The sequence below is a fragment of the Lupinus angustifolius genome, chromosome LG16 (genome assembly GCF_001865875.1).
Source record: "Lupinus angustifolius cultivar Tanjil chromosome LG16, LupAngTanjil_v1.0, whole genome shotgun sequence".
Classification (NCBI taxonomy): Eukaryota; Viridiplantae; Streptophyta; class Magnoliopsida; order Fabales; family Fabaceae; genus Lupinus; species Lupinus angustifolius.
Window position 1 is genome coordinate 16,647,738 of NC_032024.1, and position 51,818 is coordinate 16,699,555.

General features: G+C 33.9%; 5 protein-coding genes across 8 annotated transcripts; 1 reads left to right on the forward strand and 4 right to left on the reverse strand.

Moving 5' to 3' along the window:
- Positions 644 to 6,288, reverse strand: LOC109329717 (pectin acetylesterase 3). 2 transcript variants are annotated; one of them, XM_019563472.1, is made up of 14 exons: positions 5,997 to 6,288; positions 5,388 to 5,470; positions 4,901 to 5,030; positions 4,704 to 4,777; positions 4,205 to 4,291; positions 4,006 to 4,130; positions 3,856 to 3,916; positions 3,614 to 3,667; positions 3,450 to 3,527; positions 2,876 to 2,981; positions 2,639 to 2,784; positions 1,958 to 2,061; positions 896 to 940; positions 644 to 804 (listed from the first exon to the last, which is right to left on the reverse strand). In XM_019563472.1, exons 1-14 carry the CDS (start codon positions 6,166 to 6,168, stop codon positions 705 to 707), a joined length of 1,365 nt encoding a protein of 454 aa, XP_019419017.1. In that variant the 5' UTR covers positions 6,169 to 6,288; the 3' UTR covers positions 644 to 704. The 2 variants fall into 2 exon arrangements, with proteins under 2 accessions (XP_019419017.1, XP_019419018.1); XM_019563473.1 differs by lacking the exons at positions 644 to 804; positions 896 to 940 and having other exon boundaries at positions 1,785 to 2,061; positions 5,997 to 6,286.
- LOC109329716 (paladin-like) lies at positions 10,830 to 20,205 on the reverse strand. Its single transcript, XM_019563471.1, has 19 exons — positions 19,985 to 20,205; positions 19,771 to 19,893; positions 19,159 to 19,230; positions 18,976 to 19,046; positions 18,805 to 18,904; positions 18,617 to 18,715; positions 18,158 to 18,284; positions 17,085 to 17,218; positions 16,939 to 16,998; positions 16,514 to 16,749; positions 15,351 to 15,780; positions 14,305 to 14,628; positions 13,591 to 14,199; positions 13,327 to 13,500; positions 12,482 to 12,709; positions 12,113 to 12,396; positions 11,483 to 11,767; positions 11,276 to 11,398; positions 10,830 to 11,187 (listed from the first exon to the last, which is right to left on the reverse strand). Exons 1-19 carry the CDS (start codon positions 20,126 to 20,128, stop codon positions 11,055 to 11,057), a joined length of 3,756 nt encoding a protein of 1,251 aa, XP_019419016.1. The 5' UTR covers positions 20,129 to 20,205; the 3' UTR covers positions 10,830 to 11,054.
- Positions 23,182 to 27,851, reverse strand: LOC109329719 (cathepsin B-like). Its single transcript, XM_019563474.1, has 11 exons — positions 27,783 to 27,851; positions 27,652 to 27,711; positions 26,940 to 27,020; positions 25,947 to 26,103; positions 25,817 to 25,821; positions 25,656 to 25,730; positions 25,410 to 25,535; positions 24,980 to 25,198; positions 23,892 to 24,005; positions 23,565 to 23,600; positions 23,182 to 23,485 (listed from the first exon to the last, which is right to left on the reverse strand). The coding sequence occupies exons 1-11, from the start codon at positions 27,834 to 27,836 to the stop codon at positions 23,351 to 23,353; spliced, it is 1,062 nt and encodes a 353-aa protein (XP_019419019.1). The 5' UTR covers positions 27,837 to 27,851; the 3' UTR covers positions 23,182 to 23,350.
- On the forward strand, positions 31,215 to 46,861 carry LOC109330065. 3 transcript variants are annotated; one of them, XM_019564054.1, is made up of 21 exons: positions 31,215 to 31,410; positions 31,480 to 31,564; positions 32,773 to 32,812; positions 32,898 to 33,140; positions 33,848 to 33,947; positions 34,016 to 34,090; positions 35,376 to 35,474; positions 35,899 to 36,015; positions 36,123 to 36,238; positions 36,330 to 36,429; positions 36,734 to 37,092; positions 37,422 to 37,752; positions 40,034 to 40,245; positions 42,672 to 42,890; positions 43,280 to 43,469; positions 44,082 to 44,332; positions 45,014 to 45,106; positions 45,188 to 45,289; positions 45,385 to 45,754; positions 45,910 to 46,047; positions 46,119 to 46,861. In XM_019564054.1, exons 1-21 carry the CDS (start codon positions 31,279 to 31,281, stop codon positions 46,821 to 46,823), a joined length of 4,077 nt encoding a protein of 1,358 aa, XP_019419599.1. In that variant the 5' UTR covers positions 31,215 to 31,278; the 3' UTR covers positions 46,824 to 46,861. The 3 variants fall into 3 exon arrangements, with proteins under 3 accessions (XP_019419599.1, XP_019419600.1, XP_019419601.1); XM_019564055.1 differs by lacking the exon at positions 31,215 to 31,410 and having other exon boundaries at positions 31,518 to 31,564; positions 32,908 to 33,140; XM_019564056.1 differs by lacking the exons at positions 31,215 to 31,410; positions 31,480 to 31,564; positions 32,773 to 32,812; positions 32,898 to 33,140; positions 33,848 to 33,947 and adding an exon at positions 34,233 to 34,315.
- On the reverse strand, positions 49,061 to 50,699 carry LOC109329090 (pentatricopeptide repeat-containing protein At1g33350-like). The gene has a single exon (XM_019562759.1). It carries the CDS (start codon positions 50,642 to 50,644, stop codon positions 49,370 to 49,372), a length of 1,275 nt encoding a protein of 424 aa, XP_019418304.1. The 5' UTR covers positions 50,645 to 50,699; the 3' UTR covers positions 49,061 to 49,369.

Consider the following 51,818-nt stretch of genomic DNA (forward strand, 5'->3'; position numbering starts at 1 on the left):
TATATATATTTTAAATCTTGTATTTTTATCATTTTTTTTTTGGGTAGTGCCAAAAACAGAATAGTGTTGAAGCTATGATTTAGTTGGGTGGTTGTTGATGAAATACAAGAAAAGGTAAAATCATAAATGAATATATATCATAAAGAAAATAGGGATAACACATTGAGAAAAGATGATTGTAGCTTACTGAAGATGGAAGTTAATTGATCAACAAGGAAAAGAACTCAGATAGATGAAAACCACAAAGAAGAAGAGAAAACAATTAACAATAACCAAGTTTTTCACATAGAAGCTAGCACTATAGGGTCCTTTGATTTATATAACTGGTCCTACCTTAAGGACAAGTATAGCCATTATCGCCTCAAAATAAAAACAGCATGGCCATTATCTCCCTTGGTTGGTTTAAATACATTAATGACAACCATTTTGCAACAAACTCGAGATTACAATATGATTCGCGCCCTTCGGCGATAGATTGAAGTTACAATATGATTTGTGCCCTTCAGCGATAGATTGAAGTTACAATATGATTTGCGCCCTTCGGCGATAGATTGAAGTTACAATATGATTCGCGCCATTTGGCGATAGATTGAAAGGCGAAAGTACCTACATAGTTACAGGCTATTTTTTACATGGAAGAGTGAATAAATACAAACAAAGCTCCCATAGTGAATGTGCTTTTTAGGCCTAAAATTCTCCAAAGTTCACAAGGAACATGTAATTGACAACAAAGCACTTAGCATATATAGGCTTGTATAAGTCAACTTTGTGGAGTGGGAATATATCATGCTAAATGATTCATCACTGCAAAGGAGGAATATGAGAATTTCAGTGCCATTGAGGAATTGAAAAGATTAGAATTCAGAAGGGAAGGAAGTGTAAAATATAAGCCAACCTTGAAGGCTGAGAGTTGGAGTCTACTATTACAGATCTACCAACACTGCAAAGCAAGGAAAATGTGACTCAGTTTCACACAATTGAAAAAGAGACAACGGTCGAAAATTTTGGTATACTTATAGGACGACAATCATATCAGAAGGCTGCTCTTGCTCTTTGTAGGAAATTTTCGGTGAAATTTCATGCCATCGACATCTTAATAACTCTAACTATCCGGTGTTTTCCGAGTTCTGTCCAAATCACCAATGTGGTGCTGGAAATGACTTAACCAACCATGAGCTACTCGGTCAGAATATTGGACTACTCATGATGTTTAAGGGATTAAGGGCCTAAAGGGTAAATTTACAACACAGGGTCACACTAGTCATGGGAATTTACCTTTGAATTACCATGATTCTTCAGTAAACACTACACAGTACTTCATATGCAAATCGAGCCCCAAAAAAGCTTAGGCACTTGGGTATAACTTCTATAGGGAAAACTGAGACCGAAAATAGCGATAGAAACCTATCCCATGCCATCGAAGTTCTACCAATGAGTTGTAATAACTCAGATAATCATTATAAGGCCTATCATTGAAGTGCTAAAAATATTGGTAAGGAGCAAGTATTTTTAGAACAAAAGTCCGAACCCCCTTTAGGTGGTGCATTTTCATGTTTAAGTTCTATTAAAGTATGATCCTTTAAGAAATCTTACTTTAATTTTTGTCATTGTTTAGAAGATTTGTGATGGATTAGTAATTCAAAACTAGAAGCGACCTTAATGGCTTAACACATAGATTTGGTGTCCTTCAAATATGATATATATTAGAAGATTGAAAGGTAGCGGCAGAAGCACCATTGAGCTCATTTGTCATTTTTGAATTTTCATGCCAAATATTTTTTTTGTTGAACTTATACATTGGTGATTCTTGAAAATGATATATTTAATGAATTTCATCATCACCAATAAATTGTACTTTCACAACAATTAATGAATGTGAAATGCACAATTGGAAATCACTTCGATGAAATTGTAAATAACAAATTACCATATGATGAGACAATAAACTTTCACTCACTTGAAGACCAAATTATGACAGGTGGTGTCACAGGGGTAAGCACAGTCAATAGCTTTGACAGCTTGTCGATCAAAATACCAGTCTCCAACAGCAATTGCTACCGGCTGCATGATAAACACGTTTTAGCGTATCAGATTACTATTTTCTGAGAACAATAAATAGAAAAGGGGGAGGAGTGAAGCTCGAATAGTGAATATATCACAAGGCATTACATATTTTTTCCTTTAATGAAATCAGTTATGGTAGTTACAAGGTTTTCACTCTAAATGAATTAGTGATCGATAGAAAGATGGTATTGAAGAGTAGTCATGCTCTCATGTCATTCTTCTTACTAAGAACTTTGATCATAACAAAGGTTTTTAAGAATCTTTTGGATTCTCGGTAAAAACCGAACTACAGATCGAATGAGCGGGAGATCTAATTCATGGTTCAGATGGTTTCATCAGTTATATTGATTATTCAACCAAGGGAAAACAGGAATACAATAAGTAGTGACCGGACCAGAAACATGGTCTAACCAGTTGAACTCACTGGCCCGGTCCAATTTTTAAAACATCATTGTATCTCTTTCATAGTATATCCAGCACCCCCAATAGAAGAAAGAGTTAAGATTCAAAACAAACCTAATGTGACACTCCACCCACACTGTTTTAGAAGCACGGAAATCTAAATCAGACATACCTTATTGTTGATAAGCGGAGAGTCATCAGCAAACCACGTATCTTGTCTCTCAGACTGGCAATGAGCAAAACAAGAATTTATGAACAATCCAGTTTGAGATGACGATGAGAAGCCTTTCACGTCATTTAGCATTTGATTTCTGAAATCTGATTCAAAGAAGAGATGTAACACGTAAATCAGATAAACGCAGATATGCAATAATTACTATGCATAATCGACATTTAGTAGAGATCTCACCTTGGAGGAACTGAATTTGAGATGAGTTACATTTTGCGTGATTCGATTTACATTCATTCCAAGAGCCATGGGGATCAGCTGAAGGTGGGGCTAAACTTTCTTGAACCTGATGTAAACAATTACAAGAGATATTTAGTCCATATAATAATGAATTCAGTGGTAAATGATAATCAGGTAGCAGCAGCAAGAAAAGGACCAACATCAATAACCACGGTAAGATTCCTAGCTTGCTTACGTTGGGGACTTTTTCTTAGACGTAAAATACAAAATCGCCAGAGCATTTGAAGCAATTTTCTCAATGATAGTTGTATTAAATTTGACTGCTGGGCCCGGGCTTTTATTACGGACTGAGTGTTGGTAGAAGTCCAGGTTATATTTATTTTCTTATTGTATAAAATAGAGAGGAAAAAAGTTGAAAAAATTGCTTCAAGGACCATTTGAAGGGAAAATCCTATTGTACAAATTAGTGAAACTAGAAAACACAGCAAGGAAAACACTGTATATTAACTACTATGTAAGCATATAATTAGGCACATCATCAACATAAAACTATGGGAGAAACATTGTATATTACCTGCCATGCATCATACGCTGCATTGAGTAGAAACAACGGAGTCTGAACATGATTGATCAAATTTTGAGGAAAGAAGCACTGAAGAAAGAGAGTTCAGAAGTTTAAAATTTGCAAGTGTAGCAATTTCAAGTTATGAATTGAATGCCATCCAGAATAATAATTACCGAAGTTGGGTCAAGTTTGCTAAGACAGCTTTGTGGTAGATTTTTTTGCACTCCCTACAATTTTAAAAAACATAAATGAGATGACATATTTATACAGGTTTTACAAACCATATATCAGAAAGTAAAACCACTAAGAAAAAAGTTTATTGCAATGTTGAATCAAATGACTCATCAAAATTGAGCTCAGAACACCATATACCACTAATTTTATAGACGTTTTTAATTACTACATTAAATACTACCTGCAAGTTAACTACACCTCCGAACAGATTCCTCAGTGGGCGCCCCCCAGATACATCAACTCTACATGATTGAACAGATAATCATATCTAAGTTTCTAGGAAAGGGTACTGGCTAGGAAAAAGTTCTAAAAAACAAAATATATCACTTACGCATCAAGGAAAAATCCTGCATCACTCAAACATTTCACTTTGGTAGATTGTGGAAACAAGTTCCGGAACTCGTCACAATGTATTATAGATGCTACACCGCCTGCAGAGCATCCAGAGAGAAGGGCCTGGTATACAATTTTGTTTATGAGCATCCATGCAGAATGGAGATTGAATAACAATATAAGGAGACAAGGGAAACCTGGTTGGCTTTGTTCATTCCCTTGGACATTAATTCGTCCATTGCAGCTAGCCATATTTTTTGTCCTCGAAATTGAAGCTGTGCAGACTGAAAGAAGAACAAGTTCACATGATAAAATCGTAAACCCCAAAAATAAAGCTTTCCATATCCACAACAACCAACAAACCAGCACCATAGGATATATAAGAACCAGTTCATCCGAAAATAGTTATCCCCCTCACCGGCAAAGACTCCTAAAAACAAATAGATTTTGTGACTTTATGTTGAAATTTGAAATTTTTAAATGTCTCCGTTAGGCCATAAGAAAAATGTATATTTCTGTATATAGGTGTATGTGTTTGTGTGTGAAAGAGACAGAGATATGAGTTTCCATACTTTAGCAATAAAAATTTGAAACTGTGAACCACACTGTGTTGCAAAAATTGTATATATGACAACAAGAATGGAATACTGCTATATATATAACGAAAAAGATACATTCTGTCTTACTCTTACTGACCTCATTTTCACTATCTCCGCTGAAAGATGCTCCATCACAGTATCGTACTTTGATTCTATTCCAGTTAAAGAAATCTGTTCACAAAAAATAATGTCAATACAAAAAAGACAACACATAGCTTGTGTAAACAAATCTTGGAAATAGTTTAATTTCACTAAGCAACTAATGTTATGCATGTGAAGGGTAAAGATAAAAACCGGGGTTTTCTTCAGCTTTGTTGCTCAATATCCCTGTGAATGGTAGTTGTTTTTCCATGAACTTTGAGGAACCGCGACGAGTAGTTTTCCTAAATACACAACTTCGTATGGTATTACACCACCCTCCTCCCTGCAGCAAAGTATAAATAAGCAAGCCCGGTACGAAGGTATTTAAAAAGGTACACATTGCAACAAAACAAAAAAGGTGGCCCAATGCACAAGACTTCCTGGAGGATTGATGTAAGCAATCTTATCCTCGCAACCCAATAGGCTGTTTCCAGGATTTGAATTCATGACATTCAAGTCACAAGGCAACCAACCTTCCCGTTGCGCAAATGAACTAAACATATCGGCATAACTAAAAATCTAAAATTAGCATTGTGGTGATAAAAGGCTTCAAATTTTAAGAAATTTGTTAAACCTTGAAAGTAAAAACTATTGATTATTGAGACTCGTGATAAAAATTGTAGGAAATTCTTCTACATACCTCCAATTGAATGAGCCAACTATTTGCACCAGATGCAGATCCAGGATGAAAGTGGTAACCAGGCAATGTTCCATCTAAACAAACTGTCATCAACAGACAAAAATTATAAACTTCATAAATCCTTATCCAAGTAGTGAGAGTAGTAATAAGAAAGTGGCTTATGGGTGAAGCCAACTTTCAAATAATTATAATAGCAGCCTAATGCACGAGACTCCCGACAAAGTGTGCAGCCTAGTGAAGAGACTGTTTCCAATATTTGAAGGTCATCAGACAGACAACTTGTATTAAAATAATTAATTACAATGGCAGCCTAATGTACGAGACTTCTGACACCGAGCAGCTCAGTGAAAAGACTGTTCTCGGTACTTAAACAGATGACCTCCAGGTCATCGGACAGACATCTTGCATTAAAATAATTATAATGACAGCTCAATGTACGAGACTTCTGTCAGCGGGCAGCTTAGTAAAAAGACTGTTTCCGATATTTGAACGGAGGATTTCCAGGTCACAAGACAAACAACTTAAGTTGCGCCGAGGCTCATCCTCACAAAATTAAAATAATTATTTTCAAAAAAAGTTAAAAATTGAAAATGAAAATGAGAGAGAGACCAGCTCCTTTGGAAGCAGCAGATTGAATAAGAGTGAGAGGAATGGTGAGTGGCTGAGGTTGAACGGCGTCGTTTTGAAAGAAAGAGAAGAGAGAGTGTGTTGTGTTTATAGTCTCAGATCTAGCAGAGATAACAAAGGGTAAGATGAGTATCACAAGAATCAGCTTTTCCATTCTTCTCTTTCTTTCTTTCTGAATCAAAAATGCTTAGAACAATAAGAAAAAGCTAAAAGCTGAAAGCTGAATCTCACTCACTCAATCTAGAGAGAATCTTGTTTTCACCATCTTTTTTCTATTTTCTTCAACTTTTAAGTGTTATAACTAAATTAGGAAAAAATGTACACATCCAAAAAGAAATTTTATAGTATTATTGTATGAGAATAAAATATATGTGTACTAGAAGATAATTTATTTTTTTCCATCGTTAATAGCATATATACTATTTTACTTAATTTTAAAAATATTTTTTTATAGAAAATGATTAAATAAGATACATATCATCATAGTAGTTATAAGAGATAATTTATTTCCTTATATCAATAAATATTTTATTCTCTTATTATATATATATATGTGTTCATTGTGACTCTAGATAAAATATAAATAAATTATGAAGGTAATTTATATGAATGAATAATGAGAATAAAGTATTTATGTGTATTATGTGATAATTTATTTCCTTCAATCAGTAAAAATATAATATATATTTTATTTTATTTAATTTTAAAAATATTTTTATAAAAAATAATTAAATAAAAAATATATCAGATTTTTTGTAAGAGAAGAATATAATTGATATCCTTACATTATGTATTAGGTACTTTATTCTGATGAATAATTTATGATAGAGTAGCTTATATTACATTCATTTATGAATAGTTGATAAAAGAGAATCCGACAAGAAATGGTGTGTCGTATCTAGTTTCCTCGAAAGTCACTCAAAAGTCAATAATCACACACTTGTTCCTTCTTTCATAATAATTATAAATTAATACTAATAAATTAAAGACACATAATAATGGTTTCTTGTTAGAAAGGAATATGGAATGTAAGAAAATTCAAGTAAAGAAAATAACTGACTTGGAAAATTAATTGTTAGGTTTAAAAGTACAAGAGATGAAAGAAATTTATAATTTTTTCCAGTGTTGTTAGAACCGGATCAGACCGGACGGTCCGACCGGTCTGACCGCTGAACGGACTTGAAAACGGTTCTGGTTTACCGTCTTAACCGAATGAGAGTTAGACCACTTTGAACCAGAAAAAATTCGGTCCGTTAAACCTGATTAAACCGGATTAACCCGGGAATTAAACCGGACGGCTCACTTAAAAATAATAAAAAATGGGACAATGTTCTAATATTTTGTTTTACTATGGTCCAAAAAAGATAAAGAGATATTATTTCAATATAATTATACATAATTATTAATTATATAAAATTTTACATTTATATATAACTATATATTTATAAATAAAAATTATTAATTTTATGTACGAAATCACCCGGTCAGACCAGACGGTTTAACCGTTTAAACCGGTTAAACCTAATACGGGACCTCTACCGGTTTTACGTCTGGCTCACAACATTGATTTTTTCTTCTCTTGATTGGTTCTCCAAAAAATAAAAGGAAAAAATATATATTTGTGAAATTACATAAATACTCCAAATAAGAAATAACATGTTTACAACATTGTTATTATTACTACTTTATTTTTAGCATGTATAAAACATGGGAGACTCTATATTCTTTGACCAAACTATCTCTAAGAATATAAATATCAAACAAACAATTTTATAGAAAAAACATTATGTAGAAAAAATTCTAAATACATTGATTTGCGAATCATGTGAATAATAAAAATAACAATTAAAGAAATACACTTCTAAAAAAAGAGCAATACAAGCATAATACCCAACATATCATAAGTTCTTCAAAAAATTAGTTTAAACTGGAAATTAAATAAAAAACAAATACATTTTGTTATTTTGCAAAAACATTCACACTCTACATAAAAAATGATCGTTACATGGAATGAATCAAAAATAATAAAAAATAGTAAAAAACATTAAATAGGGTTGCATGAGTTAAAACAAATACGAAAATAAGTATACTCCTTGATTGTAATTAGAAAGGGAAAAAATTGGAGTAAAATGTTAAAGTTTTATTTGTTTTTGTTGTTGTAGCAATAAACCCATTTGAGGAGTTAGTGAACATGAGGAGAAAGTGGATTTGATGAGAGAATATGAGAAAAATGATGGTTTATAAATAAAATAAGGGTGTCATGATAAAAATGATTATTTTCTATGTGTTTTCCCTCCTATTTGAGGAGAAAATATTTTAGCATGAACCACACAATATTTCTCTTCTCAACTAAATAAAGAAAATTTATTTTACTTCCTTTTTTCTTCTATACCTTTTCATTCCTTCCATTTTTAGTAGAACTAAACATAGAGTTTTTCCCTCTTAAGTCAAGTAGTATTTATTGTTTTTCTTATTTATTAAAAGTTATTTCCTATCTTCATATTTTGTTGTCATGAGGTCAAACAATATCTCAGACCAATAATAGATCTAGATTTAAGATCCGATAAACATAAGTTGCATTAAATATTTCCAAATATATGAAATTAAGACAAATGAAATGACATCAGTGCAATTTTATATAACTGAGAGTGCAAAAAGATATTAATTATAGGGGTAACTCATGAAAGTACATTTCAACACCTTTTGAGATGAGTGTACAAACTAGTGTTGTGAAAATTGAACCGGACTAGATAATCTGACTGATCTAACTGCTGACTGAACTTGAAAACGGTTCTAGTTTATAGTCTTAATTGAATGAGAGTTGGATCGCTTTGAACTGAAGAAGTTTCAGTCCAACTGTGCTAAACTTGATTAAACCAGATTAATCCGGTAAGTAAACCTGACGGTTCACTTAAAAATAAAAAAATGGAACACTCTAATATTTTATTTTACTACGATCCGAAAAGGATGAAGATGTTATTACTTCAATATAATTATACATAATTATTAATTATATAAAGTTTTACATTTATAGATAAAAAATATTAATTATGTATAAAATCACTCAGTCAAACCAGACGATTTTAACCATTTAAACCAGTTGAATCTAATACAGGATCTCTCCCGGTTTGACATCTAGCTCAGATTTCACATCATTGGTACAAACTATAAGGAATTAAGCTCATGAGCTATATTATGAAGTTAAAGGAGAGGATAATTAAGCAGAAGATGAGACAAAATATGTGTATAATTGAAAACCTAATTAATTTTATTCTAGAAAGGTCGGAAATGAAGATTACTTATTTGCTAGACGAGTGATGAAGAGATGTCAAAGAAATCAAAAGTTAATGATACAATTAAGATATGTGGAGAACATCAAGTAAGATCTCAAAATATTTTTCTATTGTCATTAGACACACCAAGGATCAACATTCAACATCCACTTATTTGTATTGTTCTGAGATGTGATATTAATACCATAGGATTGAGTAATGGTATAATGGTTGATCATTGGTTTACAATTAAACCATATATGGTTAAGTTATATATATTATAATAAGTATAATATAAATATTTACATATAACTCAAGTATTTGAAATTGTTAATGACTAACTATGTTAAAACTATTAAGTTCAATGTTAGAATTCTTGTGTATTATTTTGAAAATGTTACAAAGTTTCATGCACAAACCAGTTTTAAGTGGTATGGTACGATATGCTTAGACCATGTTTACCAATATTTTTTTATATCACCTTATGTGCCAAAAGATATAATTAGCTAGAAAAATATTTAATAATTATAATTTTAACTTAAATATTTTTCAACCAATCAGAAAAATATTTAATAATACATGATGTGGTACAAAGTGTGGAACAATAGATATATTCCTATAAATATCATGATATATAGTATGAGAATCGATTCAGCAGTTTGAACCAGCTAATTGTGCTTCTTCAATAGTTTGTCCAATACACATTTCACACTTTTATATTTTATAATAATATGTTCATTTGGACGAATATACCTTAATGTGCCATTATCATTTCAGAAGAATGTAGAAATGTATTCTTAATTTAGCTTTGCATTACCAAAAGTACTGCATTATATGGATACGGTGTTTATGTAAAAAGGTGCATTTCAATAGGTGCATCTCTTAATTTAAAAAAAAAAATACATTTCAACACACATTTAGCAATTAGAATTAGCATGCAATTTTTTTTTTACAAAATCAGCATTTCAACATGCTCAGATCGTGTTCCATGAGGAGCCGAACTAAATTCCAGTGGAGAAAGGACTTTATCTCATTCATCACTTGATCAACGCTATTGCTGTCTCTATACCCTTTTTTTTATAGCAACCCACTCATCATTCTGAAGCTTTCTATCATATCTTTCCCTACAACAATCAAACATTAATATTATTACGATTTAATATCTATACACTAACAATGTAAGAGTTTTTTACACTGTCAGCAAATTATCCACCATTGATTTGTTAGCCAACATTGACTCTCGAACAAAAGTAAAACAAATCAATGGTGGATAATGTGCTAACAATGTAAAAAACTTTACACTGTCAGTGCATAGATTTTAAACTCCATAATTATTGACAAAACATTCATATGTAAATATTTCCTAATCTTTTACCTATGATTATTGGTGACCTTCTTCCTCTAAAGAATTGAAGTAGCTTTCATTTGATCTACTCTATTACAAACTTTCTTACATGTGTTTTATGTTATACATGATCAATCTTAAGCTCATATAAAATGTGAAGGTTGTATTAAACAGTCGATAGAACATAAAACTTTATCGAATTTGTTATATAAATGAAGCATTATGAAAACAATCTATAGGTCTACACAGTGAACACTCCTTTGAGCATTTTTATACCATATTCATGCTGCAATACTACAGGATGCTATTCTACCTGAGTTTTACAGGGCAGACTGTACACTACATTTAGGGGCTTCGCCCCAAAAATAGATAGATAGAAGGCTATATAGGTGACAACTGTACAAACTTACAAGCATTTCCAAATTATTTATCAATTCTTAGATTGTTACATAGATGACCAAGCTCTGGTCTTGCATTCATCCATGCACTAAATTTCATATTTGCAGGAGAGGTGCTGTATAGGTAAGATCTGAATGTGATCAGGAAAAAATACCGCCTGCATATGAGACCGAAAATTCGCAAATGGTTACATAAAATATGTAAATTTCTGTATGTGAACAGGAGAGGCTACAATGTAAATTTACCTCAGAGCCTTAATACCCATGTCCATAAAATATGCACGTTCCTCATCATCATCGTCAGTAAACTTCTCCAATTCTTTTCTGTAATAAAGAATATCATCTCGAATGAGCCCCGCGCCTGCGCATCTATTGAAAAAATAGATACATTCAGTACCTTAAAGGTAATAACATAAGGTTAGTGAATATTCTAATCAAACTTTGACTAATAACCTTTCAATAGCAATGTCAGCATCTGCTTTGCTTTGGGGACCATGTATGAGGACTCTTGTAAGGCTTAAAATGTCACGATAGTCACCCATCTTGAGCGCTGTTTCATTTGAAGCTCGAGATGGCAAGTTCTTTTCGGTCACAGCAGATATGTCGGGACCAAACAATGGCTGTGTGACTTTAGATGGAAAATTGGCCTCTGCTGCAAGTCTGATACAGATCATGGCCATTGCATATGCGACTCCGCCAAAACCTGTGTGTGATACGAAAAGGTAACTCCCCGCAGAGCTACGATAAGGCAAGAGTTTAGATTATTATATTTAAATGAATAATTACAGAATATTAACATGTGGAGGTTACAGTTTCTAGACAGCAAGCATACATGGGGAACATATGAAGAATGATTCTGTTATTGCCAGCAACACAATTAACACATCAGATAGAACCATATAGTACTACAAGCCAAGATGTTTTCAGAATCCAATGAGTGTATATTGGAGAAAAATTAAGGTTATCGAATTGTTAACAATCATAGGCTGACCATGATTCTACATACATTTATTATAGATTTACCCAACCAGCACAAGAACAACAATGCCAGTAACACATATAATCCCAGGTACGGAAACTTACTCATCTTTACAGTATTGTATTGCATCAACGTCAGAGGCTAAAGCATCTCTCTCCCTTGTTAAGGGTATCCTCCGGTAGATTATATCATATCCATCATCTTTCAGAACAGAATAAACTTCCACAGGTGTCTTCACGTCATCTGCTACAATGTTTTCCCAGTATCCAACCACAGCAGACTCATTCGTTGAAGGGTTATATTCTTCACGATGCAATAACATTCGCCCACCAGACTGTCTAATCTCTGCTAGTATATCTGCTTTCAGCCGCGCTTCCATGTGTTCCACCTGCATTGTAGTTACCATGAGTTATGCACCACAGTGAACTTTGTGATATGTTCCAATGGATGAACTATAGTACAAGAAGACTCACCAAAGGACCAGTGATTCCCACATGCTTGAGTGTATCAGCAGGTTTGTTTAACTCCCTCAGGACAAAAGGAGTACCATTGATATAAACAACTGCTTCTTCTCTCAGATCCGTCAATATAACTTTTCGAGTAGTCAAGGAGGCATTAGGCTTAGCATCCAAATAAGCTAGCATCTCCTTGGCACCAGAGATGGTTGGAGTTGCCATGCTATACACAGGGTATTCATTAACCTTAAAAGTAATAAAAACAAGTTTTAGTCATAATGACATTTCATAGTCTTTAGTTTCTTTGCTAGTTTTCACAATCTCAGGTCTTTAGTTTTTTATATATATTTGTCAGCAAAAATTGATCAGTCACAATTATCAAAGAAGCATGAAAAACAATTAGATCTTAAAACTATTGATACAATATGAATAATATCATATTACTTTTTTTGTAAGTATGATAATAACCTGTTACTCTTTTTTTAAAATATGAATAATAACAAATTACTTCTTTTTCTTAAATATGAATAATAACATATTAATATTTCAAACTACTAAAAAATATGCTAAAATGAGTCATATTACAAATACTGAAATATATAAGAATATGAAATGCGTAAAATTAAAAATTTAAGACAAAATAGTCAAGTAAACTGGCAACTAGTTGTGCAATTACAAGATAACAAACTGATTAAATGTGAAATCTAGTTTGCTCAGACAACAATGTTCACTAAATGAACTTACACCATAAAACATATTAAATATGCCAATTCTACCTACACTTGGTCCAAAATGCACGTGTAGCCTTACGTTCCCAAACTTGATAATAGTTTCTTACGCAGTAATTACGTAAGCAAGCATACCTTGAAAACATGTGGTGCACCATGTATTTGTATGTGACTGGAAGTTGTCTGACCAGGAAAGAAATACATTTTCAGTATGGAGCCTTTCCCTAGAACAGATCCATTACGGGCCTTGACAATGGCCTCCATCACAGCATCTCCATGTTGACACTCTTGTGGTTTTCTCAACTCCTCCTACAATTTAAATTTAAATTGACATCAATGAAGCAATCCTGCTTTAAATTGGGGGAGGGGGTAATAATTCAAGTAGGAAAAAATATTTACCGGGATAGTGAAATATCTCCCTGGTCTTAATCTGATGCTCCATTTCATAGCCTCCACCTCTGGCCTCTGATGCAACCAATTCCTAAATGTCATTTTGGATTCTCCTTGTCCACAAAAGCCATCAAAGGCTTCACTCCCAAGATATGCTGCAAAAGCAATTAGACGGAAGTAGCGCTCTAAGTACTCACCACCACGACTTAATGCCACCCTCCTCACTCTAGGCTCGACATGCTGTTGATTGAATACTTTTCGATATTGAAGAACAGCTTGCCGAATGTTTTGAAGTGCAGAACATCTATCAATAATAGCATCTAAGGCCTCTCGGCATTCAACACCGTTATCAAATAATGTTGTTATCTTCCACAATAAGAGGATGTCATTTATCCCAAAAACATGATTCTGTTTCTCATCTGTCTTTATTTGTGAAGTATCGGAGGTCAATGCAGTTGCAGTGACATACCCTCCAGCTTCATCTCCACTTGAGAAACCACCATCTGATGCTTCATGGTTCACATCATCACTTAGTATTTTAATGGGCCTACCATTATCAATTCGAAGTTTCACAAGGCAAGCTATGACAGTACCAGTGGTTGTCCTGCCCCTGCCCATCTATTATATCAATTAGATATTATCAGCATGACATGAAAAGAAAAAACAAACAAGTAAACATGCCAATAAAAATTAAACATAAGAGATAAAAGATAAAGAAATTACCTGACAATTGAAAACAAAAGCAGTGTCCTTAACAGCAGAAGCAATATTAGTTGTCAAAGTGTCAATGTCAGAACTTCTAGGAGCTTTTCCATCAGTGATGGGGACACGTGCATACTTAATGGGAAACCCATCAGTCTCCAGGCTTTTAAAAACTTCAACTGGGGTTTGAATCACATCTGGGGTAACATGCTCCCAGGTATCAAAGATATGCCCATCATCTGTTTCATGAATAACCATAATGGCACTGTCATATTGTTTAGCTTCCCGTAGGATATCTTCTTTTAACCGAGCTTCCATTTTCTCCACTCTTTCACAGTCAATACCCTAACGAAAAAGTATAATATCCAATTCACCAAAAATTAGGGACAAATTTAAAAAATAACATTAAATTCAAAGAGACATCTAATTGGATCTTAGTTTCAGCATTTTAGATAAGCCTCATACTATCTTCAGCATTCATATGATCATATATATATATATATTAACATATCCAGGACCTGCAACCATACAAAGTGAAGAATCACTGTCTGTCTCCGTTTGTGTGTGGACTGAAACTGGGCTAAGGCCATGTTTCACATTGATTTTGAAAATAAGAGTAAACCACATATCAAAGTCATAGATTATGATTTTTATGGCTGTAATACTTTATCTCCTGTAGTCCTATACCTCTGAAACTGATATGACACTGAGCACAGCGAAGAGAGGACACTATAACAATGACATAATCACATTTTATGGAAAGAACAAAAAAAAAGCACTGTAAACCCAAAAGTTCCCCATGCCTGACTAACATAGCTCATCTAGACAGTATTTCCCAATTACAACACTACATTCATTTTGCCTGACGTTCCTGCTACCAATTACAACCAAGTTGCTATATAGACATTCTATTGACATATTACAAGATTGGGAGAGCCAGTTGGTTGTATTTGATCTTGGTGGATTACAAGCCAGAAGCCATTTTTTCCAGAAATCAACATCTAGCTTGCAGTCCTCCATCTGTAACTTTCAATTTAATGAACAAAAATGCCAAAAGTAGTGCTTACCGTGTACTCCAGCATGTTTTTATATGGTCTTTCAACTTCGCGAAGGACAAATGGCTTCCCATTAATGTAAATAACAGGTTCTTCCCTCATATTATGCCAAAGTACTGGGCGTCCACCTTTAGAGGTACCTATCCTATGAAGGACAGATCGAATACCATCGATAGTTGGATTCGCAACCCCATAAACTGGAAAACCAGGAACTTCACGGAAATTAGGAGCCCCATCCACTCTCTCAGGTAAACTTTGGCTATGACACCCAGGACAGTGATCACTTTTTAGCACCGTTTGACTACCAAGAACCTCACCGTTTCTCAAGGCAGCAACCACACCCATCTCAGAAGGACGGCCATCAGGAGACTCAGATATCTTCTTCAGAGATGGTTTTGAACTTGAATATCCAAGTGCACCCATTGGATCTCTCCTGAGTAACCTGCAATATCAATAGTTACATAATTCATGCCAAATGTGAATGGACATAAGAGCAACCAAGTTAAATTAGATTACAATTGAAACCCAACAGGTAAATAATTGTCCAATTCTCTAATAGGAAATTTTATTTAAAAAAGTAACAAAAGGTGAATATTAGAAAGAGATAGATATCTAACAGATTCTGGTGAAAATTAGCTATAAACTGTGAGCATATAATGGATATCTCAAATGGGTTTCCAGTCCATGGTCTCTCTTTTCAGAAGATTGGTGTAAAGCACTAAAGGCACACTAAGAATAGGACAAGAGAGACATGCTTTTCCCGGTAAAAAGTAGAATGGAACCAAAGCATAATGTCCAAATCAATAATAAGATCAGCACAATGATGTATTATTTAGAGCCATCTTAACAATAAATGTCTTCAAGAATCTGTCTTGGAGCCAAACATGGAGCTTTTCTACTTACCCAACCAAGCATCATCATAATTCAAAACAGGGACATTCACTATCAGAAGTTAATGTCAATCTTATAATCCAAGTAGCACATATATAAAACTTTAAGGTAAAGACCTAATTGATTAATTAATTTTGAATTAAAAAGCAACATCCTCGAGGACTTAAATTTGGCCAAAAACAACTCATTAGTCAATATCAGTTTGAGTCAAGATACAGGTTCATACTTCCTACACCTAATGAAGAGAAAACAATAGACCTCAAGAATTTTAATTATATTTTAACCTGCGAAGGATACTGTAGAGTTCAGGCCTCGCTCTCATCCAGTCAGCAAAACTACTCTGAGTAGCAGTACTAGAAAGGAGTACAGCCCTTTCCGAATGCAAGTACACAGCAAAACATATTAAAATGTAGTATCTCTCTAAGTATTCCACAAAAAAGAAAAGTGATGCCTCCCTTTTCATCTCATCTGGTTGCCGCAGAATACTACTGCGGTAGGTGGCAATTGCTTCCCGCAAGTTCTGAACCAAAAGCAAGACAATGATTAAGTGTTATTTTAGATGAAATGTGAAAATTCAGCCCACAAGATACAAGGACAGAAATGCAAATCATCAATGAAACAGTTCAAACAAACAACTTAGAACAATCATTATAAAGAGATACCTTATATTTCAACCCACAAGATACAAACAATCATTATAAAGAGATACCTGCATTGAAGCACACATGTCAATGACTTTGTCCACTTGTCTTTTTCCCTCAACGCCACCCTGAAGTATGTCAGCAAATTAGAACAGAATAATAGATAGAACATATTTTCATCTTATCAAAGAAACATTAAAGCTCATTCCAATACCTCTAACACCCGAATCAAGCTTCTTATGACTACATATTCTCCCCTGCGAATTGCCTCCTCTGAGTTAGGCAAACGATCAGCTACGTTGGTCATAAATTGAGAAATTCTACCAATTGAATTGCTTCTTGGAATCCCTGTTGTGTATCAAAAGAAAAACATTTTGTTAATGGCAATTCCACTGGTACACCCTATGATTTAAACTAAACAAAGGAGTAAGAATACATTAAAGGATGTGCCAAAAAAGGAAAAGAATAATTTAAAGTAAATTATTAAATAAATTCAATAATGATATTTCCTTTTTTCCGAGCTGTGGCCCTCACATGTTATGAACAAGGTTATTCAGTATATACACTAGAAATTCCATTCTTATGGAAGTAAAGTCTTATTTATGCATCCTATTCCTATGAAAGTAGTTATTAATGCAAGAACTGGAAGGAACCCATCACAGTCATTAGAATATATGTGGATGGCAAAGATTGAAAACAGATATGGGACCTACTATTGTATTTTGGGTCTAGTAGCCCTCAATCCAATGGGTGTACTTTGAGCTTCTCTTAGTCTCGTAATAGGTTAGTATCACGTCATTTGTTAGACACATCTGTAATCATGCATACCCACTCTAACGACATCTTTATGGTCGTCACTAGCTAGATGCAAGTCCTGTAAACCTAGCAGTAATGTGAAAAACATTGCATTCTTTTGGACATGAACAAAATAGATGTATTGCCATATATACAAACATGTCTGTGTGTGTGTCTATCTCTCTATATATGTGTGTGAGTGTGTATAGATGCTAACTCATACAAAAAGGATGTACGCATCTGCCTTAATATGTAGTGTAATGCATATTCATACTCTTTGGTATGTGTAGTAGACTAGTGCATCTTAAAGAATAAAAGATTCCCCCTTTTCATTAAACGGCAAAAATTAAAACAAATCAAACAGCTGCAATAAGATATTGCATATGGAAGAAATCACATTCTTATTTCAAATTTCTTGGATGAACGATGGTATAAATGAAAGAGAATGGACAATAAAATCTGAAGCGTTGAGTAAAGAAATAAAAAGAGTACCAGAGGCTCCAATTCTGTTGAAGTAAACCAAAGTTGCAACGACCATTCCAGTTGTCGTTCGTCCACGCCCCATTTGACAGTTAAAAACTATCTCTGTATTTACATCAGCTTGAGAAATTTTTTGGACCTAAATCAAAGAAGAATGATATTGGTTTCAGGAAAATGAATAAGTAGATATGAGACTTCTATGTAGTAAATATTTACAAAAGAAAAGACCCTAGAAGCGTAGACAATTTAGCTTTATTCATTAGCAGCTCAATGACAAGGAAATAAAAAGGGAAACTATGTCACCCAACCCCTTGATTGTACCAAAAGAATACAAGTCCAGATAGTGACACCAAATTGGTAGAGTTTAACAAATAGAATGAAAGTAGGGTCAGTCATAATTTTCTTGCAAACGAAATTTATTCATAGGCATTTATTAAAAGGGAAAAAACTTTTTTTTACACAAGTACTGACCAAAATATCAAAATCCCGTTCCTTTGGTGATTTTTCATCAGTTACAGGAACACGCTCGTAATCGACAAGGTATCCCTCCACTTGCAATTCCTCATACACCTATATAGCAAATACATTAACGTTGACGCATTTTTTCCAATAACAAATTGACTAGTCTCAGTCTAATTGTAAGCAAGTGTCAGCCATACCTCGAGTGGCGTCTTAACAGAATTAGACGACACTGGTTCCCATAGGTCCACCATCTGACCATCTGGGAGCTCATCAGTGACAAGGATTTTATTTTCATATCTGTTACATCAATGTGAGATTAATAGACAATGACAACAAAGAACTCCACAAGACAAACTTAAGATAAATACCTTTCAGCTTCCATGAGGATGTCTTCTTTCAAACGATCTTCCATCTGCTCAACTCTTTCTCTATTAATTCCCTGATTTGGTACAGAATGCCACAAATTTTGAAATATGAATCCACTAAACTAAATTCAACTGAAACACGTTAATCCACAAATGGCAATTAGAGAATGGTCAATAATAACATACCGTATACTCGAGGTTGGAGAATGGTCTCTCCACATCACGCAAAACAAACGGACGACCATTAACATACACAAGCTGGTTTCAATTTCAACAAAAGAAAGAGAATGGAAAAGTTAGGAAAAAAATGCTTCAAATAATTTAATTCCACCATTAACCATCAAAGTAGGATAAAAACCTCAAACTCAAAGCCAAGTTTAATTATATAAAAAAAACATACATAGAGCATTTTAAATTTATTATAGCTTATTCCAAATAGTAAAGGTGAGCATCAACACAACAGTAATATTGTTTGCATCATCACTGAATCAAATCCCGAAAACAACTTCTTCCTTGCCAGGTTAAGGCTATATTACAATAAAAACATACATAGAGCATTTTAAATTGATTATAGTTCATTCCAAATAGTGAAGGTAAACATCGACACAACACTAATGTTGTTTGCCTTATTATGAGTTCAAATCCTGAAAACAATTTCTTTGCTTATCAGGATAAGGTTGTGTTATGTTACATCAATTCTTCGTAAACTTCACTAAGTGAGGAGCTTATATTTCAGATAGTGAAAACCTAAAATTAAATAAATAAAAAATGTATAGAAATGGAAATGAATATGCATACAGGTTCTTCACGAAGACTAATCCAAAGAACTTTAGCTTGGAATTGAGCACCAATATGCTTAAGAACATTTCTGATTCCATCAATTGTAGGAATTGCAACACCATGAACATGCAATGACTCAGCCTATACAACAATTCAACAACAAAAACAACAACAACATTAAGAATCAAACGAATTGAAATTTGAATAATTTCAAAAAATTCAAAAATTATACCTGACGATAATTAGGAGCACCATCAATTTGAGGAAAAAGACGTTTGTTCTGACAACCAGGGAAATGATCGGTTTTGAGAATAGTTTTTTTGCCAAGAACTGAACCTTTTCTCATCTTCATAACTTGTTCTGGTTCCTTCGCCATTTTTCTTCAACTTTTTCTTCGATTTTTTCTTCAATTCACTTTTTCTTCTTTGTTTCTCACTCACTGAAACAATGTTAGTTAGTTAGTTGAAAAAATGAATGAATGAAAGAAGAGAAAAACGTTTCTTAAACTTATATAGTGAAGAAAAAAGAAGAAGAGGGAATGAATGAAATGAATAGAATATTATATATTATGGAAAGGAATTATTCCATTTAGATTAATGTAATATAATTATTATGTTATTATTTATTTTTAATGTTTAAGATATTTTATATTTTTTTTTTCGCATAAAAAAAGTGAAACATTTTTCAGGCAATTTTGGATATGGATGGAACAGTATGTAACTGACTCATCTTCATTCCATTATAAAATATATTATTATATAGAGAATAATAGGTTAAACAAATCTTTTCTTTTCAGTTTATTTCATTTCATCCTAAAACTCATGACCAATATGAGTTCGAAGTTTCTTTCGTAACTCGTGGAACTTCTCCCCGATGACTTTGTTTCATGTCTCACTTCATACGGAACTTCAAAATGACTCTATTTCATTATATTCCACCCATATACTAATTGTACATGATGATGATAGTTGTTACAAGTTGATATTTTTTTATTAATTATTGAGTTATAAGTGACACATGTAATAATATTTGTAAGTTATTTTATATAAAAGTATATGAGTGTAATTGATATAAAGATTTATATATAATCAATATATCATTTACAATTTTATTGGTATTACTTTTAATTAAGAGTCGATAATGATAAATAAAGTTGTAACAGTGTAAAAACTCTAAATATTATCATTTTCTCAAAGTATATACCATTATTTTAATTTACTAGTTAGTTTTTTTATGACAATAAAGTATTTCCTCATATAATGCGATAATCTATCACTTTAACTTCACTCGATGTTTGACATGTATTGTTTCTCTTCTTTCAATAAGTTTTCATTTAAAATATATTATAAAAGAGCAAAGAAAACAACACACATGTCAAAAACTAAATGGATTTAAGGAAATAAGTTATTATGGTACGATGAAATAGTTTATTCTCTATTTTTATTCACGTAGGTTTCTGACAATGTCCTTACATTTGAAAAATATAAACTTTATTCACATGGCAACAACCAAAATCCCCTATTCATTCCAAGTATTTATATAAATAACTTAAATTAATGGGAATTTTTAACAAAGAGCGTGAAAGGCATGGTTAGTGTAATAAACTTTATTTAATAAAGAACGTGAAAGAGATGGTGAGAGCAATTAGTTTTATACTAATTATTACTTTGTAACTTTATCACTATAAACAATTTTGACTAATGTATGCTTTCACATGATAGCTGGAGTTTAATTTTCTTAAAATTTTATGACAACTAATTTGTACTCTTTCAAGAAACAAAAGGGGATGGTGATTATTCTAAGTATTGATTCTTTTTTCCTATCATAATTAATAGTATTAGATTACTCCCATTCTTTAAAAGGTGCCATGTAATTAAGAGTGGAGGTCTACTTTCATCTTATAAAAAAAATTCACAATTTTATTGGGAAGTATGTAAAAATTTAAATTAAGAATCAAATATTGCATAGTCAAAAATGGAGATGACAATGAAAACCAAACTCATGGGTACTCGTCCGAACCTAACCCGAATTTAACATCAACCTGTTGTGATTGGGTTTGAGTTTGGGTTTTACTTGAGTATAATTTTTCGGGTTCAGATTTGGTACAGATAATACTCTATAATTTATATATATGTATATATATTATATATAGCAGCATGTGCAAGGATAAAGAAAACGTATCAGCATGTGCAGGGATACCAACAAAATGGTTTGGCACTTTGCCACTGTTAGAAGAAAAACGTGTATGGATGCTGCCCATTTTTGGTGTAAATGTGCATGCATATATATATATAATAGTTTTGGGTTTCCAGTTGGGTTTGGGTTACCCGAAATCAGACAAGGTAAGGGATGGTAGTATGGTTTTTAACCCACTTATTTTGAGGTCAAATTCGGGTTCTAAATTTCAGGTTCAAGTTTGGGTAAGTACAAACTCATTCCCGACCCGTCTCGTTGCCATTCCTAATCAAAAAGTTTATGACAAAGATTAAAGTGTCCAAAAAATTAATCATAAAAATAATTTATTTGACTCAGATTTGATATCTTTTGAGGCAATTCGAGTTTTTCAATTTTTCAAAATTGGTACTCATTACAATTTTGAGAGATCGAAATGAGATTCTAAGATATAATTAGTTTCAATACCCCAATTCACATTGCTATTACCAACATAGCTTGTACTTTGTATGAGTTTCCTATGAGTGAATTTCTTTCATACTAAAATGTCTGTCTTGTGGAACAAAGGGGTGAATATACTATGGAATATTCTTTCCTACTTAAATGGCTGTGTTGTGGAACCAAGGAGTAAACACATTATGGAATATTGTTTCATAAATGAGTTATAACAAAACAGAACAAATATTCTCATATAAGACAGAACATCTTCTTTCATCCTATTCGGTCCACACATTCTGATGATAAGAAAATCATTCAGATGCTCTCTATTGTGCTCATCTGGCTAATGGATATAGTTTTGGTATCAATCATCCACTATCTAGACATCACAAATCCATTGAGCTTTGACTAGGATGTGTTTATTTCGACTAACCGGGTTAATAGTGGAAGAACGACTAACCGGGTTAATAGTGGAAGAACGACCATCGTTGAGACATATAAGTCTACTGATATTTTAATCTGACCTAGTGAAAATAAGACTTGATTGTTGCGACTGGAAAAAATGGCCGAGTGCACGAAACTTCTATTTAGTAAGGTCTAGGACAGGTCATGAATGCAGTCTTACTCTCACAAACAGGATTTGAATCTGTAACCTTATGACCATTAAGCAACAATATTACAGTTACATGAAACTCACTGCTAAAAATAAGATACTTGACATAATGCTTTTAATACATAGGAATCTGAAAATGAAGCCACCCCATCAATTTGGCATCATCATCAGCAAATTAGCAAAGATGAATGAGTGACTCCAAGGGCTAAATAATAATTACAGAAGTTACTTTTATTTCATGTTATAGCACATAATCAACTAGAGTTTACAGTGTTTCAATATCATAACTTGGATCATTCTTAAAGTAAGGATACAACATTTGGTGCAGATTTTAAAGTACCAATACAGCATCTAATTGGGGTACTACATTTACATTCAGAATGAAACATCAATATCAGTATCCATATCAGTCACCTCTCTTATGAGATTTTTGGTTGAAGGCAAACCAGCAGTAATATCATCTTCGATCCCGCATTCGTTTGTCCCTCTTTTGATCTTGAAGTATCCATCCTGCAGTTTAAGATTAAAATTAGAACATTTATATTTGGTAACAGAAATTCAATGATGGAGAATGAATCAGGAAACATACATCTCCCCAGCTTCTATTCCATTGGTTTGCAAGAAGCTGAAACAGTGAAAAGTACAAAGTCAGTATAAAGTTCTGATACAAAGACATTAATCTAGTGGTATAAGGTCCTACTAGATCCTCATATATCGTACTAAGTCAAAGGTCAAAGATTCAATTTCTGGGAGCGACTCTTGTTGAAAAGGACAGTCACACACCCCGAAAGGGATTAGTTACTAACCCATGGGGTTAGGGGATACCCTTGGGCCTTGGTTATACAAAAAAAAGTATAAAATTCTGATGGCATGCAGCAAAAAGTGAAAATCAATCATCCGGAACATGTCGACATACCCAGTAGTCATCCCCATCATCACTTGTTCCCCACCCAATCAGCTTTACAGCATGGCCACCAAGTGCAAAACCTGTGATGTGTTTGTAAACTCCTGATTTGTAGTGAGCAAAATCCTGTAAAAAGGTCAAATGAGTGAAAAGTGTCCTTATTTTACACAAACAACACATAATATGGTTGTGAATATTCCACACCCTAGAAAACAAGGTTCTATAAAAATGCAATTTGTTGTAGTACTCAATTCAACGACTTCTTACAATGGAAAACCTATATATGTTATAAGTTTAAAATAAAAAATAAATAAAATAAAATAGTAGGAGCCTTTCAAGTTTAAACCATTAAGCTTAATCTCTTGTCAGTTACCACTCCAGCTAAAGGGTGGCCCAGTGCAAGGTTCACACCTAGTGATGTCTGGGGAGGGTAGATATATGCAGTCTTACGCTCGCAAGTGAATAGGTTGTTTCCAAGATTTGAACTCATAACCTCCAGGTTACAAGACAAGTAGTCTTACCGTTATGCTGAGGTTCGCCCTCCCATTACCACTACAACTATCATACTTAATTTTTTACCCCTAAACAGTCATAGCCAGTTACATACTCAGCAATAGAGCCAAGGACTACAGGGTCAATGTGGCAAATTTACTATAATTAATTGCTTGACATATTCATTTAAAAGTTAGTTCCCATAAATATGTCATAAGAGATTTGTTATTATGCACAACACTGTTTGAAATTATGCACAATTTCATAAAAATTGACCTCAAAACCTTGAAACTCATAATAAATAATTTGGCTTGAGCCTTTTTATATAAAAAGAAATATTGTGAGAGCATAAAGTTCTCAGACAGTTTTGAGCATCTAGATTATTTGACAATCTTATTAGTTACTAAGAAAGTATATATCCATAATAAGTTCATTTTATGAGATGGCTTGATGTAAGATCACATGATATCCAGTCCCAATCATTGTCTCCAAAACATTATTGTATAACAATAAAAGTTACATAAATAGGATGTATGATTTATCAAAATTTGACTGCTGAAGTTGTGGAAATTCAAATAACAAAAGTGAGGGCAAGAGCTTTCATTTACCTCATAAACAGTGAACCCAACTTCAACGGGCCCATTCTTATAAACTTCTGCCATGATATCATAAGGATCAGATTTGACCCGGTATGCGCTGACACTGTAGTGCTTTGACCTCTTCCAAAGCAAGTTCCCACCCACACACTTTTTAACACACTTGGGAGTTTGATATGCTGGCTCACAACCAGGGTGGGCACAGCCAATTTGATCAAAGTATGGGTTACACTGCCACATGTAAAAAAAACTATCATAAGTATAAAAAAAAGGATATATCGGGATAAGTTGCAAAAAGAAGGTCTTCCACACCAAAACATTAGCATCAATGAAGGGAATATCTTAGCGAAGAAAGAGTCTATGATTTTCATCTACCAATAACCATTGTAATGATTTGCTCCAAATGGGAACTAACTAGAAAGGCAAAATGAAAATGTGTTACCTCTTCGGTAACAACGCCATGATTGCTTAAGTATCGCCATGCATATAGAGGTTCTCCACCATCACAACCATCTCCGCACAAAAAGCCACAGCATGCGAGAAGATCGTTAACAGAGAGAGTGATATTCTGTAATTATACATACAGGATATAAGTTCCTATATCAATACCCTTGAAGAGTAAAGTTTTGTCACTTTGTGGACAATAATACAAAGTCACAAACAACAAGCAACATGAAGGTTTCATTACCACGTCGAAATGAATGCAAAAACGATCTTGTAATGATTCAACTGCTCCAAATGCCCAACAAGAACCACAGTGACCCTAAACAATCATCACCACAGGGATCAGCGAAGAACTTTTTGAAACTTGTATGCAAAGCATCTAATATGACAAAACAAAAGAATTACCTGATCTTGAATGTTGAAATTGATTCACGAATCCATGTCATTATCAATAACAAAAAGAAAAGTCAGCATCTCTTTCCAAATGAATCATTTTATTATGAAGAAAATTAAGGACAAAGAGCAAGTGGATGACCTAGAATTCTTCCAATAGTGCTACACTGTGACCAAGCTGTCCTTGCATCAAAATGCTTTGGCAATTTCAAAGATTTAGGATGAGTTATAACAGGTGTACTAGTCAGTTCCTTCCTTGATGTTTTTTTAAATCCAAGAAGGCGTTTAAATTGTGCAACCTGCTCGCGAAATACAATATGTTGGAAACTCGGAGCATATTATGCAAATAAAAGGATGAATAATAAAATAGTAACTGTTGAAGAACTAGGTTTAGGATTAGGTAAACCGAACCTAGGAGGAGTCCTTTTTATACTAATAGTAAAATCCTATTCCTGATTAAAAAAGAACACAAACTTAAGAGACCATCTAAGATACTCTAAAATAGTCTTAAGGTAGAGCGGTGATATTATGATTTATTTTTCCTAATATGAAAACACTCACTCTCAAGCTAACGTTTCTGAAGTTTTTAGCTTGTTACAACCAAACACGCTAAAAAGAAAATAAACTAAGACAACTTCAACATCCTCTACAAACACAAATGAAAGACAACTTTGATATATTGGAAGAGCGCAACGAAAGGGACATCATTCTAAGGGTACACGATTGAAAAAGGGTCAAACTATATCTGGGACAGACACAGAGCCAATCTTTTAGGTAAAATGGAGCCAATCTTTCAGGCCATAAATAAATGGGACATCTTGTCAGAGATGCAGGATTAGACAGAAACAGAACTTATCAAAGACTCCTATCAGACATGCAAATCGTAGACGACAAAGATAACCAAAACAACAATATTATAGAAGGAAGTAATATGATAAATGTGAACCAACATGATGCAAAAGAAAAACTCAAGAGTCTAATTAAATTAGACAACAAACCTAGGAGATCATCTAATGTACTGTAAAATATTCTAATATGCAATAATGATATAATGAGATATATATATTCTAACAATAATAATAAGTTAATAACAACAACGACGACAACTTTTAGGTCGGGCATGTTGAATCCTAACTGTGAAATTGGAGAAACGAGGATTGATAGCAGCCTCCCATCCTGCCTCTGGATTTTCATTAATCTGTTTAGCAATAGACTCCTGCATGATCATCATCATGTTAACAAAAACATTCATCAATAGTTCAATACATACCATGAACCTAAAATCCAAAATATTCATCAAAACATAAAGTCTAACCACGCGTGATAATTAATAACAACATTCAGCTACGCTCCCCAGATACCACTGGGTGGAAGCCTCATATATTGAACTGACATCTTTTATTCAGGTCTAAAATCTTCTAAGTCCCTTATAAAACCTTCCAAAATTTCATTTTTCAAATACTATGGTAACAATATCATAGCATGTTATGCAAGGGAATAAAGGGTCAATTAACCACCAAATCCCATAACAATTAGGGAAAATCCAAATAAGTGCAAAAACTAAAAAAAATAGTAATTGAGTCCCTGAATTCATAGAATTTTTTTAATTGAATCCCTGAATTCATAGATAATTACTAAGCAAGTCCCTGAATTCGTAGATAATTACTAATCAAGTCCCTGAATTCATAGAAAAACTGTAATTGTATCCCTGAATTCATATAAAATTTGTAATTTAGTCCCTGGATTCATATAAAATTTGTAATTGAGTCCCTGGATTCATACAAAATTTATAATTGAGTCCCTAAATTCATAGATAAAATTGTAATTTCATGGAAGGTAACAATGACCTGTAGAATAGGAGATTTAAGCTTCAAACTAGTAAGGTGTTCTGCTTCTGCCCCATTGATCTGTAAAATAACGCAAAGAGTTAAGAAATGAAACCCTAAAAAAGAGGAGAAAAATGAGATTAAAAAGTAACCTGAAGAAAAGAAGAGGAAAAAGCTAAGAAGAACAGAAGAAGAGTGGAACTCATTTTCAATTGAAAATCCAAACTTAGAAGCAAATGAATCTAAGCTTCAATTTATAGATAGATAGGTTGCTTCAAACAAAGAGATATTTGGATAAACTAATAATAGAATCCCTTGAGATTGGAATTGAATTTTTTTTTTGTTATTACAAAAGCTATCATCCTCCTAAGAAGAGTAAGGAACTAATCTTTTCGGCTATGTAAGTGTATCTTTTAATAAGTCGGTTTTCGTAATTGAATCATTGACTTTTTAGTTGTGCTAAGGATCTAACGCATCTTACAATTAGATAAACGTCTGATTGCATATTTTTTATATTACTAATTATATCTTTCATAGGAAAATAACTAATTCATTTTAAGAGTGACAATTGTTATGAAAGATAGTCATAGATCCCAAAAAAATATTAATTCATTATTCAAAATGTGACTGAATACTCTTGTAATATAAAAAAAAAATAATTAATTCATTGTCTGTATGATTATTTCTCCCAACGAATATTGTTCACATAAATTAAATATTTGACTTTTTTAGTAATTATGGTAATCGAACAAATCTCAAATCACTAAATCAGTGTTGGTGGATTGCATATTAAATTCATGTAGTCTTTTTTTTATATAAAAAATCTATTTTCTCTTTGTTGAATATTGACTTGGAAGCATAAGGGGACAAAAACAGCACAACTACCAAAATTAGATTAATTGTTTGTCCAAGTTATAAGATTGGATATTTATTTTCTGTTTTTGATATGAGAGATATGAAATCAATTGGGTATTGGCCAATTCAATCATTGATTGCTGAATGATGACACATTTCTCAATGTACTTGGACTTCTTTGACCATAGCCACTAGGATAGTTGCATATGGCCCAAGCAATCACTCATCTCATTCATAAATTTCATTTTTTATTTATGGATAGTGTATGAGATTTTTATATTTTCATTACATCATTATTTATTTTCAATTATTATTAACTCTTAAATATAAATAATACAAATAAATTATGAATAATGTATTAACTATATATTAATCTTTAACTGTCATTGTATTTTATATTAAACTCAAATAATATGTCATATTATAATTCATGTATCATTTATAATTTATATATTATTTCGATTTTATAGTCTATTATAGTTAATATATGAATAATATGATGATTATATAAAATTCTTAGGTCGTTAGTATATAGACTAATTTCTATAAGAGTTTTTTCATTTTTTGGCCTAATAATTATATTTTTTTTTTGTTTCTAAGTCATTGTTATAATTTCCTAGAATATTTGTCCATTAGAGAGCAACTTTTTATTTTAAGTAAAGTAATTTATTGGATATAAAAGATCATATTTGACGCTTGAAATTATAATTAGGTTATATAACCCACTTATAATTTCAATTTGTTAGAATTGGAATTTGTTTATGACTATAATTTGAATGTTTGAGTTGTGCAAAATCACAAATGAGTTTTATAAACTGATTTTAAAAAATGTCTGTAATATATACAGGCGATTATAAACGTACTACTCGTACATGTGAGTATCCGTTGTTTATGTGATTACTATATTACTTGTATTTAAGATAAAAAGTACATTACTCTAACTTTCATTACACTGTGTACATCTTTTTCTTTTACTTTGTTTACATCTTTTATTGAATTTGGTGATGAAACACCCTACAAATATCATTATGTTTAGAAGAAACACACATGTCTTGCAAAGAAAATATATACTTTTTGTTAAAGAAATGAGAACAACAAATCACTCAAATAAAAAACTCCAATATGTTTAGCATTTTTATCAAATGTTCAGTCAAAAGGTACAAAAATAAGTAAGTTTCATCTCATGTGAAATATAGTAGAAGTAAAAGTTAGAAATCTATTGATAATGTAAGAAACCTACAAGTACACATTGTACCTACGATTCCCAGAAATACCCGCAAAAAATTCGCATGCGAGTATCCATATAGGTACGGGCGGATATGGGTAATGATCTCATATTTCAAAATAGGTAATGGATAGCTACTATCCGTACCTGCCCGTGCCCAATGCTATCCATAGGATGAATATAAAAATAGAGAAAAATATATACACATTAATGATGTAAAAGTTTTGTTACTGTCACTATATTATTAATTATTAACTTTTAAATATGAGAGATATAAATAAATGATGAATAATGTATTAGCTATATAAAATCAATGATATTGCATATATACTACATTAATACAAATAAAATGTGTATCACTTTAATGCAGTTCATGTTGTAAGCCCCTCATCTAACTTACCTAAAATTTAAATTACAAATAAATAAATAAATTAATTAATTAATTGTAGTTTACCATTTTTTATATTTATTCAAACATCAGGAGAGAGTTTTTCTATAAAAGAAAACAATAGTGGAGAAATATTTTCTCTTTTTCTGTTTATGTTTGGTCATTTCATTTCCTTTTAAATTCATTTCTTATTTTATTTTCTTCCACATAAAAAAAACAACAATCATGTTCTAACTTAAAAAACAAGGAAAAAATGAACGTGAATTTATTTTTAATTTTACGGTAATCAAAGATTAAAAAAACGTAAAGTGGTATCATAAAAAATTAGACTTAATTATTATTTTTTTGATTACTAAAAATGTATTTATCTAGTGTAAGATTCCATTAAATTATCATATAAATTAAAATATTTATGATTTGATTATTAAAAACAATATTTGTTTGAAGGGATAATCAAATAACCGAACGTATTAATACCTTACCATAACATAGAGTGGGAATGGTAATGCAAAAAAAAAAAATTCTTAAGTATTGTTTTTTAGAACTAAAATTGATATGTACTCATAAGTTTATATGTTAATTTTAGCAAAACTATAATATGTATGTGTTATTATTGTAAATATTTATATTATATAAAGTTTTCATTTATTATTGATTTGAATTTTGTGTGAAAAACAATGTTATTAATACTATATCGGATATCAAAATGGTCAAAATATTAATATACTGATATAGTGGTTGAGTCGGTGGTTCACTAACTAAATCGCATGGTAGCAAAATTAGATATACATATTAATATATTAACATTTATATTAAAAAATCAATAAAAAAACCAATAGATTTTTTTATTTTCATTAAAAAATTAAATTTAAATAAAAATCGGTCGGACATAATCATTACGGTTCAATTGAAAACCATACCAATTTAAGATCATTTTATCAGTTGAATCGGACGATACAATCCGGTTGATACAGCACTAATGAAAAGTCAATAATAATTAGATATATTATAATGCATTAAACTTATACAATTGTGACTGAATTAATTATTTTTCTCTTTTAGGAAAAACGAAAAGAAAGAAAAATTAAAAGTGATCAGAGATTTTGGTTTGAAATTTTTTTGCTTTCTTCAAAACTCGTCTTTTGAATTTCGCGTCAAACATTTTCGAAACAAAAAGAAAATGCTACGTTTGAAATCGTTTCGACCTACGAGTGATAAAATCGTGAAGCTCCAATTGCATCCAACGCATCCATGGATGGTAACTGCTGATGATTCCGATCGTGTTTCCGTTTGGAATTGGGAACATCGTCAGGTACATTTTCTACTTCTACCTTTTTTGCTTCTTTTGTATTCGATTTTGATGGAAACGTCGTCGTTTTAGGTCATATATGAGTTGAAAGCTGGTGGAGTTGATCAGCGACGTTTGGTTGGTGTTAAATTGGAGAAGCTAGCAGAGGGAGAAACAGGTTCAACACTTTTTCACTTGAAAATCGATTCAGAATGTATCATTAGTTATCGTAATTGTTCTTTTATTGTAGATTAGGAGCAACAATGTTTTAAGTTGCGAATGAGGTAATGTGATTGTGACGTGAAATTATCTGCGATCAAAACAATGTTTTTGAATTTGATGCGGCTCAATTATGGTATAATGCAGTTGCATTGTGGCCTTATGTAGCGGCTATCAGTTTGATTCAATGTGACAACACAACTGCAGGGTGATGCGATTACGAAGATTACCGCAACTGCAATATTGCAGTCAATTAGGTGATGTGGTCCGCAATTTGAGACAATGAGGAGCAAAGATGTATATGTATAAAAAACGGGCGGCCTAGTTGACAAAGCTCCACCCTAGTGGGACATGGGGAGGGTAGACGCATGCAAACTTGCACTTGCAAGTGAATAGCATGTTTTCACGATTTGAACTCATGAACTTCTAGTTCACAAGACAAGCAACCTTACCGTTGCACCAAGACTTACCCATCAATGATATATATATATATATAACAAAATTCAATAAGCTAATTAAAATATATATAGACGAAAAGGATTTATAAGTATCTAAAATTTGAAATATGGGATATGATAAGTATCACGGAGACAGGGATATTTGTGAAGTATTAGTATTATATAGATTATGTAGGTCTGCTGAATTTGATTTTATTAGATGGATTTGGAAACATAAATATCATCATTGTTACCAGGAATTTGCTACTCTAATATGGTATTGTCACGGCTACTTTGTGGTAATTGCTAACTGTTTGTGTTTGCTGAATTGTTTTATTCTTGCTAGTGAAAAATCTTTGATTAGCTGTATTTGCATTATGTGCTTGCTATGATAATTTATAATATCCGGGCATGGTATTGTTACTACTAGACCATTTGTTTTTCTAGAATGCAAGTTTTACTATTGTTTAATTGATCTGACAGCTAGAATTGCTTTAACTTCTGTTAAGCTAAGTTGTTTTCTAGTTATGTTGGCATACTTATCTTGCGTGGTCGAACTTGTTACGTATAATTTTATTGTTTTTTTGTAAATTGTTACAAGTGAGTTTCACTTTGTTCAAAAAGATAAACAATGTAATTAACTGTTTCTTAAAACATTATTGGTGTCCTTAAATATTTATTTATTGATCTGGTAATGGAAGTTCATGATTTTATGTTTTTTGTTTGGTAGAGTCCAAAGGGAAACTCACAGAATCCATTCGTGGAGGAAGGTAATACCTTCGCTTTGTGTCTTTGTATCATTTTCTGGCTTTTATGGTTTCATGTATTTATCATGACCCTTTATGTGCCTTAAAGTGTTAAGCAGGTGGCTTTTTATGATGATGATGTACACTTTTGGCAACATTGGCATAATCGTTCTTCAGCTGCAGAGGCTCCAACAGGTGTCCATACATCATCTTTTAGTTCTCCTGCCCCATCGACAAAAGGGAGGCATTTTCTTGTTATATGTTGTTTAAACAAAGCTATATTTTTGGATTTGGTGACGATGCGTGGCCGTGACGTACCAAAGCAAGAGCTTGATAACAAGTCCCTTCTGTGGTAATTTTTTGTTACATTAATATTGTGCAACCCCTATCATTGATGTTAACATTTCTACACACTATCTGATTAGGCAAGACATGTTGACTATCTGATAGCTATTGTACTTTTTGTGGCAATGCCTATCCAAATCATCGCCTTTCCAGTTCTTTTTATTGTTGTACTCCAATAACTTGAGCGATACTTTGATGTTGTATCCAATTGTGGCAGTTGTTTGTGTGCGGCATTCTTGCCTGGAATAAAAACAACGAGACACACAGACATCAATGATATGTATATTACTCTGAATAAAAACAACGAGAATATTATGTGTTACTCCAAAATATCACTCCTTCTCAGAGACACAGACACAATCATGGAGAGATACATATATATGCTAAATACATGCTAATTTTTGGAAATCCTAATGGAGCTCTTTCTCCATGCAATCATTTATTTGTCATCCCCTTGATGTTTTTCTAATTATTTAGTACAAATTACTGTCCTTGGGTTGAAAAATCACCAGCTTTTCAAATTTCGGCTTCACCCTTCATCTTGATTCTTGATGGAAGTTTGGCATCACATTCTTTTATGTGCATCATATGACATTATTTTTTATTCAAGTCATAAGTTTATTGCCAAGAACACACCATTTTTATTTTCTCTTTGCAATATTTATGCACACTGTATAAATTGTTCCTATTTTCCATTTGTATCTTCTGTTACAGCATGGAGTTCCTTTATAGATCTGGCGTTGGTGATGGTCCTCTTGTTGCTTTTGGTGCATCTGATGGTGCCATTAGAGTTATCTCAATGATCACATGGAAGGTGGGTTCCTAAAATGTTCTTATAGTTACAATTCTTAGCATGTTATGTGATACCTCTGTTTCTTGCAGCTTGTGCGAAGGTACACTGGAGGTCATAAAGGATCAGTCTCTTGCTTGATGTCCTTCATGGCTTCTTCTGGTGAGGTAAATTTTGATTACACATTGAAGAACTTATGCTACTTTATTATATTTCACTGCCATTATTGTTAGGAAGTTAGGATTCTGTGGTACTCCTCACCTTCGCTTCAACGCTTACACCTTCTCACTTTTCCTATATTCTGTATAGGTAGCCATTGGATCGGACAAATGTAGGTGTTGATGTGACAGCCCTGCACATATCTAATGGCTACTTGTGCAGAATGTGAGTATGTAAGAGTAACATTACTCTATGATAAAACCAAGCTTGTGGATGTACCTAATTCATTGATTATTTTGTCAGAACTTTCAAACATAGTAATTCTATGCCTCTGTGGATGTACTTCATTTCTTCAATTGGAAATTTCATTTGAAGGGAACATTTGCGAAATCTCGGTGTTTTTCCTTTACTTATTTTCTGATTACAATGCTGGAGGGTTTACAGGAAATTGCCTTGAAAATCCGATTGGCTGAAATCCACAAAGGCCTAAAACACAAGCCCTATCCATCAAAGATGATGAATAAGAGACCTCTGGCCCAACTGCCAGAGATTCTTCCATCACCCCAACCAATCTCTGCTGTTTCAAAAAAAAAGAATTACCCCAACCAATATAGCTCACTCTTACCAAAAAGAGCTACACATCAAAACAACTTATTTTCTTCACGACTACTTAATTTCTAAATTTGATAGAAAAATGCTTCCAATTTCACCAGAGATAACCACTTTTCCCTAATCAACACAAACACCTTATTTAGATATTGGGATTGTACATTTATCAAGGCATTGAAGAGGTTTTTTTTATCAAGGCCTCTTCACTTGCAAGGGTAAGACTGCATACATCTACCCTCCTCAGACCCCACTAGGTGGGAGCCTTGTGCACTGTGCCGCCCTTTTTTCAAATTATTGGATGTTACAGCTGCCTACCTATGGATGTTTCTTTTATCAGCTCCTTGTAATTTAGCCTTGTACAATGTGCCGCCCTTTTTCAAATTATTGAATTTTTCAGCTGCCTACCTATGAATGTCTCTTTTATCAGTTCCTTGTAATTTCTTTGGGTCATCTTTATATTTTAACTGGCATTACTAGTTCAGTACTATTTACAGAAGTTGAATTTTGCAGTGGCATTGCGTCCAACAAGATAATTTGTTTAGAAATTACAGTTTCTAGTTATTCTTGTTAAATGCACATGCTGATTTTGCATGCTTGATTATCTCCAAATATTGCTTTTATGTTCGGAAGAAATTGTTGTTCTTCGATATGAGGTTTCGATATTTTGATCTCTTTGGCTTTCAGTCTCTCCTGGTTTCTGGTGCTAGTGATGGATTGCTCATAGTCTGGAGTGCTGATCATGGACCAAGTTCACGTGAACTTGTACCCAAGCTGAGTTTAAAAGTACCATTCCTTTCCTCTTATTAACTCCACTCTGTCTGCTGTTTCAAAAATTGTTGAAAGATGAATAAAGTTGCTGTTCATTATGACTAGTAAAAAGGGATAAACCATCATTAGATGTGACTTAACTATAGTTGCTATTTTCCTCTTTGGTTAAATAAGTAAAATTGATTTTTGGTTGCGCTTAGCATGTATATGAGATGTATAACATTATAATAGAAAAGAAAGGCCCAATGTCCAGGCAGAAGGTGGAATGCAAAAATAAATTTCGTCGAGCAGAGTTAAATTCTGATATTTTTCTTAGATTCGCTTCCTGCTTATTTTTCTTTTCCTTTTATTTTTACACCCTATTATTTTTTTTGTATGACTTGTAATGATTCCATGCATGCACATTTCATTGGTTTATGATACCGTGTGTTGCATCTAGGCACATGATGGCGGAGTTGTGGCGGTTGAGCTATCTAGGGTGATAGAAGGTGCTCCTCAGCTAATTACAATTGGTGCAGATAAAACATTAGCTATATGGGACACAGTCTCCTTTAAGGTGTGATGGTGTTGCTAACACCTGGATATTTTTATTCTGTGAAATTCTCATGGCGAATAGAAAGACCTGGCATAAATTATTAATTGTTGCCTGCTTTTAATTCTCAGGAGCTACGGCGTCTAAAGCCAGTTCCAAAATTGGCTTGCCACAGTGTGGCTTCTTGGTGCCACCCTCGAGCTCCAAACCTTGATATTCTAACTTGCGTCAAAGATTCTCACATATGGTATATAGTTGTCTTTCTACTTTGATAGCTTTAAGCATTGTGTTTGTTACATGATAGCATGATGATAAGAAATTTTTAAATATTTTGCTAGGGCAATTGAGCATCCCACTTATTCTGCTCTCACAAGGCCATTGTGCGAATTGACCACAGTTATTCCTCCACAAGCTCTTGCTCCTAATAAGAAACTGAGGGTACGCTGTCAACTGGTTATCATTTACCATCTTTTTTTTTTGTCAATGTGTGATTTTATTGAATCAATACAACCAAGAAGAATAATATGGATATAATCCATAGCATCTAAATACTCTGGGGATAATAATTTTGAATACAGGTGAGGATTTATCAATTTCAAGTGTAACCAAATCTATTTAAAGCCTTAACAAAGAAGAAACTGAAATTCAATCCCATATCACTCCACCACTTATATACTACTTGTTGTCTCTACCTGTAGTGCGTTTGGTCAAGTTTAACTTTGACATTGAAATTTTGCCACAGGTGTATTGCATGGTTGCACATGCTTTACAGCCACATCTTGTTGCTACTGGAACCAATATTGGTGTTATTATCTGCGAGTTTGATCCTAGATCTCTTCCTCCTGTAGCTCCGCTACCAACCCCGTCAGACAGCAGAGAGCATTCTGCGGTATTTGTAATTGAAAGAGAACTAAAGCAATTAAATTTTCAGTTAAACAACTCAGCAAATCCATCCCTTGGAAACAGTAGTTCCTTTTCAGAAACAGGAAAATCCAAGGGAGATTCTTTTGAACCATTACCTGTCAAGCAGGGGAAGAAGCGCATTAGTACACTTGTTCCTCATGATTCATACTCAGTTCTTTCTGTCAGCAGTTCAGGAAAGTAAGCCGCCTTTGACTTTTGCTACAGTTCTATTGATGTGGATTATTTAAAATTTCAATGAAGCAATTTTTAATTACAAAGCTAATGTTGTTTTTTCTTCAAAATGATTTATTGGTCCTGTTTTTCTCTACAGAGCATTGAACACAAGAAGTTAAAAAAATTTGTATGCCACATAATATTCACAACTCACATTGACTATATTTCATTTAACATGCTTTTGGTTTATATGTTGTTTCTTTCTGTGGTTAAACTGCCTCCTCTTCTAGTATATATGTTTGACTGCCTTTTGTGTACTGTGGTTGCTTTCTTACTATATCATATATTTGCAGGTACCTTGCAATAGTTTGGCCAGATATTCCATATTTCTCGGTCTACAAGGTTAGTGATTGGTCAGTTGTTGACTCTGGCAGTGCAAGGCTTCTTGCTTGGGATACATGTCGTGACAGATTTGCTATATTGGAATCATCAGTACCTCCTAGAATTCCTGTAGTTCCCAAGGGTAGTTCATCAAAAAGAGCGAAAGAAGCTGCTGCAGCACAAGCAGCAGCAGCAGCTTTTGTTGCTGCTGCCTCTTCCTCTGCTTCTGTTCAAGCCCGCATCTTGTTAGATGATGGAACATCAAATATACTAATGAAGCCTGTTGGTGCACGCAGTGAACCAGTAAGGCTCTTCTCAGTTTAAAGTTTTTCTCAAAAAAATTATCGTAATAATCTAAGTTTTAATGATTGCTGGCTTTCCTGGTGGCTATGCTTCTTTTCTTATTAATAAAACTTTTGTGCAATTTTTAAAGTAAATATCATAGGAACTGGAATTTACTAGTTAGAAATGAACCAAATAAAGGGTGCTCATCTCCTTAGAAAAAAGGAAGATCTTCTGAACAACTAGAAAACAGCAAAAGCAGCAACACCGTAAAACTACAAATAAATATAGAAAATGGCATGATCACTAGGAATGCCATGAGCGCACTGATAGACACTGGTATCCTTAGCAACAGAAAAGGGAAGAATTTAGAAGAAGAATTGCCCCTAACACAGAGTCCAATTGGATCTGCTAGGGTTCTAGAACTGATTATTAGAAATTGAGATAGAGATTACAAGATTAGGAAGGATCCCTCGACCCTACTCCACTGATTCCACAATCAGTTGGTTACAATCCAAAAACTAACTTCCCTTCTAACCAAACTTCTATTTATAGATTGCTCCCCCTCCCCTAACTGCCTAAACTACCCAGCTGGTAGGAAAAGGAAAGTTTGTTATTCTAACCAAACTTTCCCTTTTCCTCTTTTGTATACATTAGTGACCCTTGGCCTGGTATGAGCCTTATCACGCACTTTCCTAGCTGTCCATTCTGTTATCTCCCCTCTTTCCTGTAGCTAATTCCTTCAGTCTTTTGCTCCCTTCACTCATTATAATTCCCTCCTTGCCTTTCTCGCATCGTTTTTTCTTCTCGTGGGATACTTGGATTATAGGGTCATCAAAATGAAAATAGTTAAGATATAATTCATCTAAGATTGCATTTATTTTGATTGATAGCTACTACAAATGCAAATTAGAAATTGAATATTGATAAACGAAGGAGGGAGAGAATGTATAGATAGTCAATTAGTCATAGACTAATGCTTGATCTGATAAATTGTATATATTAATTGATTAATTTAATAATAATTACCACAACATTGTCTATGGCGGGTTTGGTGCTATAAAATATATCAGGCAATTATTTGGTAGAAGGATTTCATGTTTACTGTTTCAAGCTAAATGCTGTAATGAAGGTTCACATCCTCTGTATAAAATTTGCTGTGGTAGTGTTTTACTAGATGAACTAGACAGATCTAAGATTTAAAGCTCTTCAATAAATCCACATCTGCACTATTGCCAACAGTAAGAACTGTTTGCTTTTCTATTTGAAGATAGTTTCTCAGAGAGTTCATGATCCCTGAGAAAATGTGAGAAAGAACAATAAAGTGATGAAAAAGGATGAGTAAAAAGAGGAAGATAGAGATTGAGGCGAAAAGTATCTGTCATTAGCTAATCTGTGATCAGAAACCGATCTGAACTGTATTATACAGGGTCTAGAAACATGTGGAGGATCTAGAAGCTAAGACTAAGCTACTAACCGTAACAGAACATAACTGTCATAACTAAATGCATGCCAATTAACATAACAGCATTGATTAGGTTTGATCAAGCACCCTGAGTTTGTCACTTATCTCACAATACCTAAAATTAGACAAAATTTAGTGAGAATGTTTTCACTCTGAACATGAGCTGGAATGTGAGAGACAACATGTTGAGAACTTTCTCCCTTGCAAAGACTAAGTCTAGCTCTATTATATGCTTTGTTCTGGAGTGTAAACTGGGTTATGTGAGTGATACATTGCTGGCTGCTGAGACTGCACAGTATGTGGTAGGGATAGAGAGTGGAACTTTGAGCTCCTCTAGCAGGGTCTGAATCCAAATTAATTTTGTGGCAGTATAGTCAAGGCATCTGTGTTCAGCCTCAATACTTGAACTAGAAACAAATGGTTACTTCTTTGACCACCTTGAGGCCAGGTTAGTACCCAAGTAAAAACAAGCCTTATATTGACCTCAAGGCATCATAGTAGGCCTGAAGTGAGGTAGTTAATGAGGCTGAGCACTAGTAAGGCAGGTCAATGTTCCGTCGGTCAATGATGAGTAGATTGCAGTATTAAGCCATAAGGTCTGATGCCCCTATTTTAAACAGGGGTCTAGATTCTAGAAACATATAAAGGGTCTAGAAGCTAAGCTACTAGCATATCATAACTGTCATCACTGAATGTACGCATAAGTAAAACAATAGTATAACATACTCTAACAGTAGGACCTTTTGTGGTTGTTATTCTTCTAAAGGAGTGTCATTGCAAATGGGGATAATATTTTGAATCTTAAGGTGCCTTTCTAACTGGTGTATCTCATTTTAGGTCATTGGTTTGCATGGAGGGGCACTGCTTGGTGTTGCCTATCGAACATCTAAGAGAGTCAGTCCTATTGCTGCTACAGCTATTTCAACAGTCCAGTCTATGCCCTTATCAGGCTATGGGGGCAGTGGTCTTTCTTCCTTTACTACTTACGATGATGGATTTTCTTCTCATAGACCAGCTGAGGCGGCACCACAAAACTTCCAGCTTTACAGGTGAAACTTATAATTGTAAAATAAAAAAAAATATCGTTTAGCTCATAAAGTTTCCTTATGTTTCAAGTCCTTCATTTCTCGGCCTGCCAAATAAAGGAAGTGTTGCCTCTTTAAGAGTAGAATACTCACATGTATAAGGATGCTCAAAGGAGCAAATTAACTTTAGGTGTATATTGACTTAGCAAGTCCAATTCATCAACCCTACCCCCTTTCTGGTATCATCCAATTTTCCCTTTCAGTGTCCATTTGGCACACATAATTGGAATGGTCTTTCCAATTACATGCTCAGAATTGTGATTGTATTTATGAATTTTACAAAGAATTAGAACACAGAATTAAAATTTCGAGTCTATTGTTTGAGTATATTGATAAATAAATTTATTTATATTTTATGCTAAAATCTTATTTATATTAAAGCTTTTATTTAAAAATAAATCCATCAAAATTATGACATTAATTGTATTCACATTAAAAACTATATTATTTTTATTTTAATGAAATTCAGAAAGGAATCATATGAAGACCATTACCAATATATAGGTTCTCCCAGTTATTCCTTTTATATACACCTAAACACAAATGGAAACATAAAAATAATATGATTCTACATGGAAACATGGAAAGTGAGATATTGGTCAATGGTCAAGGGAAAATGAGAAAATGTGCAGAACAATATTTACGACTCCTTAGGTGCACGCTGCTGCTTGTATTCCGCCACTGTCGCTGCTTCTGTACCGCTGCAGTCACTGCTTGTGCGCTGCTGCCACTGCTTGTGCGCTGCTGCCACTTGTGTGCCGAAGACACTGGTGGTGGTGGGTAACCGAAAGCCACAAAGGGTTTATAGGTGGAGAATGGAAAAGAAGAAGACTTATGGAAGAAGAGAGAGTCACGTGGAGATGGATATGGGTAGCAGAGAAAATATTAGGGGAGAGAAGAGAGCGATGAAACATAATACTGACTCAAACAAAGGCTCACTACACATTATAGTTCTCAAGTCACCGTAGCAATTCCAAATTTGGAATTGCAATTCAAAGGATTGGGGTTAGGAATTGAGCTCGGGAAAATTTAGTTATAATGTAACATAATACTGACTCAAACAAAGGAGAGACACTACACATTATAGTTCTCAAGTCACCGTAGCAATTCCAAATTTGGAATTGTAATTCAAAGGGTTGAGGTTAGGAATTGAGCTCGGGAAAATTTAATTATAATGTAATTCCATGGAATTGGTACTTGGAATTATGATTTCAATTTCAAGTGAATTTCCAAACATCAGAATTATAATAGCAAGGCACAATTCCAATTCCAAGCTCTAATCCCATGGCCAGTACCACACTCTACGCAGACTGTTAAAGTCAAATTCAAGCATTTATCATCTCTTCGGTTGCATGCATCACTCCTCGGTCTAATGGAATGTCTTCTGAGAATGGTTGCTGAAGTCTATGGCAATTAAACATAATTCTTACCAGTCATATAGTTCAACAGAGAATTGAGGATCCTCTGAAATGACGAAGTCCCTTCTATCATTTTTTTCTTTACAAAGCTTAAACTATTCTTCCTATCCCATGCGTTCTCTTGCTTACCCGTTTGGATCTTTTGTACTTAAGTTTTCTATTTGATTTAATTATTAGTTCTTTTCAAGTGAGAGTTTCTGCAATGGTCATGTGAGATGAACTGTTCCACTTTGTCTACCTTCTCTCTTTCTGTTTTCCATCGAGCCCTATATTTATTTTTAACACTTTGTAAGATCCATCCTTTCTTGAAATTCTACTGTTTAAGGAACTAATGAATGAGAGCCAATGACCTTGCTTGTTCTTGGGTGAGCTTGGATCTTTTTGTGGTTCTATTTTGTTTGATATAAGGGCATAAGATCTCATTGTTACTCTGATTCCTGTTATCCATAAATCCATTTTGCAGTTCTTTATTTGAAAACCAAGTGTTAAAACTTTTCTTTTGTCCAAGTTTTTCTGTGGAAGTTAAGGCCATCTGAGGTGTAGACTTATTGTTGGATAATGGTACTCTGCATATGTATCTTTTCTAGACTCGTACATTTGACAAGACTATTTCTATTGATGATTGATTTATGTGTTGCTATTGGAGTTCAAAGACAACAGCCATTTTGTTTCACAGATTGCTTGGCAGCTATGCAATAGGTTTTTCGGTCAACTTATTTGACACTATTGGTTGCTTATGTGATGCCTCACCCTCATATATCATTCAGGATTTTGTGTAAATCATGGGATGAAATTTTTTGTTTATTGCGATTATGTCATGTATGGCCTGTAAACTCCTGATTCACATTACATTCATATCAAGTTCAATGCCATTATTGCTTTAACCCACTAATCTATATCAGTGTTTGTGAGGGTGTATTGTTTTCAGGTTTTCTTTAAACTTAATCTCATTTAATTTTGTTTGTGATTCAGTTGGGAGACATTCCAGCCTGTCGGTGGCCTACTTCCTCAGCCAGAATGGACTGCTTGGGACCAAACTGTCGATTACTGTGCATTTGCATACCAGCAATACATAGTCATATCTTGTTTGCGCCCACAATATAGATACCTGGGGGACGTTGCGATCCCCTATGCTACTAGTGCTGTTTGGCACCGGAGGCAACTGTTTGTTGTTACACCAACTACTGTAGAGTAAGCTGTGGCATTTCCAACAGTTTTATTCATAATTACACCAACTTTCTAATTCTTGTTTTATTGGTCTGTTGTTTTTCATAAATTTGCTTTAGTTGTTTAGAAGGTGAAAATGATAAAGTGGTAAACTATGCTTTACATTTTTAAACCCCTGTCTATTTCCTAATAGACCAAAAAAAATTCCGTTAATGGTGGCCAAAGAAAAATAAGGGAGAACACATCCACCTTAGGAAGTCACCAATAATGAAATAAACATATTAAAGGAACCAATGTCAATCAACCAATCATCCCATTGCATTAGCTGTCAGGTTTAGATAAACGAAAGGTTTTAATGAATATCTCCAACAGTCAAAATCTGCACCTTTACCCCTTATATGGTTAATTTTCAGAATTGTGTTTGTGGACGCTGGGGTTTCACAAATTGACATTGAAAGTAAAAAGATGAAAGAAGAGCAGAGAATGAAAGAAGCACAGGCAAGAGCAGTTGCCGAGCATGGAGAGTTAGCACTGATTGCAGTAGATGGTCCCCAAGCTACTACTACAGAAGAGAGAATCTCATTGAGGCCACCAATGCTGCAGGTTAATAATACCTCTCGACTTAAATAGTCTATGACAATGAGTCAATGATTCAACATTTTATTGTATCTACTACTACAGGGAGTTTCTCTTTTTACGTTAGTATCTGAGAATTTTTGCCAGGTCTATGGTTGAAATGTTCAATTCAAATAAATATTTTGGATGGACTGTCGGAATACTTTTGGTAACTACACTTAGGGGGTATGCTTGTGTTCAATATTTCGGTATATTGTGCATCTTGGGCTATCTGTTAGGTTTCATCATTTTTAAGGGTGTAATGAATTAATATGCGACTCTTGGTTTTCGCAAGGATGAAGATGATTAAATAAAATTCAAGTGTATGGTTCTGATTTTATTTTGAACTAGTCTTTAAATCATAAACCATTCAACATGATGTCTTGTGAGAAATGAGAGCAGATCAGAGGCAAGTTACTTTCTTGTTGGTTATATATAATGGTGTTCAGTTTTTTATCCTTCCTTGAAAATTAAAGCTTTGGGTTTCCTTTTGTAGCATATGTTACCCTCTGAGCTTGTTCTTTTTTTGTTGTTGTACTGTCTAATAAAATATTATTTTCTTGTTTTAAAATGTAAATATGTTTCTTTCTTGTTTTCTAGGTGGTTCGGTTGGCATCCTTTCAGCATTCTCCTTCAGTGCCACCTTTCTTAACATTGTTAAAACAATCTAGAGTTGATGGTGATGACTCTTGGATGGCAAGAGAAGCTGAAGAGAGTAAGGCCAGTGAGGTTGCTGTTGGTGGTGGGGGTGTGTCTGTGGCAATTACTCGTTTTCCAACGGAGCAGAAACGTCCAGATGGGCCTCTTGTTGTGGTAGGTGTCAGAGATGGAGTTCTCTGGCTAATTGACAGGTAACTGAAACTTCTCAGTGTCAATTGTATGTTTAATCCATCTAAGCCCATGCATATGTGCAGTTGTATGTGAACTATTTTTTCCTGGAGTTTTCCATTCTTTTCCCTTTCCTTTAATGCATAAAACACAGACATGCAATGGCTTTCTCACTAGGGTAAATTCTGCTTATCTCGCTCGAGTTTGTGATGAAATTACACTGCCTTCCCTTGAAATTTCAGAAAATACACTAACCACCCTTTGAGAAGAAACTAACCTAAGTCCTAAGGTGTTTTGATCAAATGAGAAGATCATAAAAGGCTCAATGAGAAAAGTTGATCAAGTGAAAGACTTGTAGAGAGAGTCTGGAGAAATCATTAAAAAAATATCTTGATCTATAAAAATTGGTTTTTGATGAAGCACAGCGATTTCATTTAGTGGGATAAGGCTTGGTTGTTGTTTTTGTACTTTGTTGGGGAAGAGGTTTTTCATTAAGAGAAAAGGATGAGTAAATTGGTATTTATGCTTCTGTTTCGGGTGGCAACTGGTTAAATTGAGAGTTGACTTTTTCTGTGTTAGTTTTGGGTTGCTTGTAAGTGACATAGTTAACATGTGATGATGGATATCTACTTTAATGTTATTCATCTGTATAGTTAACATGCCATGTTTTAAAAATGATGCTATTGATACCTGGGTTGTGGTAGGTACATGTGTGCTCATGCCTTGTCCTTGAGTCATCCTGCTATTCGTTGTCGATGTCTTGCTGCTTATGGTGATGCTGTTAGTGCAGTAAAATGGTACTGATTTCCTTTTCTTTTTCATAACAATCACCTACTTATTCAGATATATTGTATATCTCACATTACTTGTATAAACAGGGCAAGCAGGCTTGGAAGAGAACACCATGATGACATAGCACAGTTTATGCTTGGAATGGGCTATGCTAATGAAGCACTTCACTTGCCTGGAATATCTAAGCGGTATGCTGTATGCTTATAGCCAATAGCTAGCAATTTTAATCGACGTTCACATGTTATGGCTAGACCTTAAACATATAGGTGTTTACTTTCTGCAGGCTGGAGTTTGATTTGGCAATGAAGAGCACTGATTTGAAGAGAGCTCTTCAGTGTCTTCTTACCATTAGTAACAGCAGGGATATAGGACATGATAATACTCCTGGGCTTGGTTTGAATGACATTCTTAATTTACAACAACATCAAGAGAAAAAACCAGATTTAGTTGATGGCGTTGAGGGTATAGTGAAATTCACGAAAGAGTTTTTGGATCTTATTGATGCTGCAGATGCTACTGCACAGGGTGAAGTTGCTCGTGAAGCTCTCAAAAGGTTTGCTGCAGCTGGTGCAGTGAAAGGGGCTTTGCAAGGTCATGAGTTGAGAGGATTAGCATTACGCCTTGCAAATCATGGGGAGCTGACTCGGCTAAATGTATGCCACTTTCATGAAATTTCCTTTTTTATTGAACTTAACATTTGTACCTTATGTTTTTATATGACTGTTTGAGACAACCAACAATCTTATTCTTAATTTCAACATTGTTTTTGTTTTCATAATAAATAAAGGATTACATTTGTTCGCTGCAGGGTTTGGTAAACAACTTAGTCACACTTGGCTTGGGACGGGAAGCTGCATTTGCTGCTGCTGTCTTGGGAGACAATGTTCTTATGGAGAAAGTTTGGCAGGATAATGGAATGCTGGCAGAGGCTGTGCTTCATGCTCATGTATGATTAGTTATGTAAAACTAGTTGATCCCTCAATTTTAGCACCTGTAGTCTGACCTTGTTATTTCCAGGCACACGGTCGTCCAAGTTTGAGGAACTTGGTTCAGGCCTGGAACCAAATGTTACAGAGAGCGATTGAGCCGAATTCGTCACAGAAGACAGATGCTACATCTGCATTTCTTGATTCTCTTGAGGAGCCTAATCTTACAAGTTTGGCAGAAGCAGGGAAGAAACCTCCTATTGAAATCTTACCTCCTGGGATGGCGTCTCTTAATGCTCCTCCTATTTCCATCCAGAAAAAACCAGCTTCTGCTGCTCAGAATTCACAACAGGAACCAGGCGTTCAATTGGCAATTGAAGCACCTCCTACAACCACAGCAGCGCCAGAGAGTGCTACACAGATACAACAGCCTGAAGCCACTGATGCACCAGTGACTGATCCACCTCAGCCCAAGGGTACCTCAGAGTCCATGCCGGTTCCAGAGTCTGCTCCACCTAAACCAGAGTCAGGTGAAACCGTTGTTGATAATGAACATCCTACCCTTGCATCAGCAAGTGATACAACTCCAACAGTTAATTGGGAAACCATTCAGGCTGAGTCTACGAGCATTCCACCACCACCAGAGGTCCCATCACCAGTAGCAGTGGCTCGAGCGACTAATGCCCCGACTCCAACTACAGTACCTGCGACTAATGCCCCAACTCCAACTACAGTACCAGCTACTCATGCCCCAAGTCCAACTACAGTACCTCCTACTGACCCTTTTTTCCTATGATTGATAATACCTACCACACACTGTTGACATGGGCACTTAGAAAATGAATTTAATTTACAATTAAAGTTTTTCATTTGTAAAGAAATCATTTTGGATATGTAGGAAGTGTAGTATCTTTTGTAACAAATCCAGACTCCAGATGTGAAATTCCGCCTGGCAGCTATATTTTACCGATTTTCTTTTCGATTTTGTACATTATTATTGTACTGAGCTGAAGGGTTGTCTCTTATTGTGAAATGTAACACATGAGAGTTGTTTTCTTTTCCAATTTTCAGTTTTTGTTGACTGGAGTCGAACTTCAGCATTTTCTGTTTGAAAAGTTTACATGTTCAGTGCAAGTCTCTCTAGGCGATCACTAGTTTATGGACTGAAGTAATAGATTGTGCTGATCAGGTGCCAGTGTCTTTATCTGTTATACTCAAACTTTGCTCACAGTTGCATCAGGCCGAAGTGTTGTCGCACTCGCCTGCATTTATCGTGACGCTTTTTCCTTGGCCATTCATGATTGTTATGTAAGAGCTGTTTTCAGAAGAGCAATATTTCTGCATTTGCTTGTATATACCAGAGAGGAATTCTTTTGCACTCAAATAACAAATTACTTTTTCTGTGTTCCATTCATTGTTGCTACTCACTTCTGTTTTATTCAACATGCTCAATTACTATTGTATAAACCACCAGCTTCATTCATGGTATGGTTTTGCTTTCATTTTTCCCCTAGCTTTGCTTTGACTCTGTTATATCCTTCACCATTTCATAATCATATTCAAATTGATGTCATTACTCAACTATAAATGTAGCTTATAATCAGAAGTACTCAAATACATACTTATATCCCAATCCATCCCAACTAGTTCTTAGGAGGTTTTGATACTAACTAGTTCATGTAAACAACCTCTATGTTTGTCGGGGTAAGACTGTGTATATCTATCTTCGCCACACTTTACTAAGTTGGAGTCTCGTACACTGGATCACCTTTTCTTTTTTACTATGACTGACAAGCATGTAGGCAAGTCTAGAATCCATGGGCTCTCCTATGTTTTGTTCAAATAAAAAAAATATCTTTGCAACTTAAATTAGAAGGTTGAAATTCCTTTGCATTAGGATATGCTATAAAATCAAGGTTAACAAGTTTGTACTAGACTTAGGAATCTGAATGACTATTCTATTTGCTTGAAAACATTTCACCTCTGGCATCCATGCTTTTGCTTATAGGTTGAAAGTTATTCATGACATGAGCAAAGACAGTAAAATAAAAGTAGAAGCTTCAAATGGTTAATGATGATAGATATTACTTATAACATATTATCTAATATAGGTTTGTGAACTTACCAATAGTCTCTCATTATGCATAAGGCATGTGTTCACACTAATCTTGCTTAAAACAAGTGCACTTTCATCAGTTTCATGATAGTATACAATGAACAATGACACCCAATTCATTGATAGCACTTAACCATGCTTATAAAATTGAATACAATACAATCTATCTCGATATAGCATCATGTTGTCGTTCAATCCATGACTTTACGTAATCTAATTATGGCTTGATTGTTGTACAAACTCATACATTTCTACCCTTATTAATGTGGATATGATAGAAACTATATACCATTCCATCTATGTTACCAAATCCAAGAGAAGTTTAGGTTATTATTGTTGCCATAATATACTCTTCAAAATATAATTACTTGTAACTAATTTTTGGCTTTCTTTTACATAAAGTATACCTTTTTATATTTGGAAATGGGGATGTTTGGGAATTATTTCTCAAAATGTTCCAATTTGTTAAATCATTCAAGAACCTAGACAATAGACTTGTGCTTTAAAAAAATTAGCAATAGGCAACAAAACATTGAACAAAAATGGAATTTATATATCTTGTTTGATAGAATGTGAAACAAACAAACAAAAACCATTCAAAATTTATTGTATACCCTACTCACAACAAGTTCTTCTCTGCTACAGCTAGAAAAGCTACAAGATTACAACAAGCTTTCCATCCCAAGAGACAAAAAAATTATGAGCCCAAGTGATTGTCATTTAAATGCTGCTATGAAAATGGCATATAGTAGCTTATTGCACTAATGATCCATCCTTGTATAATTGTAATGCAGTTCCAATCTTCCAGTTAGATTTGTCATACATATTCTTCTGGAGCAGTATATGGTTTCACATAATCTAAAGGAGATGATTTCAAAACTTCTGAGCTCAGTTTTCTGAACACAATTCTCTTTGTAATTTGTTCCCATGCATCTTTAGAAGTTTGTCAATGAATTAATAAACTGAATTTTATCCATAAATTCAAGCTATACAAGCAAATATGCTATCAAATTCTCATTATCATCCTAAAAAAATCATGGTTTTATAAGAGAGACAGGATAATAGGCTTATCTATTCTTGTCTCCTTTATTTGTGAAACTGAATACTTTACACCCCAAATGACACTTCTCTCATAGCTGCACACAATATGTCTAATCCGCATCAGAACATGTGATACGTCGATATCCAGCCACGGTAATATCAATATATGGTGTCGATACGGGGTGTCAAAACCAATTGTTCAAAACTAGATCCACATGTTTATTATTAAGCATCAATTTCTTTACCCTTTCAGCCTCTTCCATCTTTTTACCCATAACATACAAATCACAAACAAGGCTGTAAACCCCTCCGTCATATTCTGGTTTTGCCATCGTTAAAACCTGTTCAATCACCCTCTCAGCCATCTGAAATTGCCTGTGCTCCTTACAAGCCGACAAAAATGAACCCAAGACAACAATGTTAGGCTTCAATTTCATTTTCCTAATAATCTCATAAGCTTCCTCTAACATCCCTGCTTTTCCAACCAAATAAACCAAGCATGCATAATGCTGAATTCTTGGTTCCATTCCATTGTCTTCAATCATCTTGAAATATCGGCGCCCTTCATCAACCAACCCACCATGAGCACAGGCACTGAGAACCCCGGTAAAAGTGAGTTCATTAGGTGTGACCCCCGAGACCAACATCTTCTCAAACACAACCAATGCTTCTTCACTGAAGCCATGTTTCGATGCGCCACAAATCAATGCAGTCCAAGTCATCACTTCCCTTTCACTCATCAACTCAAAAACCTGTGCCCCACTTCTCAAGTTTCCACATTTAGCATACATATTAACCAAAGCATCACCTATGTCCACATTCAATTCCCACCCACTTTTCACCATAAAACCATGAACCGATTTTCCTGCCAACAATCCAACACACCCCATTTTACCACACGCAGATAAAACCGAACCAACAGTCACTTCATCAACTTTTGTTCCCTCCTGAAACATCATTCGTCGAAACAAACCCAAACTCAGCTCATAACTTCCAACATTGTTGTACCCAGCAATCATGGAAGACCAAGACACCATATCTCTACAAGGCATTTGTTCAAAAACATCACGCGCCCTTCGAATATCATTCCCCGATTTTGAATACCCCTTAATCATGGTATTCCAAGTAACAACATTTCTATGCGGCATTTCATCGAACAAGATACATGCATCAAGAAAAGACATTAAAACATAAGCATTTAGAAGAGAGGTTGAAATGTAAACATGGGAATTGAAACCAAGTTTGATTATGTGGGAATGGAGGTGTTGAATGATGGGTAAGTTATGAAAATGGGTACATGATTTTAAGGTGAAAAGAATGCAAAATGAATCAAAAGGGACATTTTTTTGGTGCATTTTGGAAAAAAGATGCATAGATTTACGAGGAGAAGATGCATATTTTAAAGCTAATGTCCATGAATTGAAGGTTCTGACAAAACATGAGAAAAGTGGATGTTTCATATGTTATGTTCTGTTCTATTGGCTGCATCTGTTTCCGTTCAATTTCACAAACTAGATGAATGAGGAGGGGATCATCATTTCCTGGTGGACATTTGTTGTCCATAAAAGTGTATCATCAATTAATTGGTCAGAAAAATAATTAATTATTAAAATTTTAATTTAAATATATTTTTTCAACTAATCACAAACAGAGCAGTGACACATGAAATAAGACACTTTGTGGGATAGCAGATGTACTCTCATTTCGTCGTTAATTATCTTTTTTAATCAATCAGACGTTGACCGACTGATATAAGACATCACTACTAGATCTCTAATTTTCAAACTACAAGATCAAAAGTTTAATTCATATGACTAACTACTGGTTAGAGAAACAACCATATAGTCCGAAAATTGATTAGTTTGTTAGAATATATTTTTAATTATTAAAAAAAATTGTAATTTTTGTAATTATAAAACTTACTAGTTAAAATATTTTGGGTGATTGTAACAAAACATAACATATATAATACTTTTTTTTGTGTGGTTGATATATAATAGAATAGACATAATTTAAAATAAATATTCATTGTGTTCTATCAAAATATTAGCTTATACCAATTTTTTCTATCAAAATATTAGTTGTGGTCTATCAAAATATATGCTCTTTGTCTATGTAGAAATTACATGCTTCTCATGGCCAAACATTGTTGAGGTATTGAATCCTATTAAGTTTCATTTTTTGTTACTTTATGAGATTGGTGTATGAGTCCAATCCATTGAGAATTGTAAACATTTCTACTTGGTGGTGTGTAACACATTTTGAACAAATAAGTACTTTTGATACCCTTTGATTAAAATCTTGCTTACCCAATATTAAAAAGATAAGATTATTATTTTTGGGTCAAAGTGTGACTAGCCTCCAACTACCAGAGAGTTCCATTGTTACATGAGTATGGGAAGAATAAAAAATCATAAGTGAGACACCATATTTTGAACCAAAACCTTAACACATTAGTTTCATGGACATTTCCTACTTATAAGCTTTTTCACTCCTCCATACATATCTAATGTGGGACTTCACACTTGAATAAACCTAACGAAGTTTGATAAGTTTTCCAACCTCTAATAGATTGGTCATTGTAACATTTATGTTGTTATTTTCTAAACTAGTCCATATCACTCAAATTTATAC

Excerpts from the sequence above, each read along its gene's own strand:
- LOC109329719 (XM_019563474.1), bottom strand. The coding sequence starts at position 27,836 with ATGAGTTCCACTCTTCTTCTGTTCTTCTTAGCTTTTTCCTCTTCTTTT. Across the intron at positions 25,536-25,655 it reads TTTGCATTCATTTCGACGTG|AATATCACTCTCTCTGTTAA; the intron begins GTAATGAAACCT and ends GTATAATTACAG. Across the intron at positions 25,199-25,409 it reads ATGGCGTTGTTACCGAAGAG|TGTAACCCATACTTTGATCA; the intron begins GTAACACATTTT and ends TACATGTGGCAG.
- LOC109329716 (XM_019563471.1), bottom strand. The coding sequence starts at position 20,128 with ATGGCGAAGGAACCAGAACAAGTTATGAAGATGAGAAAAGGTTCAGTT. Across the intron at positions 19,894-19,984 it reads GTGCTCCTAATTATCGTCAG|GCTGAGTCATTGCATGTTCA; the intron begins GTATAATTTTTG and ends ATTGTTGTATAG. Across the intron at positions 14,200-14,304 it reads CTTTTGTTTTCAATTGTCAG|ATGGGCAGGGGCAGGACAAC; the intron begins GTAATTTCTTTA and ends TTGATATAATAG.
- LOC109329090 (XM_019562759.1), bottom strand. The coding sequence starts at position 50,644 with ATGAAACATCCACTTTTCTCATGTTTTGTCAGAACCTTCAATTCATGG.
- LOC109330065 (XM_019564054.1), top strand. The coding sequence starts at position 31,279 with ATGCTACGTTTGAAATCGTTTCGACCTACGAGTGATAAAATCGTGAAG. Across the intron at positions 43,470-44,081 it reads TGAGGCCACCAATGCTGCAG|GTGGTTCGGTTGGCATCCTT; the intron begins GTTAATAATACC and ends CTTGTTTTCTAG. Across the intron at positions 45,755-45,909 it reads GGGAGCTGACTCGGCTAAAT|GGTTTGGTAAACAACTTAGT; the intron begins GTATGCCACTTT and ends TGTTCGCTGCAG.
- LOC109329717 (XM_019563472.1), bottom strand. The coding sequence starts at position 6,168 with ATGGAAAAGCTGATTCTTGTGATACTCATCTTACCCTTTGTTATCTCT. Across the intron at positions 3,917-4,005 it reads GCAGGATTTTTCCTTGATGC|AGTTGATGTATCTGGGGGGC; the intron begins GTAAGTGATATA and ends TCAATCATGTAG. Across the intron at positions 3,668-3,855 it reads GAGGTGTAGTTAACTTGCAG|GGAGTGCAAAAAAATCTACC; the intron begins GTAGTATTTAAT and ends TTAAAATTGTAG.